Genomic DNA, 69827 nt, shown 5'->3' with positions numbered 1-69827 from the left:
GGCTAGAGGCCGCTCTTGCTGAGGAGGCTCCGGCGGCTCGGCCTTCTTCGAACCCTCCACCCACCGGGCCACTGGCTGAGGAAGTCCGCCCCTTTGGGCCTTCGCCACACGATACGGCGGAGACTTCTGCTCAGAGGGCGCGGCAAGCTGCTCTGCCTGGGCTCTTTATGAGTAAGCTCGTTTGGTGCACATCCTTATGTTTATTGTCTTCGCCCAGTTCATTCCTTTGCGTATTGTGCTAAGTGCCAATACTATGCACCTGCTGCTTTGCAGGTGATGTCATGGCTGGACTTCTCACCCCAGAGGAGCGAGCAGCCGCCGCTGGTGCTAGGTTCGGTCCGAGGCAACCGGGGCTAACGGTGCCGGGTCCAAGTAAGTAAAAATGTTTTCATTTTGATCATCATCTGGTCTGTTTGTGATCTGCCCTCTGACCTAAGCTGCTGTTGTTTTTTTTACGTAGGCTCCTCCGACACTTCTATCTCAGGTTGGGAGGAGTGTTATCTTGATGTTCTTGGAGACGTCGGAGGTGGTCTTTGGCTGTTGGTGCGTTTAACGTGAGATTTGCTTTTCTCACCTCATCGTTTCTTGTTTGTTTGTTCTTCTTTAAATAGATCGCTTCAAACAGCGTCTGAGGGATATGGATTTCTTCTAGCTTTTTCGCGTTCACCTGGAACACCAGAGCCTGGTGCGCCTCCGGCGGTTTTGCCCTTTTCCTTGTTTTATTATTTTTTGTGTACGCTCGTTTCTAGACTTGTTCTTGTTTCCGCTGTTGATCGCTTTGGGTTTTTTTTGTCGCAGGGGTATCACACGAGTGTTGTTATGGAAGAGCGCTGCACCCACGAGGTCTCCGATCGTGACGCCGCGATCAAAGCGCTCAAGGTGGAAATCGAGCGCCTGGAAGGTGAAAAAGGGGGTCTGTCGGACTCTCTCACAGCTCTCCGCCTGTCTCTGACGGAGAAGGAGCGAGAAAAGGATGGCTGGAGGGTCGATCTTGCCAAGGCCTGGGAGGCAGAGGTTTTGTCCACCGAGCAGGCTCGTAGGGTGAATGAGCTGGCCGAGGGTCTCCGGCGAGAGCTTGCCTCCGAGAAGGAGTCCGCAGCAGCGGTGAGGGAGCAACTTTCTCTGACAATGAGGTGTTTGGACTCGGTCAAAGGAGTCCTTGCTGCGACCGTTGGTCACTACCGGGCCACCGTCGCTGAGCTTGGAGGCGAGACCTCCGCTCCTCCGGAAGAAGACAGCGTGTACGCCCTCGCCTCCTGGCTAAAGCGTCATCTTGCGAAGCTCCCTGGTCTGATCAATGGTTGCACGGACTATGGGGCACTAGGGGGAGTGGCGAACTATGCCAAACTTTTGGCACACGGCGGGTGTACGCACACCGAAAGTATTCCGGAGGGGGCGCTGCCTGGTCTGGAGGAGCTCGGTGAGACCTCTCTTGGTTTGCGAAAAAACTTGAGAAATTTCATCGGGCACTTTTGGGCTCCATTTGGGAGATTTGCTGCTCGGAAACTGGTGGAGGACAAGAGGGCGAAGGTACTTACAGTCTTTGTAGTCGCCCTTTTTCTCCTTTTTTTCGTTGCTTTTGCCCCTGACATTCTAGCCTACGTTGCAGGATGCGCAAAAGGGGCTTGCGGGCAGGCCTCCATCGGTTCCGCGCTCAGCGACTGTGGTTGGTGAGTCCGCCGTTGGTGGCGCTCTGGGGGGATCTACGATCGGCGGAGTCGGTGGTCGGAGGCCGCAGGCGCCGTGCCCGTCCACCGCTAATGCGAGCTCCGCTCCAGGGACTTCCGCCGCGGCTGATGCGCCGGAGGTCTAGGCTCTTTGTAGCATTTAGCTGTTCTAGCGTGTACCTCACAGTCCAACTGGGCTTTTGTGAATAAAGTTTATTTTGTTCTGAATGGTTTTGTGCAAAATTTTAATCTTGCGCAGGTTCCGAATCGGGAGCCTGTGCAAGACGTTGCTCCTTTGACTCTCTACAACGATGGTGTTTACGTGAGCGGAGAGCTTTGGGAGTATTGGCGTTCGGCCTTCCCCCACAGCATTGCGCACGATGTATTTGAGTCGGTTAGGTTTGACATAGACGACGAGCGCACGGGGTTTACTCGCGCGCTCGCTTGGCGTGGACCTCCGCCACAGTAGTTAAGATTTTATTTCAAGTTGGTGTCCTGTAAGAATGTTTCTCGATGCTTTATGGAATGCAAGAGAGGTTAACTTTCTTGATTGTTTGTGCGGTGGCTTGAGCCCGTCGTGGTAGTTTACATATCTCGTCTAGTCCCAAGCTCGCGCACCATTGTCCTTTGCTTGGGCGATCGAGCGCGATACAGAGGTGGTGGCCAGGACCTTCGCCCCATTTTTTCTCATTCTCTGTGTTTGCTTGATGGCCGGGGCAGAAGTCTCCGCAGCTTTTCGACCGTCGGAGGCGTACTTGAAGTCTGCCTGGCGAGGTTTGCCGATTCGTCGTTTGATCCGGCTGAGGGTTTGGCGCAGCTTGTGCAGACGGCGGAGACTCTAGATATTTCTTTAGTTGGGTGTTTTAGCTGTCTGGTGGCGTGGGTCTCCGACGCTACACACCCGTGGGACAAGGTTGATCTTTGGAGATGGTAGGTTAGGTCTCCGGCGTCAGGGGGATGTTACGAGTTTTCGTACGATATCCCCCTGCTCCCGTAGGCCTTTGCTATTCATCACCGTGCCGTGGGCCCTCTCTCTTTTCCCACTATCTCTGACTGTCTACCGTTGCCTCCAATTTTACGAGTTTTCGTGCAATATCTACGGCCGATTTGGATATCTAAGGAGACCCCTGCCTCCATGGCTATTGCTTTTGCTTTTGCCTGCACTATGCCTTGCTCCCCCCTTGCGCTCTTGCGCCTTATGCTGGCTGAGTTTCTCAAGGGCACGGGGGGAATCCGTTTTTATAATGGGGGGGGCTTTCGAGCGTTAACATTTTTGTACGTTGTTAGGTGGAACGTATCTTGGCTTTAATGGCCTGTGTGTTGCCTGAATTATTTGTTCTTCTTGAGATCTTTGAAGTAAAGAGGCCTGGCGCCGCAGTGGTGGCAGTGTTTTGTAAGGCACTTTCTATTTTTCCTATTTCAGATAGCGGAGACCTTTTTCCTAGTTCTGGCGCCACAATTTTGTTTCCCCTGACGCTAGTTTTTTTTAAGGTCGGAGGCCTGTTCCACCGAGGTTGTTTCCTTGATGCCTGACTTCGGTCAGGTCTTTGTCAATGGTCGAAGGTCTTTTTGGCCGAAGATTTTTGCCTTGATGCCTGACTTTGGTCAGGTCTTTGTCAAGGGTCGGAGGCCTTTTTGGCCGAAGATTTTTGCCTTGATGCCTGACTTTGGTCAGGTCTTTGTCAAGGGTCGGATGCCTTTTTGGCCAAGAATTTTTGCCTTGATGCCTGACTTTGGTCAGGTCTTTGTCAAGGGTCGGAGGCCTTTTTGGCCATAGAGGTCGTTTCAAATTGCCCTTGCCTATGGCTGGCGCTTTGAAAGGACCTGTGGTTTTTGTTTACCGAATATTGCGGCGCCAGAGCTGGCCGCTTTCAGTTTTGGGTTCTTTGTGGCGTTCTTTTGGGGAATTACCTCTTTATATTTGTAGAGGATTTTTACATTGAGCCTACCTCATTAAAAACCTCACCTCTATTTGGAGTTCCCCTGTGAGGAAAAGAGTGCAGGCTCTTTTACACTTTGTTTTGGATGAAGTAAAAGAAACTAAGGTAATTGCATGTAGGGGCCTCCGCTTATATTTTGCGGAGGTTGCCCTTTGGTACATTGCCTAGATGTAGTATCTGCGAAGGCTGTCGATATTCCATGTGTGGGTTGTCGTGACACATTCGCTGTCGGTCAAGTGGAAAGAATCAGGTCGGCCTGCTGCTGTTGCTGTGTATGGGCCTTCCCATTTCGGTTGCAACTTACCGACAAGTTGTGCGTTTGGTTTTCTCCTAAGTATGAGGTCTCCATGTTTTATGTCTTTCCTTACCACCTGAGAGTCTCTGCACTTCTTGGTTTGGGACTGATATTTTGCAATGTTGTCGACTGCTTCCAGTCTGGTGGCTTCTATTGTTTCTTTTGCATATTCTTCATCTTGCAACATCAGCTGACTTGTTGTGCGGAGGCTTTCGTGCTTTATTTCTTCTGTCATCATGGCCTCTTCTCCATAAAGTAGTTTGAATAGTGTGAATCCTGTTGTTCTTGAGACGGATGTATTGTGTGACCAAATAACTCTAGGTAATTCATCTATCCATTTTCCTTTGCGTAGGCCCAGTAGTGTCTTTGATATTGCTGAAAAGACTATTCTGTTTGCTCTTTCCACTACTCCATTGGACTCTGGGTGGTATACAGAGGCAAAGGCTAATTTTGTCCCTATGCTTTTGCAGAATTCTTTGAAGTTCTCTGAATCGAATTATTTTCCATTGTCTACTGTCAAGATCCTTGGTACACCGAATCTGCAAACGATGTTTTGCCAGAAGAACTTTCTAATGGTTTCTGAGGTTATCTTCGCTAGCGGCTTTGCCTCTATCCATCTTGTGAAATATTCCACTACCACTACTGCGAATCTATTTCCTCCTTGGAATGGAGGTAATGGGCCGACCAGGTCCATCCCCCATCTTTGCAGCGGCCATGTCGGAGGTATAAGCTGGGTCTCTGACGATGGTTTTGACTGTCCTAGAGAGAATGTTTGGCATGCTTTGCATGTTCTGACTGTCTACTTTGCGTCTTGTATGTGTGTTGGCCAATAAAAGCCTTGCCTTATTGCCTTTGCTGATAAAGCTCTAGAGCCGATGTGCGACCCGCAAATTCCTGAGTGTATTTCTTGAAGCAATTCTATGCCTTCGCTCTGCGATATGCATTTGAGGAGAGGCTGGACTACTCCTTTCTTGTACAGTACGGCATTTACGATTGTATAATTTCTTGCCCTAGCCTGTATTCTTGCTGCTTTTGCTTCATCTTCTTTGGTTGTTTTGCCTTCTAGGAATTCTGTTATCACCTTTCTCCAATCTTCATTTTGCAGCTGTAGTATGGGTTTTGGTGCCTTGGATGTCTCCGTAGTTGCCGGAGACTTCAGGATCTGGTAAAAAGTGTTTGGAGGCAGTGGCAGGTTGTTTGCCGCAGCCTTTGCCAATTCATCCGCCTCTGCATTTTCTGATCTTGGGATGTGCTTGAGGGTGAAACCCTTGAATCTCCGCTCCAAATTTCTGACAACAGATAGGTATTTGATGAGTTCTGGCTCTCTTGCTGTGTATTCTTTCTCTACTTGACCAGTGACCACTTGAGAATTTGTTTTGACTGTCAATGTTTTTGCCCCTAGGGCCTTTGCTTTGCTCAGCGCTAGGATCAGGCCTTCGTATTCTGCTATGTTGTTTGTTGATTTGAACTCTAGCCTTGCTGCGTATTTCAGTCTGACGCCAGAGGGTGCCGTTAGGATGGCGAAGGCTCCTGCTCCAGCTTGGCCCCAGGCTCCATCCGTGAATGCTATCTAGCCTTGAGCTGTTGGTTGCGCCTTGGGCTCTGTCGGAGGTGTCCAATCTGCTACAAAATCAGCTAATGCTTGTGATTTGATTGCTGTTCTGGGGACATATGAGATTCCAAACTGTGATAGCTCTGTAGCCCATTTGCCTATTCTGCCGGAGGCTTCTTTGTTTCTGAGCAAGTCTTGTAGTGGCAGAGATGTTGGAACTGAGATTTTGTGGGCTTAGAAGTAATGCTTTAGTTTTCTTGATGCCATCAGCACTACGTAGGCGACTTTTTCTACCTCTGTATAGTTTAGCTTGGCTCCGGATAGTGCTTCTAAGATGAAATAAACTGGTTTTTGAGTTTTGCCTGATTCTTTTTCTAGCTCGTGGACTAAAACTGCGCTGACTGCATGGTCGGAGGCCGCCACATACAGCAATAGGTGGCTGTCCGATTCTGGGACGAAGACCATCAGTGAGTTTGCCAGATACTCTTTCAAGTTATGAAATGCCTCCGACTGCTTGGGCCCCCATTCGAAGTTGTCTCCGCCCCTCAGGGCTTGGAAGAAGGGTAGGCTGCGTTCTGCTGATTTTGAGATGAATCTGTTGAGCATTGCTATTCTTTCCGTTAGCTTTTGTACTTCCTTCTTGTTTTTGGGCTCTGCCATTGCCATTATTGCTCTGGTTTTGTCCGGGTTCGCTTTGATGCCTTCGCTGCTTATGATATAACCGAGCATCTTCCCTTTTGTGACTCCGAATATACATTTCTCTGGGTTGAGGTGGAGGCCAGCTGTCCTGAGGTTGGCGAAGGTTTCCTGTAGGTCGGAGACATGATCATCCTTGTTCTTGCTCATGACCACTATGTCATCGACATAGGCTATGATGTTTCTATCTAGCTGTGATCCCAAAACCTCCTTTGTCATTCTAGCAAAGGTTGCTCCGGCATTCTTGAGTCCCTCCGGCATTCTGGTGTAGCAGTATGTCCTGAATGGGGTGATGAAACTTGTCTTGTCTTCGTCTTCTTTTTTCATCCAGATTTGGTGATACCCAGAGAAACAGTCGAGGAGGGAGAACCTCTGGCATCTGGCTGCCTTGTCGATGGAGGCATCTATTCTTGGCAATGGGAAAGGGTCTTTCTTGCAAGCTTTATTTAGATCTGTGAAATCTATGCACATTCTCATTTTGCCATTTTTCTTTGGTACCAAGACTACGTTTGCAAGCCATTCTGAATACTTGACTTCCCTGATCACTTTTGCATCTAGCAGTCTTTGCACCTCCGCCTTTGCTGCCAGGATTCTGTCCTCCGACATTTTTCTCTATTTTTGCTTTCTTGGTCTTATGTTTTTGTTGATATCCAGTTCGTGCTGTATGATGTCCCTGCTGACTCCCTGGAGGTCAGAGGCTGACCAGGCGAAGATGTCCTTGTTTTTTACTAGGGTTGCCATGAGATCTTCCTCTTCTGCCTTGCACAATTTTGAGCTGATTGTTACTTTTCTGTCCGGTAACTCTTTTTCTAGAGGGATCAGCTTTGTCTCTTCTTGACCCGCCATATCTGTTTCTTCTTTGGGCATGTCCGGAGGCTCTAGTTCTTTGTTCGCCGATTCGACTGCATTGATGTTTCTTTGGGCTCTGTAGATAGCTTTCTCTATGTTTCTTGCTTCTTTCTGGCTGCCTCGAACTGTGATAATACCATGGAGTGCTAGTATTTTCATGCACAGGTAGGACATATGCAGTGCTACGTTGAATTTGGTTGTAAATCCTCTGCCCAAGATGGCATTGTATGGGTAATATAGATCGACGATGTCGAAGGTTATGTACTCGGTTCTGGCATTCGCTTGGGTTCCGAACGACACTGAGAGTGAGATTTTTCCTAATGCTTGTATCTGCTTGCCTCTGAATCCTATTAAAGGGGATTTGGAGGGTTGTAGTTGATTTCTGCTGAGCTTCATTTGGTCGAATGTATTTGCGAAGATGATATCTGCTGAGCTGCCTGTGTCGACCAGTATTCTGCTTATCTCCCATGCTGCTATGTTTGTCTTGATCACCATTGCGTCTGCGTGAGGGTAGCTCTCTAGCTGGAGATCTTCTTCTGTGAAGGTGATTGGGACTTTGGACCAATCTGTGTGTTTTGCCGGGCCTTGGACTGCTACATTGTTTACCAGGAGGAGGTGATCTTTTTTCTGCTTTTTTGTTTGAAACTCCATCGATGATCCTCCAGCTATTGGCAATATCATGCCTATTATTGGCAGTGCTCTATGAGGGTTGACTTGGTTTTCTGGGTTTGGCTCGTTTTTTGGTGTTGTGGGTTGGTTGTGTGGTGGTGGCGGAGGCAGTTGCTGCATGTGGTGCTGTGGCTGCGGAGGCTCGAACCTTATTCAGTTTTGCTCTGGTGGGTTTGTTTCAAGGTAGGTTATATGGGGAGATTTTGGGTTTATGTAGGTCAGGCTTGCCTCCGACCTGTAGTTGCCCGCCGGAGGCTGCTGTGAGGGTGATGACCGCCATGCTGGTAGGAAGTTTGGGTAATAGGCAGAGGTTAGTGTGGAGGGATGTATTTAGGTTGCATTTAGCGCTGGGTACATTGGGCAGTACTGCTGGTGGCCAGTTGTGTATGTGGTGTTGACCTCTCTTGCGCTCTGCTGTGTCGGAGGTTGGGCAGTCTGCTTGTTCTTCATCCTTTCTTGTGTTTCTTTTGTCTCCGGACAATCTTTGGTGCTGTGCCCTGTGTTTTCGCCGTGAAAGACGCAATATGGCTTGCGTTGTTTCTGGCTTTGGTTTCTGTTCTAGTTTTTGCCTTGGTAACCTTGCCGACCTTGGTTCCTTGTCTGGGTCTCCGGCCGTGTTGGCGCTGCCTGTTGCCCTTGCTCGTGTTGGGGTTGACCCTCGATACTGAGCACTTGCCCCTGGCCTGGCTTCTGATTTGATACATTCTGGTTCGTATAGGTTTTCTGGGAATTTTTGCTGTTGTTTTGTTGTCTGTTTTGACCTTGCTCCTCCAGCCTCTGGCGTAGGTCATTGTCTGATCTGCAGTACTTCTCAAACTCGTCATACAACTGCTGAATGGAGGTTGGTTTCTCTCTTGCTAAGTGTACTGCGAACGGCCCGATTCGGAGGCCTTTGATCACTGCTTCAATGGCGATCTCGTCTGGGACATCTGGTGCCTTCGTCTTTAGTTGCACGAATTTCCGGAAGTAGTCATGTAGTGTTTCTCCCTGCATTTGCTTGCACTGAAATAGATCTGTAGAAGTCAGCGACTGTGCTGTTAGCCCTTTGAAGTTTGCCAATATCTTGTCCCGAAGGTTCTCCCAAGAATAGACTGTGCTTGGTTTGAGAATAGAATACCAAGCCAGCGCGTCGCCTTCGGCTGCAATGACAAATGACTTTGCCAAGACGGCATCGTCTCCGCCGGCGGAGGCTACTGCTGCCTCGTAACTCATAATAAACTGATGGGGGTCAGTCTTTTCGTTGAATTTGGGTAGTGTGATTGGCTTGTACGATGTTGGCCATGGCGACTGTTGTATGCCTTCAGATAGTGGGGACTTAGGATCGATAGGCCTCCGCATCACCTGAGATGGCATCGTTGGCTGGCTGATCACTGGCGTAGAACCTTGAAGCATGGCTGCAGTTGGTGTTGCTACGGAGGCTGGGATTGCGGAGGTTGTTGCTGGTACTGCATGCTGCATACTTAGCATCTCAGCATGTAGGACTGCCAACTGCTGCCTTATTTCTGCTGCTTGTGCTGACGCTTGAATAGCTTGCTGATTAGCTACGAATGCTGCTGCCATTCTGTCCCTCTCTTGTTGCGCTCTTTGCAACTGTGCTTGCAGCTGTTGCAGTTCTTGCTCGGGTGCTGTGGCTGAGTTTGGTTGGGCCTCCGGATCTTCAATCTCTTGGTCTTGGGGTTCCGGTGATTGACCCTGGGCGTCTGCTCTGGTGTCATCCTCCGCTGGCGAGGTTGCGTAGGCGCTACGAATGTTGCGCCTAGGCCTTCCTCGCTGACCTGTGGTCGCTGCTGCTCTGGTGGTGGTCTTTCTTTTCCCTGCCATCGTTGGTTTGCCTTGGCTCAACCACGGTGGGCGCCAATGTTGAAACTGGTGGTTTCAATCTGCGTGGCGGAGACCGAGGCCTCCGTCCGTCTGACGATCGGCCTCGGGCGAAGGCTAGGGATACGAACGACAGGGGGATAGTGGTGAGTAAGGGAATGACGCGGAAAACTATGGTTTCATTAACTCGTTCACCAACCAACCTCCATAGTTACAAGTGTCCCCTATTTATAGGACTCGACTACTACATAACAAAATTTATTACAATGCTCCTCAACTGCTACAGTACATTCCTGGAATATTCTGCCGCTAGCCTCTTGTCCGCGCGGCAGTCCTGCCATACCGTCTCTAAGTAATGGGCTTCCATGAGCAGTCGGCCACTGTAGCTTGGTCTTCGGCCCAAAGGCCTGGGTCCCCGGCGCTGGCCTTCATCTCCCACGGCGCGCTGCTCCCTCGGCGGGTCTCCGCCGGACGGTCGGAGACGTTCTCTGTGGGTCTCCGCCCGGCCGCACGGGGGCCATGGTTCTCGCCGTCGGCCTCCGCGTTCAGGGGCGCGCCGATGCCTTGGAGAATCTCCGCCGGTCTGGGCGGAGGCATCACCCGCAGGTCTCCGCCCGGCCGCGCAGGGGCCATGCTGGCACGCTTGCGCGGACCGCGAGCGCCCGCGCTTGAGTACCTGCGCACACTTAGGCAAGATCGTTTGTTTGATTAGTTTAGAGATAAGGCTGCCTCCGCCCGTAATACCGGAGACGCCCGCCTGAGCGGTCGGCGGGATGCGTGTCTGGCCTTGGCGGAGTCCGCGATGACCCCTCGAGCATGGTCGGGAAATTTCCTAGTCAGCGCCGGGTCTCTGCCCCAAGACGCTCGAAGACGCCTTGGCGACACCCCGCTGCCGGAGACCTTCGCCATCCGCCAAAGCCATGTTACAACTTGCATCCACCATTACACTTGTTGACCGTTTCTTTTCATAGCATTTTGAAAGCATTTTGAAAGAGAAATCTAATCGTACAATTTGCATATTAGATTACTCAGTTGTAAAGCACAGGTATGAACTCAGGTCTAAAATGAACCAATACGAACACATCAAATTCTTGTAAGAATAATTGAAGCAGCATCAAGGCGTCGTATCGTATGACAAGAGATTTGCGACCAGCGCAGCAAAAGATTCTTGTTCGCAAGGGCGGCCCCCGGCGGCAAGGGAAGACGTCCCGAACGGCATAGCTCCCGGCATTGCTCAGCAAAATCGTCATATGGAAAACAAAATATAATCGCAAAAAAAAAGGAAAACAAAAGATGAAATTTGCAATGGAGCAAAATTCATCGTCGGTCCCTGAACTTGGCCGACGGTGTCGTCTAGGTCCCTGAACTTTTAAAGTGATATATGTGGGTTTCTAAACTTGGCAGACGGTGTCATCCAGGTCCCTGAATTTTCAAGGTGATCACCGCAGATCTCTAAATTTAACTGGCGGTGTCATCCTGATCCCTGAACTTTCAAGGTGATTACCGTTGGTCCCTAAACTTGGCAAGCGGTATCGTCACTGTCCAAATATGGTCTAACATACTCTATAAGCTGGCGTGGCACGCTGACTTTATGTTAGACGTCGATCCAACATGTGTAAATTTAGAGAGCCATAGATATCACTTTAGTAGTTGTTAGAGACATAAATAACTTTAGAGACCTGCAGTGATCACGTTAAAAGTTTAAGGACGTAAATGATACCATCTACGAGACCCATAGATATCAGTTTTAGTAGTTGTCAGAGACCTGAATAACTTTGTCGGCCAAGTTCAAGAACTGGCTGTGTATTTAAGGACGTAAATGATACCATCTACGAAACCCATAGATATCAGTTTTAGCAGTTGTCGGAGACCTGAATAACTTTGTCGGCCAAGTTCAAGAACTGGCTGTGTATTTTGCTCTTTGCAACGTGTCTCTCTATCAGGCAGCTGACCAGAGGTCCACCCACAGCACCACACATCCGCATCCGCTGGATCCGTGGCACAGCACAGGCAGCAGGTTGCAAACTTGCAATCGCCCCACGCCACACATGTGCGTTCGACGTGTGCGCGAGAATGCGACAACAGGTGGGCCCCTGGAGCTCTCTAGCGGTATAGCAGCGGCGCCGGCGGCGTGCCTGCCTCTGCCTCTGCCTCTGCCTCTGCCTGCGCTCTCTCTCTCTCTTCCCTGGCTCCCCGCCCCTGTTTCCGCCCCCCGTAAACCTCCCATCCGCCATTGTCAATCCATCCGCTCCTCCTAGACCTCAGTCCTCCCCCAGCCACGGGATCTCTCGCTGTCCCACCCCACTCCCTCCTCCAGTTGGCAGTGGCACACCGCACACCTATATAAACACCCGGACTCCACACTCCCCCCCGCATCGCCGCCCCCGTCCCGACGAATTGGATTAGGGAAAGCAAAAGGTAAAATCTTTCCCCAGCACTGATGATTTTTTGCGGCGCCGGCCGCCGAGGATCTCCCTTTTATTTCTGCTCTTGTAGCGCCTGCCATTCAGCGTTTGTTTTTTTTTCAACAAAAAAGGAATTTCTTCGATACAAACGAGGTTTACAGCCTCCATTTGATCTGATCCAGTCTGCCACTGCCACTGCCACATTGACCGCGATCTGATCCTAACCCACGGAACTGCCGTTCGTTTCCCATGAATCAGACGATGGATCTCGCCGACATCCCGCAGCAGCAGCGGCTCATCGCCGGCGCGGCCCTACTAGTGGCCACCGTCATCTTCCTCAAGCTCCTCCTGAGCGCCCGCTCCGGGGGCGGCAAGAAGCGCCTGCCGCCGACGATCCCGGGGGCGCCGGTGGTGGGCGGGCTCGTCAAGTTCATGCGCGGGCCGATCCCGATGATCCGGGAGCAGTACGCGCGCCTGGGGAGCGTCTTCACGGTGCCCATCATCACCCGCAAGATCACGTTCCTCATCGGGCCCGAGGTGTCGGCGCACTTCTTCAAGGGCAACGAGGCCGAGATGAGCCAGCAGGAGGTGTACAGGTTCAACGTGCCCACCTTCGGCCCTGGCGTCGTCTTCGATGTCGACTACTCCGTCAGGCAGGAGCAGTTCAGGTTCTTTACCGAGGCGCTCCGGGCTAATAAGCTTCGCAGCTATGTCGACCAGATGGTTGCTGAGGCTGAGGTGAGGATTTACTTACTGCTATGTCTTAAGATCTGTTCTTAGTCTCTGGATGTATTTGGATTTGATGTGGTGGCGATTCAGTAATTGCGATGCTTGTTCTTGGCATGTTTGGATTTGTGGATCTGTAACTGTGGACATGTTAGGGGTAATTCAGTACTTGGGGGACAGGGTTTGTAATATGATAGTAGCACAGGAGTACCATAAACCTCATACTTTATGTGTTTTCATTCATGATTATTTTCTGAGCATTTCTACTTAAAGGTTGTTGGTTTGGTGCTTCTCGAGCATTTTTGGTAAGTTACAGGTGTGATATGTATCTTTCATGGACGGTTTAGTGAACAGGACTTAACATCTGTGACTGATATATCTCTTCATTTCCATTTCCTAAGACTGTAAACATGGTGTTATATTTGTCTCGATTCATTTGAGCTCAGCACATTTTTCTTCATTGGACTATCTAGTCCCTTCGGAAAGTTACAGATTGCCTTTTCTTTTGGGAAAGGAAACTAAAATATGACTAATGTGCAACTTCTGGAGCCAATGCGTGGCTATCTCACATGATCTTCATCCCTTTGGAGCTGATGCTTCCAGACCTTAACTAGTAGGCTTTTGGGATGCCTTGCATGCTCTTTTTTTTTTTTTTTTTTTTTTTCTAGTGGGTCATTTTCTTCTATGCTACTGTCAAGCGCCTCAACGCCCAACGTCGCCGGACCGCGGCTACGTAACTCGTAGTCGCGCTCCAGGCCTTCACCGTGAGAAGATCTCACCGGCGGCTTGAGAGAGGGTTTGGGAGAGAGGAGCAACTTTAGGGTAAATGATCTTGCTTAACTCTCTCCAAGTTTATTACACCGCATATATGGCCAATGGCCCAACCAACTGTCCTATAATTAAGGCATGCAAAAGGAAACTAAATCCTATCTTTCTAAACTTAGCCACTGATGGTGGCACCAGCCTTGGGCGCACGCTCCGCGGCCCTTCTGATGTCACGATGGCGCCTATAGGTGCGCCCGTACATGACATCTCTCCCCCCCTCGACGTTCAGCTCGTCCTCGAGCTGAAACTGGGGAAATTTGTCGCTGAAGTCGGCAACATCCTCCTAGGTCGCACCAGCAGTGGACTGCCCTTTCCAGCGGATGAGCACCTGCCGAACACCCTTTGCCAGCCGGTACCGAACAGCCTGCTCTGGTTCTGGAGTCACCGCCCCATGATGAATGGGTGGGAGGGGAGGTGGCGTAGCCGGTGGTGCGCCGACGAACTTCTTGAGAAGGCCGACGTGGAAGACATCGTGCAGCTTGGCGCGTGGGGGCAGCGCTAGACGAACAACCACCTGGTTGATGCACTCGGTGACTTGGTAAGGCCCGACGAAGCGCGGCTTCAGCTTGCCCTTGGGCGCCTGGGGAAGAGAGGAAGCTGCCCGTTGGCGAAGGCGCAGCAGCACCCAGTCACCCACGGCATAGGAGACCGGTCGATGCAGGCGGTCGTAGAACTTCTTCTGGACAGCCTGGGCTTGTTCCAGGCGATAGCGGACATCCGCTAGGAGCTCCTCGCGTGCAGCCATTGTCTTGGCCACCGCCGCCACCAGGGTCTCTCCAGGCTCATAAGAGCGGATGGAGGGGGGGTCTCGACCGTAGACCACCTTGAATGGAGTGTCCTTGAGCGACGATTGATACGCCGTGTTGTAGACGTACTCCGCCCATGGCAGCCATCGCAGCCACTGCCTTGGCCGATCCCCAGTGAGACACCGGAGGTACATGACGATGACTTTGTTGGCCGCCTCCGTTTGGCCATCGGACTGCGGGTGGAAGGCGGACGTCATGTGCAGCTTGGGCCCGGTGAGTCGCATCAGCTCCCGCCAGAACGTCGAGGTGAACACGGAGTCCCGGTCCGACACCATGGACTGAGGGATCCCGTGGAGGCGAACGATCTCGCTGAAGAACGCCTGGGCGACGGACTCTGCACTATAGGGGTGAGCCAGTGGAATAAAATGGCAGTATTTGCTAAACCAGTCGACCACTGTGAGGATCACCGATTTGCCCCCAACGCGAGGCAGCGCCTCGATGAAGTCCAAGCCGACGTCGGACCACACGGCCTGGGGAACGGGCAGGGGCAGCAGCAGGCCCGCCGGGTGTAGGTGTTCAGACTTGTTGCGCTGGCACGTTGCGCAGGCGCGGACGAAGTCCTGGACCACGCGGCGCATGGCGGGGAAGTAGAAGTCCCGGCGGAGGCGATGTAGAGTCCGCTGCACCCCTTCATGTCCGTCGTCGTGCGTAGCAGCCACCACTTCGAGCAGCAGGGGGGAGTCCGGCGGGATGTAGAGTCGGTCAGCATACGCCACCATGCCGTCCAGCAGCGACCACGGCGCTCCCCTAGTGCCGGCTGCTAGTTCATCCCTGAGGGCGACCAGGGCTGGTTCTTGTCGTTGAGCATGACGAAGACGGTCGACGAAGTCGAAGCGAGGCGCGGACAGCGCCAAGACCGAGCCCACCTCGGTGGTGTCGCGCCGGGACAGCGCGTCGGCGACGGTGTTCGTGGCACCCGGCTTGTATTCCACCGAGAAGTCGAAGCCGAGGAGCTTGCCCACCCAATGGTGCTGCGGGATCGTCGAGAGGCGCTGGTCGAGGAGGAACTTGAGGCTATAATGGTCGGTGCGGACTAGGAACGCGCGGCCCCACAGGTACGGCCTCCAGTGGCGCACGGCGTGCACCAGCCCAATGAGCTCCCTCTCATACGCTGCCAGAGCGCGGTGGCGGGGGGCGATCGGCCTGCTGAAATACGCTATCGGATGGTGCTCCTGCAGCAAGACCGCCCCGAAGCCATGCGTGGACGCGTCACACTCAACGATGAAGCCCTTGGTGAAGTCGGGCAGCGCCAACACCAGGGCCGACGTCACGGCTGCCTTGAGCGCCTGGAAAGCTGCCTGGGCCGCGTCGTTCCAGGAAAAACCCTCCTTCAGCAACGAAGTTAGGGGCGCCGCAATCTTGCCGTAGTCGTGGACGAATTTGCGGTAGTATCCGGCGAGGCCCAAGAAGCCACGCACCGCGCGCGCCGAGCGAGGGGCCGGCCAGTCGTGAATGGCCTGCACCTTGGCCGGGTCCATGGCCACGCCTTGGGCGGAGATGATGTGGCCCAGGTATGCCACGGAAGGTGACCCAAAGATGCACTTGGATCGCTTGACGAAGAGGACATGGCGGTGAAGTTCGGCGAGGATGGCGCGGATGTGCCTCAAGTGATCTGCCCACGTCTTGCTGTAAATCAAGATGTCATCAAAAAAGACAAGGACGAACCGGCGAAGAAATGGACGGAGCACGTCGTTCATGAGCGCCTGGAATGTTGCCGGAGCGTTGCATAACCCGAACGGCATCACCAGGAACTCATAGAAGCCGTCGTGGGTTCGGAACGCCGTCTTGTGTACATCAGCCGGCCGCATCCGGACTTGGTGATAGCCGGAGCGGAGGTCCAGCTTGGTGAAGAACTGTGCACCATGCAGCTCATCCAGGAGTTCGTCGACGACGGGGATGGGGAAAGCATCCTTTACGGTGAGGGCATTAAGAGCGCGGTAGTCCACGCAAAACCGCCAAGCCCCGTCCTGCTTCTTGACCAGCAATACCGGCGATGAGAACGCCGAATCGCTGCGGCGTACGATGCCTTGGTCCAGCATGGCGGCGCATTGCCGTTCCAGCTCGTCCTTGTGCGCCGCCGGGTAGCGGTAGGGCCGAACCGCCACAGGTGTAGAGCCGGGCTTGAGGACGATGGCGTGATCCCGTGCTCGCTGCGGTGGCAGCCCCGCCGGCTCGGCAAACACCCCCTCGAAGGAGTGCAGCAGCTCCTCAAGGAGGGCGTTCGGTGTCGTGGTGGCGGCGAGTAGGGGTGGCCGACGGTCGGCGACGTCCGACCAGGAGACCTGTCGGCCTTGGTGCAGGAAGGAGACGGTGCGGGCGACGAAGTCCCACACTACCCGGCCAAGGGTGACCATCCATTGAGTCCCCAAGACGAGGTCATACCCCGCGAGTGGCATGACGAAGAGGTCGATGAAGAACGTCTCGCCCTCGATGAGGACCGGGGCGCGGCGGATGACGCCCGGGCAATTGACGCGCTCGCCGTTGGCCACGGTGGCCGTGAGGCGTGGGCGCGGCTGGATCGGCAGGCCGGTGCGGCGGGCGGCATCCTCGGCGATGAAATTATGTGTGGAGCCGGTGTCCAGGAGCGCGACGAGGGTGGTGGCGCCCAGGGAGACCCGCACCTGCATGGAATCACAGATGGGCATACCGGCCACTGCCCTGAGTGAGAAGACAGGGGCGCCGTCCTGCTGATCGTCCCCCGCTGGTTCCTCGTCGTCGGCCGTGATCTCGACGCCGTTGAGGTAGAAGATGCGGCGGCAGACACGATTGTGGCCGCGGGAGTACGGCTCATTGCAGTTGAAACAGAGGCCGAGACGGCGCCGTTCCGCTTGTTCCTCCGGAGACAACCGCTTCAAAGGCGGGCCATCCTGTCGCGGCTGAGGCGCGGCCGCTGGTGGTGCAGGAAGGGCGAGCAGCGGCGGCTTAGGCGCCGGCGCTGGCAGCAGGGTGCGAGGGGCTCCCCGGGTGGCCGGTGGGGGTAGCCGCGATAACTCCATCTGCTCGACCTGACGGGCGAGACTCATGGCCCCGACGAGCGTCTCCGGATTGTGGATGCGGACGGCATGGCTCAACGGGGGAAGAAGGCCGCCGGTGTAGAGTTGGACGCGCTGGCCCTCCTCGAGCCGACCCGCGCGCGGCAGCAGAGTCTGGAACCTGTTGGAGTATTCCTCCACGGTCCCGGTGCGGCGACACTCCGACAACTCGAACAGGGGCGCCGAGCGGAGAGGTGGACCGAAACGAAGGTTGAGGAGGTCCTTGAATCGTCCCCATGGCAGCGTACCCTCGTCGTCCTGCAACTGGATGTACCACAGCTGCGCGACGTCCTCCAGATTGTAGGAGGCCATCCACACGCGCTCTTCCGGCATGGTGCGCTGTTGGCGAAAATAGGATTCGCATTTGTTGATGAAGAGCATCGGATCGGTCTTGCCATCGAAGCGAGGGAAGTCGAGCTTCTGGAATCGTGGGGGCCGATCCAGATCACGAGGAGGCTCCTCGCGGCCGCCGCCGCCGTTGTCCGACGACGATGCTGACTTGTCCTTCATGGTGGCCATGTCAGCCTTCACGGAAGACAATTCAGTCTGGAACGACTTCATCATCTCCATGAGGTCCTTGATGGTGGGTTCAGCCATGGTGGTGGAGTGGCCGGTGGAAGGAGTGGACGTGGAAGGGGGTGGTGGAGGGCTGGAGCGGGTGGGAGAGGATGAACGTGACGCCGATACCAGGTTGTCAAGCGCCTCAACGCCCAACGTCGCCGGACCGCGGCTACGTAACTCGTAGTCGCGCTCCAGGCCTTCACCGTGAGAAGATCTCACCGGCGGCTTGAGAGAGGGTTTGGGAGAGAGGAGCAACTTTAGGGTAAATGATCTTGCTTAACTCTCTCCAAGTTTATTACACCGCATATATGGCCAATGGCCCAACCAACTGTCCTATAATTAAGGCATGCAAAAGGAAACTAAATCCTATCTTTCTAAACTTAGCCACTGATGGTGGCACCAGCCTTGGGCGCGCGCTCCGCGGCCCTTCTGATGTCACGACGGCGCCTATAGGTGCGCCCGTACATGACAGCTACTTTTTTGGTTCTTTATATATTTCCTAGTTTTGTGTATTAAAGTTTCTTTTCTAGTATGTTCTGATGAACTGTTTCTGTGTTCACACTCTTTCTACCTTTTCCTCAAGTGACAATCAATTTAGAGATAATGGGCAACATCCCTTGACTAGCTGATCTCTGCAAGCTATATTTATTTGCTAACTCACAAATGGTTATGACACTTGGATACAGTTTTCTGTTTATTGTAGAGTTGAGGTGGGAATAATATATTACTCCCTCCATTCCAAGACTTTTTGGCTTTTCTAGATATGTTGCTTTTACTATGTATCTAGACATAGTGTATATCTAAGTGCATAGCAAAAGCTATGTATCTTAAAAAAGCCAAAACGTCTTATAATTTTGAATGGAGGGAGTACCTTTTTCTATTAAAAAATATTCTTATCAGAAACATTGAAATTCCTAAGTCTGTAAAAAGAAATGCAGTTATGTGTCCTTGTGAACTGACAAAATATATTGTGATGTGCTCCATCTGGTCGAATGTGGAGGTCAATTATAGAAGCATGGCTTCATATTACATCGAACATTATTATGGCCCTGTCCTAAGATTCTTGATTTAAGTATTAATTTTAGGTCTTGAGCTTCATTCAGAACTGCATTGAAATATTCCATATAAACTTGTTACTGAAACAAGTTGAATTTATGTGGCTACAAACACCAAAAATGGCAAGATAAATTGCTAAACTCCAGCAACACATTCAGGATGTACACATAGTGCAAGAAAAAAAATGCTTTGAGTGCCTCATCTACCTTGCTAATTCAATTTCATCACACTGGCTCCATTGGAGCTTGTTAATCTCATCACCTTTATTCATAATATTAAGATTGCTACTGCAGTGTGTCTCTTACACCAACATTGAACCAACGCAAATCTTCTAATAATATTAGTTTTCATAATTTTCTGTTCGTTTTAACATTAATGTTAATGATGAAGCCAAAGTTTTCATGTATGTGCAGAGAATTCTCTGTATCAAATTTTATGTACATCTGGCCTAATGAAGTTCAATACCTTTATCCATATTAGTAATTACCTGATAGAATTTACTAGCAAGCCAAGATAAAATGATAAATCACATCTGTCATCCTGATCTTTCTAGTTTTCTGAATTTGCTGTTTTTAATCATATTTTTGTATCCATGCTGGATAATTAATATCTGCACAACCCCAACCTTTCCTGCAGGAGTACTTCTCAAAGTGGGGAGAAAGTGGCACTGTTGATTTGAAGTACGAGTTGGAGCACCTCATCATACTGACGGCTAGCCGGTGCTTGTTGGGGAGGGAGGTGCGAGAAAAGCTGTTTGACGATGTTTCTGCTCTCTTCCATGACCTTGACAATGGGATGCAGCCAATTAGTGTCCTCTTCCCATACCTCCCAATCCCTGCACATAAGCGTCGTGACAGGGCACGGGCACGTTTGGCAGAAATCTTTGCCACCATCATCAAGTCCCGCAAGGCCTCTGGACAGTCTGAGGAAGACATGCTGCAATGCTTCATTGATTCCAAGTACAAGAATGGGCGACCCACCACAGAGGGTGAGGTAACTGGGCTACTTATCGCAGCACTCTTTGCTGGACAGCACACCAGCTCGATCACCTCAACCTGGACTGGAGCGTACATGCTTCGCTTCAAGCAGTACTTTGCAGAAGCTGTAGAGGAGCAGAAGGATGTCATGAAACGGCATGGCGACAAGATTGATCATGACATCCTGGCAGAGATGGATGTCCTCTACCGGTGCATCAAGGAGGCCCTTCGTCTCCACCCGCCACTAATCATGTTGCTTCGCCAATCACACAGCGACTTCACCGTAACAACAAAGGAAGGCAAAGAGTATGACATCCCCAAGGGCCACATTGTCGCGACATCGCCATCCTTTGCCAACAGGCTGCCCCACATCTACAAGAACCCTGACTCATATGACCCTGACCGGTTCGGTCCTGGAAGGGAGGAGGACAAGGCTGCAGGCGCCTTCTCATACATCTCCTTTGGTGGTGGCAGGCATGGGTGCCTCGGTGAACCCTTTGCCTACCTGCAGATCAAGGCGATCTGGACGCACCTACTGAGGAACTTTGAGTTCGAGCTGGTATCGCCGTTCCCAGAGAACGACTGGAACGCCATGGTGGTTGGCATTAAGGGTGAGGTGATGGTCAATTACAAGAGGCGGAAGCTTGTTGTGGACAACTAAGATTGTGGTGCAGTCTCTTAGATGCTTGCTTCTTGTTGATTTGATTGTTTTCACATGTTTGTCAGCATTTGTTCGGTGCAAGTTCTGCTGTACGCACGGCAGCTTTGTAGGGGTGTTTCTATTGTTTAGGATTCTGTAATTTGCTCCACTGTGGGTCTGCCATGATCTGCAACTTCCGCCTGTTAGCTGCCTAGCTAAGCTTTTCCCTTCGTCATATCTGTAACTTGTAGCATCTTTAAGCGTGTGGCTCTATTGTTGAAAGCCTGATGTTTATCATTCTCTTAGATGGATGTAAACACAAAACTGAACAAATAACCTCTCTGTAATGAATAAACTCAGGTGTTCAGTGTGAATCTGTTGTGAACTTGTGATCCTGTTCTTCTATGTGACTGTAGGATGTACTGTTCTTCTATTTGAAGCTTCGGAGTGTCTAGAGTTCCTGTTAGGTATTTCTGTTAGTAAAACATGAAGTGTTACAATTATTGGCAAAATGGATAGCAGTATTAGAATGCTGAAACAGTCGCAAGTACTTCAAAATACATATACAAACTAAACCGAAGAAAACAGTCCCAAGTACTTCAAAAATCATTGTGTTCCTAAGCATCTTTACTTTCTGCATTTGCTTTCATGCAATTTACATTTTTAAAATTGTCATGTTGGTGTAGGACTAAAACCTGGAGTGAAAAACTTTGTTTGATAACCATAGAATACTTGTTAGGCACAATTGGTGAATTTGACAAATTGATAGGTTTTATTTTCGCAAATTTTTTAGATTAGCTCAATCCAATCCTCTTCTTGGTCATCTTGATCCTTCATAAATGATGCAAATTTTTATGTTCATGTAATATTTAAGACGCAACAACAAGTTGTGCACAGAGATTAAAAAAAAAAGTGAAATCGACACTTGAATAGTTGCAGGTTATACTGTTTGTCTGATCTGATACCTGCAACTATTTACATGTTGTTTTCACTTTTTCCATATACATATTTTTGTTGCATGTCAAATTTTAAAAGTACATAGAACTTTGCATGAATGGGGAATTTTGCTCACGGACATTGCACAAACGTCTAATATGCTGTTGGACACCGTCAACGTCGAAATTTGCTGGCGGACATTACAAATTTCTAGTTCTTTGTCCAAAGACACCGTACCGATTATTTTATACATTTTTCAGTTTTGGAGAGAGAGAATGTGGGGGAAATGTCTAAACTGTCCTCGTCTTCAACCTCTGGCACCTCCTTCCCCGAGCTCTTCATCACGCCGTCCTGAGTCTGACTGTGCGCCGCCACCACCATGTCCAACGCCGCGCCGTGCCCTCATCCCCGGTGAGGCCGCGTGCCCCTGGGCAGGTCCCTGTCCCCCGGTCGCGCCCTCGCACCCCTGTCCCCCCGTCCGCCATGGTCGCATCCCGTCCCCGGCGGCCGCATACCCCCGACCATGTCCCCGTCCTTGGCCGCGCCCCCATCCCCCTCAAGAAGAGAAGACCGGTCGCCGCCGGAGTCACGCTGTCCCTGCAGGAGAAGGCGGGCCTGGGTCTCCGACCGACGAGGACCGCGTCGAGCTTTTCCGAGCTCCGACGTTGGCCGCGGCGAGGCAGAAGGCGAGCGCACGACTGATGCCGTCCGAAAGAGCCCCACCGCATCCACCTACGCCTGCACCGCGGGATCTGTAGGAGATGGACGAGGACGAGCTTGTCTGGGCTCCGGCGAGCCCGCCCTCGGCGAGGCCCTGCCCGCCCCCGGCACGACGTCGGCAAGGCCAAGGATCAGAGGGAGCAGGCCACGGGCGGGCGGCTTGCAGCTCCGCAGGCTTGCGAGTGCGGTGTCCAGCAGCCAAGAATCATGATTTCATAATGGTACTGGGCATATTTTAGATTTGGCGGTGTCCAACAGCATATTAGACCTTTTTGCAATGTCCCTGAGCAAAATTCCCCTTTTTTCAAATGGGAGCACCGGGTATTTTGTCGCTTTCTAGGATATCGACACTGAAGTTTGACCACTTTTAATGCATTTTGCTTGCCGGTTTCTTTCATGCCCCAAACTTGACTGTCATTTGCAATATGTATCCTCCTAGCTGACTGACTGCTTTTGTGCTGACCATCTTAGTTGTTTGACACGTATTCTTTAACCTAAACTGGTTTAGATTCTGTCCCCTAACACGTATATGTTCTAGCTATCTGTACCTCGTGAATTTCAGCTTGGTTACATAACTTTGTTAATGAGCTGGTGCGATTCACGACGGCGTCATGGGAGAGAAAAGAAAAATGAAATCACATGCTTATTAAAAGAACAAAAAGGAAAGCTGAAACTTGAAGATGGTAATCAGGAAATCAGATTTCCTATTTCACATCCATACTGAAGAAAATGGATGGTGAGAATTAAAGAGCATTATCACAGGCCTCCCACAGGTAACTCTTGTTACACGCCACAATAAGTTTTTAAGACAACAGGCAACGATAATCACTACAACAGGAAAGGTGAAAAACATATGACCCTCACATGAAAAGATAGGCATGCCAATTTTCGCTCACTAACAGATCGGTAAAAAGTATGAACCAGTTGCCTAGATGGCAAGTGAAATTCATATCTCCATTTGAAAATCTCACTAAAAGAGAGTAGCGCCTTCGCTTCTGAATTGCATGGTACAATGGCTAGAACTGGGACTTGTCAAGGCTGTCAAAGTATGGATGCTCCATCGCAGCTATAGCTGATATCCTGTTTGAAGGATCAAGCTGAAGCATTTTCTGCAACACATGAATACAAACTGTCAGCTCAGTTTCTTTCTTTTTTAGAAACAGAACATCGCTCAGTTTCTTGTTCAAAGGCATTGTGAAACATCCGAATGGAACTGTAACTACACTTTTCTTTTTTAAAGCATAACCAGATATTGATTTTAGGAAGCGTGTTAACAATAAATGCACTAAACAAGTCACATATTGGGGCAAGGCACCAAAACAAAATATGCAGAGACCTATTTCAAATATGACAAAAATAAATGGATCGACTTCAGGTGAGTAATTGAAGCAAGGTATCTTAGGTTGGTTGATTAACACTTTGAATTTAAGAGAACACAGTAAATCAGCATGTACATCACTCTTAGAACTTACTGATAGCAGGTCTACGCCTTCAGGTTCCAGTGTTGGGACGACACGTGCCAAACTCTGGGGCTTCCACTGTGGAAACTCGTGCCAATCCCTCAAATCACTCACTCCAGGCCACTGCTCCTCAGTAGGTGTTCCCAGCAACCTTTTTTCGAAAAGCATATTTTGGTCAATACATTGTACAATACAGGTTTGTAGAACCAGACTGATATAGAATGACATTAATATGTGCAAGCAAGCTATTCCTTGAAAGTTAAGACAATCAAGAATTCAAGTGTAATTTAGCCATTGGAGTAGTGTCTAACAGTGAAGAGTATTGAAAATCAAACTACCATCTCATTTAATAACACATTCAGATTATCCCAAGAAAGAACTAATGAAATACAAGAACTGCAGCAAAATATTATGTGCAGCGTTCCTTCAACAGGATAAGAGAACAACTTCACAATTATCAGAATGATACTATCCTAGCAACTAAGGAAGGTGCTGCTCATATTATGGTAGCAACGACTGAATACAGAAGGAAAAGAAAAGGACCTGAAGATGTGAAGCAACTGTTGCAACTCAGAGTCACCAGGAAAGAGGGCCTGCCGTCGGGCCATTTCAGCTGCATTAAAAAGTTATGAACATCACAATGGGGTAAAAGTTTTCAGCATAAGTACAAAATCATTTGAATACACCATCTCATAATCAAGAGGAGCAAGGACAATATTTTAAGCCTAAGCACAATGTGCTATTTGGTTGGTCATAAATTAAATGATGTGGACAGTTTGGATTGTGGGGGCACTACTAAATTCCTTGTACTCATGAACATGCATCTGTTATTGCATTTGACTCCATATATTATATACATATAATGCATCAAGTTTTCAGCACCAAGGCATAGTACATGGCATCTTGATTAAAGGCTGAAAAAGGAGAATAGGCTTACCAAAGATGCATCCAACAGACCACATATCAACGCCAGTTGAGTAATGTGTTGCTCCAAGCAAAACTTCAGGAGCTCTATACCAAAGTGTCACAATCTACACAAATACACAATATAAAGAGCTTACTGGATCATGCTCAGAAACTCTGTTAAAAACTAAAACTGCATTAGGCAATCCAACTCCGGATGGTAACCAGTACCTCATGGGTGTAGCTTTTCATAGGCACAGTGAAAGCTCTACCAAGACCAAGATCAGCAATCTTCAGTATCCCCTTCTCCTTGTCCACCAACAGGTTTTGTGGCTTTAAATCCCTATAAATAAATTTGAGCATGAACCATATAAGTGGAAAATGCGATGTTGTATTCATCTGATGAGTTCAGCAACAGAAATCCAACCGGTGAAGGACACCATGGCCATGGCAGTGTGCAACTCCTTTGCATAACTGATACAGGAAATTCTGGAAAGAAGTAAAGAAAGTACATTAGTTCAAAAGGAACCAAAGGAGGGTGAGCTTCAAAACTTGGTATATAACAATCAAGAATTGCTGCATTGGTCAAACAAGTTTTCAAGAGAGTAAAGGTAGAAGAGAATGACTCATCGCCCATGATGTACTAAATGCTTCACTAGTCAAATACTGGAACTTTTCTCGAATCACAAGGACGGAACTCCAATTAAGGGGATTGGGGACCAATCTGGGTCCTCACAAATTATCAATAAACAGTGCAGGATAGTTGCTTCCAAAATTTAACTCTCTTGTCGTTAATTTGAGAAACTGTAAACACAGATTAACACATCATCTGCCAGCTTACTGAAAAATATAATCAGTATATGTTGACTTACGACAGTTAACTACTGAACCTGAGAAACAACGTAATTCGCCTGTGTTCAGTGCAGAAGCAGGAGAACAGACAAAACATCTGAATTCAATTTCACAGTTAAGTGCTTTGATTTTACAGTCGGTCAAACATATATACGGCCCAATGTTTTGAACCTATGATGATCCAGTTAGATCCTCACCTTTGTCGGAGCTGAAAATACCATTTGTAATGCACAGGCTAGTTTGCTCTGGTCAAGAGGGATCAATTGCACAGATCGATTGGCGCATGAGCAGTAGACATTTATGTGGCTTTTTATTTCCTTCTGATCAGAATTGTACTGTTGTCAGAATTAAATTAAGGATGTGATTTGTAAACGCCAGGCTACTTATTTCTGATTTCTGATCGAAGCGCTCAATTGCTCAGAAGACCGATTACAAAATGTATCATTTTTTACAGACGACAGAGGTAAACCAGGCAGGCAACTAATAACTAGTACTCCCCGAGTGACAACTGACATGAAGTGAGTAAAGTAAGCGTGATTATTAGCACCTTGATGAGTGTGGCGGGGAGCGGCCTGGCGGCGGGTCCCCTGCGGTAGACGTCGAGGTACTTCTTGAGGTCGGTGTCGAGGAACTCGAAGACGAGGTAGAGGACGGGCTTGCCGTTCTTGGCGGCCTGCTCGACGGCGAGGAGGCGGACGACGTAGATGGAGTGGGAGAGGAGGTTGAGGAGGGAGATCTCGCGGAGCGCGGTGGGCGGGATCCCTTCCTCGTCCATCTCCAGCCGGGTCTTCTTCAGCGCCACCAGCTGCCCCGTCGCCTTGTCCTGCGCCTTGTACACCTTGCCGTAGGTCCCCTCCCCGACCTTCTCCAGCTTCTCGTACTTGTCCACGATGTTGATCTCCATCGCGCGTCGTCGCGGTCGCGCCGGCCGGGGCCCTCCCCCGCGAACACGGATCGCGAACTCTCGCCGGCTGGCGGTGGCGGTGGATGAGGGCGAGGGCGACGCCGCAAAGGCAAACCCAGTAGGGAGGACGGGGAGGGGGAGGAGTGGGGGGAGAGAGGGAAAGGGAGCCGAAATGTGTGTGAGAGTGAATGCGACGCCGCCGACCCGCCGCGTGGGAGAGAGAAAGAAGAGAGAAATGGGCCGCTCCGGGCAACGGTCGGGAGGAGGCTGAGGCTTCGCGCACACGCCGATGGCTCGAACTTCAAACTGCACCTATGGGATGGGGATTGGTTTTTCGTTGCCACGTTAATTAATGAAATTAAATTATATATATGGCTAATGACGATGAAGGGATCACCTGGTACTTTGCGCGCAGTTAAAATTCATATTTCCTCTGTTCTAAACTGTAGATAATTTTAGTACACCCTTTTTCTCTAGCTAATAAAGCTCTCTCTTCACTCGAAAAAGAAAAAATTTAGTACACCCTTTGTCTCAAATACACTTAATATTTTAGGATCTTTTAAAGCAAGATTAGTGCTCAACGAGAATTGCTCACCTACCCCTGTTTATTAAAGATAGATCTCGGCTGGCGGCACTGAGACGGGGAACGGAGGAGGCAAATGTGTCCTCCACCGAATTGATTGGGCACGAGAGAAAGAAAAGAGTCGTGCGAGTTGATGCTGCTGAGACTAGGTCCTTGTTTAGTTCTTCAAAAGTGCACTATGTAAAAAGAAGATTCTTCGTCACATCAAATTTACGGTACATGCATGGAGTACTAAATGTAGATGAAATCAAAAACTAATTGCACAGTTTGCTTTAACTTTGCGAGACGAATCTTTTGAGCCTAATTAGTCAATGTTTGAACAATAATTCACAAATACAAACGAAATGCTACAGTGAAGAATCGTGCACTATGGTGCAAACTTTGCCAAACTAAACGCGCCCCAGGTGTAGCTCTTGAGAAATACTACGGTCTAGTTCATTCCTCAAAAGATGTTTTCACAGGATCCCTATCCACAGCAATTTTAACTTTTAGTTTTGACGGGCGAATAATCATTAAGTCCTCTTTCCGGACAAGACATACAAAGAGATCCGCCGGCTGTCTTTTTATTGAATCTTTTAAAGATAGATATTATGATTATTCATTGGAGCAATTGTATATTGAAGTCAATCCGAGGCAAGTGTTCGGATCTGTCTTTTCGCAATGTGTCTCCACACTAGCATAATGACCTAACACGTCGCACAAGAAAAAATGACCATTTTTAGTAAACTTGTAAGGTCAGTCTCGATGCTGAGTTTTATGGCGTTGTTTCCAAGACTGTAAAATAAAATGAAACACTTATTCTTAATGGAGAGTTTCATTCTTTGGTTTTATTGACATTTAATTTCATGACTCATAGAGAGCTGGTAGTCGTGCCAAAAGAGTTTCATCCCATAAAGCTCACTTCTTGTCTCTCTAATTAAAAACGTTGCCACATCATAAAAAACGCTTATGTGGCACCCTATTAAATGTAAATAAAACTCTAATAAAACTACCACTGAAACTAGCCTAAGAAATATTCTCACTTCGATGGCAAATGTGAAGAAATTTTAGGAAGGTGCTATTTGAACTCGTAACAACGAGAGAGTGGCATAAAATTGAAAAGACCAAAGAAAATGGCAAGAACAGAATATCGTTTTTGCTGTGGCAATTTTTTTTATTTCCCATTCCACCCCCCTTAGCAGCTCAGATCCTCTGCTCTGTCCTCGCGACCTCACCGCACCAGCTCACTCCCCTCTAGCCTTTTCGTCGGCTCCACCATCCCATTGCCGTTGGATCTGTCCGCGCCCGGGCACGAGGTCACCGGATTCAGCATTCCGCGTGAGCGCCGTCTCTCCTGTACCCACCCCATTGTCTCCGTCTAGGTCCTGTCCGGAGTTTTACGGGGCATTTACATATTTATCATTATTACGGATGACATCTTACACTATGTCACTGACACATAAGTCATTGACATGGTATTTTTTTATACCATTCACATCGTAACGATGGTAAATATGTAAATAATCTGAGTTTTGCCATAGTCCCCGTGTTAAAACCCCGGGTTCCCGATGGGATTCCCTTCCCTCCTTAGCTGATCCTAGTCGCCGTCTTCTTCTCAGGCAAGAAAGTGAGGGAGGAAGATCGCCGGCGGCAGCCGGCCGCCGCATGCTCGGGCCAAGATGTTCCTGCTGGACTGGTTCTACGGCGTGTTGGCCTCGCTGGGGCTGCGCCAGAAGGTGGCCAAGATCTTCTTCCTCGGCCTCGATAACGCCGACAAGACCAAGCTCCTCCACATTCTCAAGGACGAGGTCTGGAAAAAGATCCCTTTTTGGTATTCTGACTTAATGCCGACCTCTATTTGTTTCGAGTAGATGGGGTGGAATTCTGTGGTTCGAAACAGCACGACCTTGCTTGGATCTGTATCTGCTTAATGTGTTCTTCTCCTATCGGTGTGGTTTCTGGAGATATCGTGTTATGTTATGGTACTTCTTTAGCAGGTTTAGAGATTCAGAAGTAGTAGCTATGATTCTTGTACCATATATACTTTACTTGATGTCATTACTCACTCAGCGGGCACTAGAATGTGACATTTTTTTTACTATTTCTCCTGCTTATATAGCTCCTGTCTGCAACATTTCCATTGAGATGGTTAGTGGGGATAGTGTATAGAACTGTAAGTATAGCTCAATTCAGACATTAAAATTCATAATATATCACTAAACATATATAGGCGTACAACTCTAAACTGCTACCTACTAAATACTATTTTTTATGAGGCCATGGTGTTGGCTTTAGTCGGTACAACGGTGGATATTGAACATTGTTTTATAGGGGATTAGTGACTGAAGTACTGAACCCTATGATGAGGAATTGATCTGCTGAAACATCAGATGTGAGATTTTATTTACTGAATCATTAGTCGAGGGTATTTTTGAGCTGATTGTTGTACTGTAATGGAGCAGAAATTAGTGGTTGGTTACCATGCACAGACAATAACTTTTAGTAGCAGCAGGAGAAAGTAGTTTATCTAACTGCTGTTGCGGGTTTGGGTGGTTAAATCCTTGTTTGCAGAACTAAGGATCAAAAAGTTTTCATTGCAACACCCATCAATGTTGGGAGGACGCAAGCAAATTGATTGGTGCTCCAATGTCATGTGGGGCCAGACGTACAGCAGGCGACGGCGCACTAGGGACGTGCGGCGTGCTGCCGTGCGCGTTGATCGCGCGAGGTTGGGCCAGGTCGAGCCAGCCACCGGTGGTTAGGAGAAAAGATAAGATTAGTTGCTATTCTTAGTCCTTAATTCTAGGAGCCAATTGGCTCTAGTCAGTTCGGCCTCAGGCTATATAGATTTGTACTGGAGACAATTAAAGGAATAAGAAAGATATTACCATCTAATCTCCTATCTCCACCTCTCAACTAAGCCTCAGGCAGGGGGGAAACCTCGCCGGAGAAGACGACGGACCGAGGCTACGAGTTGCGTAGCCGAGGGCCAGCTATCCGAGGGTTTGAGGCCCTTGACAACCTGGTATCACGGTCCCGGCGATCCTGTGGTACATCCAAGTCCAGACGGACGAGGGTACCCCGTCGTGGCGCCGCTTCAAGGAGTTGATCAATCTGCGGTACGGGCCGCCCCTGCGCGCCGCCCCCCTCTTCGAGCTCGCCGATTGCCGCCGTACCTCAACCGTCGCGGAGTACCAGGACCGCTTCTAGGCGCTCCTTCCCCGCGCCGGCCCCCTCGACGAGGCGCAGCGGGTGCAGCTGTTCACGGGCGGCCTTCTTCCTCCGCTCAGCCTCGACGTGCAGGTCCAGAACCCGCAGTCCCTCGCGGCCGCCATGAGCCTGGCCCGCCAGATGGAACTGCGGGAGCAGTACACCGCGACAGTCGCGGCTCCGCCCAAGGCCGCACCGCGTGGCCTCCTACCGGCGCCGCAGCCGCGTCCCGCGCTGCCCTACCCGCAGAGCTCCAAGCCGGCTACGCCCAACGTCACCGTCAAGGGCCGGCCGGTGAAGCGGCTCAACCAGGTAGAGCAGGACGAGCGCCGCCGCCTCGGCCTGTGCTTCAACTGTGACGAGAGGTATAGCCGCGGCCACAACAAGGTGTGTAAACGCCTCTTCCTCTTGGACTGCGCTGTGGACGACGACGACGACAACGCGGCCGCGGACGAGGCCACGCCGGACATGGAGTCCCCGGTCTTCTCCCTCCACGCCGTCGCGGGCGTTCCGGTCTCCAACACGATGCAGGTCCAGGTGTCATTGGGCACTGCGACCTTCACCGCCCTCCTCGACAGCGGCTCCACCCACAACTTCATCGCCGAGGAGGCGGCACGGCGCACTGGGCTGCCTGTCCAGCCCCGTCCGCGCCTGACGGCGACTGTGGCTAACGGCGAGAAGGTCGCCTGCCCTGGCGTGATCCGGCACGCCCCGGTCTCCATCGACAACAGCCCCTTCACCGTCGATCTCTTTGTCATGCCACTTGCAGGGTACGACATTGTGCTGGGCACCCAATGGATGGCGACCCTGGGCCCGATCGTTTGGGACTTCGCGGCGCGCTCCATGGCCTTCCAGTACCACGGGCGCGCCTTCTGCTAGTCGGGTGTGCCGTCGACCACCACGCCGCGCCTCCGCGCCACGACAGCGGCCAGTGAGTCGCTACTCGACGAGCTCCTGGCCGCCTTTGGGGACATCTTCGCCGAGCCCAGGGGGCTACCCCCGCAGCGCGCCCGCGACCACGCCATCGTCCTCAAGCCGGACGTGGCCCCCGTCGCTGTCCGCCCGTACCGGTACCCGGCGGCCCACAAGGACGAACTGGAGCGGCAATGCTCCACCGTGATCGAGCAGGGCATCGTCCGCCGCAGCGACTCGGCGTTCTCCTCGCGGGTCCTCCTCGTTAAGAAGGCCGATGGCTCGTGGCGCTTCTGCGTCGACTACCGCGCCCTCAACGCCCTAACCGTCAAGGACACATTTCCCATCCCCGTAGTCGACGAGCTCCTCGACGAGCTTCATGGCGCGCGCTTCTTCACCAAGCTGGACCTGAGGTCGGGGTACCATCAGGTGTGGATGCGGCCAGAGGACATCCACAAGACGGCGTTCCGCACCCATGACGGCCTCTACGAGTTTCTAGTGATGCCGTTCGGGCTGTGCAACGCCCCAGCGACATTCCAGGCCTTGATGAACGACGTGTTGCGCGCCTACCTACGCCGGTTTGTGCTTGTCTTCTTTGATGACATTCTGATCTACAGCACTACTTGGGCGGACCACCTGCGACACCTCCGCGTCGTCTTCACCGTCCTGCGCCAGCACCGCCTCTTTGTGAAGTGGTCCAAGTGCTCGTTCGGCGTCGACTCCATCGCCTACCTTGGCCACATCATTTTCGTGGCTGGCGTCGCCATGGACCCCGCCAAGGTCCAAGCCATCCACGACTGGCCCCAACCCCGATCTGCACGGGCCGTGCGCGGCTTCCTCGGCTTGGCGAGCTACTACCGCAAGTTCGTCCACAATTACGGCACCATTGCCGCACCCCTCACGGCTCTCCTGAAGAAGGAGGGGTTCGCATGGACGACCGAGGCGGCAGCGGCCTTCAGCGCCCTCAAAGGTGCAGTCACATCGGCCCCGGTGCTGACCTTGCCGGACTTCACCAAGCCCTTCGTCGTGGAGTGCGACGCGTCCACCTATGGCTTCGGGGCCGTGCTCATCCAGGAGGCTCACCCGATCGCCTTCTTCAGCAGGCCGGTGGCGCCCCGCCATCGCTCCCTCGCCGCTTATGAGCGGGAGCTCATAGGGCTTGTCCTCGCTGTGCGGCACTGGAGGCCGTACCTGTGGGGGTGCCGTTTCATCGTCAAGACGGACCACTACAGCCTCAAGTACCTCCTCGACCAGCGCCTCGCCACCATCCCTCAGCACCACTGGGTGGGGAAGCTACTCGGCTTCGACTTATCCATCGAATACAAGTCGGGTACGATGAACACGGTGGCCGACGCCCTCTCGCGCCGCGACACCGACGAGAACAGCACGGGCGGCCTCCGGGCGATCTCGGCCCCCCGCTTCGACTTCATCGGCCGGCTGCGCCACGCTCAGGCCACCGACCCCGCCCTGGTCGCCATCCACGACGATGTCCGCGCCGGCACGCGCGCTGCACCATGGATGGTGGCTGATGACATGGTCCTCTACGACGGGCGCCTGTACATACCGCCGACCTCGCCACTCTTGCAGGAGATCGTGGCGGCTGTCCACGATGATGGACACGAGGGCGTCTAGCGCACCCTGCACCGACTCCGCCGCGACTTCCACTTCCCCAATTTGCGGCGTCTTGTGCAGGAATTTGTGAGGGCATGTGCCACTTGTCAGTGATACAAGTCCGAGCACCTCCACCCGGCCGACCTCATGCCACGGCCGATCCCCACCGTCGTCTGGGTGGACATCGGCCTCGACTTCGTGGAAGCCCTGCCCCGTGTCAACGGGAAGTCGGTGAACCTCTCCATCGTCGACCGCTTTAGCAAGTACTGCCACTTCATCGCCTTGGCCCACCCGTACACCGCCGAGTCAGTGGCGCAGGCCTTCTTCGCCGACATTGTGCGCCTCCATGGCGTGCCGCAGTCCATGGTGTCCGACCGCGAATCGGTGTTTACCTCGACGTTCTGGCGCGAGCTTATGCGACTCATGTGCACCAAACTGCACATGTCATCGGCCTTCCACCCCCAGTCGGACGGCCAGACGGAGGCGGCCAATCGCGTCATCGTCATGTACCTGCGCTGCTTCACCGGCGACCGTCCTCGACAGTGGCTGTGTTGGCTGCCGTGGGCCGAGTACTTGTACAACACGGCCTACCAGTTTTCGCTCCGGGCGACACCATTCCGCGTGGTGTACGGCCGTGACCCACCAACCATCCGCTCGTATGAGCCTGGTGAGACACGGGTCGCTGCGGTCGTGCGCGACATGGAGGAGCGCGAGGCTTTCCTCACCGACGTGCGCTATCGTCTGGAGCAGGCGCAGGCTGTTCAGAAACGCCACTACGATAAGCAACACCGCCCGGTTTCCTATGAGGTGGGCGACTAGGCACTTCTTCATCTCCGCCATCGTGCCCCATCGTCGCTTCCCCAGTCTACAACGGGCAAGCTGAAGGCTCGCTTCCTCGGGCCATACCGCGTCGTCGAGCTCATCAACGACGCCGCCGTGCGCCTGGAACTGCCCCCGCAGGCTCGCATTCATGACGTGTTCCATGTGGGCACTCTCAAGAAGTTCATCGGGACACCTCCATCAGCCCCGCCTCCCCTGCCAGACATCTACCATGGCGCCATAGTGCCAGAGCCTGCTCGGGTGGAGCAAGCTCGCTTGGCGATAGGTGTTCGCCAGGTCCTTGTGCATTGGCGTGGCGAGCCGGCGACCTCTGCTACATGGGAAGACCTCGATGAGTTCCGCGACAAGTACCCAGATTTTCAGCTCAAGGACGAGCTGGACCTCGAGGGGGGGAGAGATGTCATGTGGGGCCAGACGTACAGCAGGCGACGGTGCACTAGGGACGTGCGGCGTGCTGCCGTGCGCGTTGATCGCGCGAGGTTGGGCCAGGTCGAGCCAGCCACCGGTGGTTAGGAGGAAAGATAAGATTAGTTGCTATTCTTAGTCCTTAATTCTAGGAGCCAATTGGCTCTAGTCAGTTCGGCCTCAGGCTATATAGATTTGTACTGGAGACAATTAAAGGAATAAAAAAGATATTACCATCTAATCTCCTATCTCCACCTCTCAACTAAGCCTGCGGCAGGGGGGGGGGAACCTCGCCAGAGAAGACGACGGACCGAGGCTACGAGTTGCGTAGCCGAGGGCCAGCTATCCGAGGGTTTGAGGCCCTTGACATCCAAGGAAAGCAATTCGTTCATTAATCATTCTTCCGACCTGAGAACAATGGAAAAGGCGCAATGCAAGAATCTTTAGAAAGATCAAGTTCCCTTTCATGATGCTATTGGCGAAGATAAAGGATGAGGCAAGGGCATGGTGTCTGGATGGTGCAAATAGCATGAGAGAACTTAACCACAAGAGTAGTGTGCTTCATGTAGTCCTAGCTGGATGGAGCTTTTTCTCTTTTGAGCTCTTGTTTTTCCTCGGCCTTTTGTTTCTTTCGTCTACTCTACTCCCCCTTTGTTTTTAATCAATTGAACAGCAGAACTCCTGCCGGTTCGGTTTCAAAAAAAACAAGAGAGAAAAAAAAGGAAAATTGCAGGCCCATCAGGGTTTGTTTCTATTCTTACATGCCTCCTTCCTTTGTTTTATTTGTTCTCTGACTGTCCTAATCCTAAATGCAGATGGAGCAACCCTCAAGCTCACCAACAGCGCCATGGTCTGACCTCTTGCCAGAGCTCCTTGGGCTTGTGTTCCTCCGCCTCCCTACACGCGCACTTCTCTGCTGTCTGCTGCCAATGGCGCTCTTCCATGAGGCAGTGCCACCTACCACCCATGTCACCAAATGCCTTGGTCCGTGCTTCCAGGAGGCAACATTGTTAGATTTTCTCATGATCAAACCTTCCACTTTCCCGATGCTACTCATTTCCACAACTCTTATGGAGAGTGGCTTCTCTTATCCCGGGATGACGACAGCTACTTCATGTTGAACCCCTTCACCAATGCCACTGTGCAGCTATGGTGAGCATGTAGAAACTGTCAATGTCCCTGATGATGAAACGGCGGTCACATGGATGGACATCAAGGACCTAACTGAGATATCTGTAATCACGCTGATTATGTGCTCCAAACACCTCATTGCTGCGATAGTTGCTATTAGTGGCCTTGGTACAATTGCACTATGCAGGCCAGGGGCTGCTGCATGTTCGGTGAGCGCACATGAGCAGTGCATGTGGCTCTCAGATATGGTCTTCTTCCAAGGGAAGCTCTATGCTATTGACACCAATGAGGACCTTCTTTCCATTGACATTGTGGATGAGCTTGACAATGATAGGCCAAGGGTATCTCGTATTGATCGCATCATTGAGGGAGAACCCCAGCCGCCCCAAAGCTATCCCAAGTCTATGCTCTGCCTCCTTGAATCCCATGGGACATTGCTGATGGTACGCAGAAAAATGAACTCCAAAAGATATACTGTATACATGTCTGGAAAAGAAGTTTCTGTGGAGATGGAGCATAGAGTAGGTAGCAGCGAGTTTCAAGTGCTCGAGGCAGACTTGAAGCGTTTGTTGTGGGCTGTGTTGGATTGATCTCCCACGCCATTAGGCCCAACGGCCTTTGGGCCTTGTTCTCGCGCCCTGATCGGGGGCGCCCAACCCTACATGGTTGGTGGGGCCCCGTCGCACAGCGCTATAAAGGAAAGGTGGGGGCCGGGGCTCGCAGTACAAGGTTCACCGCGCCGCCAGTCACCCCACCGACATCCTAACCCTAACCCGATCTTGAGAAGGGGCGCTGCCAGCGACGGGAAGCACCACCGACGCCGGCAACGCCACCCCGACGCACACACCGCCAAGGACACCACTGCACCGACTCCTCTCTCTCCACCGAACGTCGCTGCCGACGCGCAGATGGCGTCCGCGAACGAGATCCCGACCGGTGCTTCGACTACTACGGCCTTCGATGGTCTGCAACCTCTCACTCCCCTTTTCTCTCTGCCTCTCTGTGAAGCTTGAACATGTATTCCTATTCTATATACCCGATCTGGTGAACTTGACTCGATTGAGTCCTAAAAAAACTAACAATGGTATCAGAGCTAGGTTAGAGAAGAAACCGGATCGGGAAAAGAAAATAGAAAGAAGAACCCTAGACCTAAATCCTTTCGGATAAGAGAAAACCCTAGACCCAAATCCGAAAGAGGGAAGAAGGGGAAGAAGAAAGAAAAGAAGGGTCGGAACCCTAACCCTAACCCTAGTTTCCCATTCGAATGAACGAAAAAGAAAAGAAATCGAAAGTACAGAAAACCGAATCGGCAAAATCGAACCCTAACCCTAATTTTTTCCCCATCCCCACCACGGGTTAATCCCAGAAGAGAGAAAGGACGGGGAAGAAGGTAAAAAAAAGACGGACTCACCTTCGCCGGCGCGGGAGAAGAAGAGCCGATTCGGGGCGCTGCTCGTTGGGCTCGGCCAAGGGGCGCCGTGGCCAGGCCGCTCGACGGCGGCGTGCTCACCCGTTGGGGAGCACGCGCGCCGGCGAGGGGGCCGGCGACGGCGCCATGGATCGCCCGCTCCTCTGCCTTCGGTTGCGCTCGCCTCGCTGCTGCGGCTGAAGAGAGAACAGAGAGCGCGGCGAAGAAGAGAGAGAGAAGCAGCGAGCGAATGGCTCTAGGGTTCGGGAGGACGCGGCCAGAGGCCGTTTTTGTTCGCCCGAAGACGGCGCGCAGCCGTCCGATGAATCCAACGGCCACGGATGCTCGGGCGGTCGCCGGCCCAGGCGGGTGCGAGCGCGCGCGGCACTTTGCCGGCCCAGGCCCAGGTTGCGGCCTGGGTGCGGCCTGTGCGGGCGCGGACGGTTGGGCTGCTGCAGCGCGCGCTACTGGCTGGGCCGCGCGTGTGGGCGAGCTGGGCCGCGTTGGGTTGAAATGAAAGAAAAATTTTGTTATTATTTTTCAGGAGCAATTTTAATGCATATTTTTTTGATGAATTTGAATGATTTTGATATAATTTTTCTGTGCAAATTTTATCCAACGATATTTTGCTCAGAAAATAGTGAATTTTTTAGTGCTTCTGGAAAAATAATAATATGAAAGATTATTAAGTTTCCGCTGTGCATGATAATTATTGTTCTCTTTTATTAAATTTGAACCAACGGGATAATTTAATTTTAAGAGAAGTGATGAATTTCTGATAATTTTGATGAGATTATGATGTTGTTATTTTCTGACCAACGTTGTTAATAACAATATTATAATTTTGATCCATGAGAAATTATGCATTAATTTTACTTCTGCCCAACGGCGATGTAAAATGTTTGCATGGATGAATTATAAGTTTTAATTTGACCAACGTTGAGTTAAAGCATGAAATTTTATGTATAAATGTTTCTTACTTACTCTGGTGTGATTTCAGGAGGCAAATGCATTGTGAACATTGCCAACATCCCGACACTCAATGGGACCAATCACCGTGTGTGGCGGGAGAAGTATGAATTGGAACTTGCGTTGGGAGAGGTCGATTTTGCCATCACCTCACCATGTCCTACCGAGCCAGAGGACCCAGTGAGAGGTGAAAATGAATCTGACGCTGATTTCGCTGCTCGAAAGCGTGATCATGCTGAAATAAGAATGAAATGTGACCTTGAACATAGGCAATGGACTCTCTCCAACCGTAAGTGCTTGTTGGTGGCCAAGGCCACCATAGAAGAACAGATAAGGGGCTCAATCCCTGAATGTGCTACTGCCAAAGAATATCTTGAGAAAATCAAGAGTCGGTTTACTGGGTCTACCAAGGCCACAGCAAGTTCACTGATTAAGAAGCTTGTGAATGAGAAATTCACTGGTGGTAGCATAAGAGAGCACATTTTGAAGATGAACACTACGGCATCTAAGCTAAAGGAAATGAATTTGAAGGAGGAGGATTTCCTGATTTATTTGATTTTTGCTTCTTTGCCAAAAGAATATGACACCTTCATTGTGAATTACAATATGCAGCCTGAAAGATGGGGCATAGAAAGACTCATCTCAATGTGTGCTCAAGAAGAGGAGAGGATAAAGTCCTCACAGGGTGAATCCGCTCATTTTGTGAAGGATAACAAAAGAAAGAACTTTAATGGCAAGAATTCTAAACCACAAGGGAAACCTAAGTGGGATAAGACCTCTTCCTCCAATTCACAGGGAAAGAAACCCCAGGATTCCGAGAATCAGCAGTATGGTGGAGCTGAAAAAGATCAGTGCAAGCACTGCTTCAAGAAGGGACACTACAAGAGGGATTGTCCAGACTTCCTGAAATCTCTGCTAAAGAAAGGTGATGAATTTATTACATTTGTAGATGAATCCCTGTATTTATGTTATGATACATCCATTTGGTGGGTTGATTCAGGTGCAACTACTCATGTTGCAAATTCCTTACAGGGGTTAAGTGGGACGAGAACCTTGCAAAGAGGAGAAAGAACGATTAAAGTTGCAAATGGAGTGCAAGCCAATGTTGAAGCCATTGGAGTTTTTTCTTTAGAATTGAATAATGGTTTAGTACTTAGACTTAAAGAAGTACTTTATGTTCCCTCTTTGCGTAGAAATTTGATAAGCGTTTCGAAACTTGATGATGATGGAATTGATTGCCATTTTGGTGATGGCAAGTGTAAGATACTGGTTGATAATAAATGTGTTGGTCTTGCCTTCCGACAAGACAAGCTTTATTTATTATCTCTTGCTGAGAATGCGAACAATGTATGCGATGAGAATGTGAATGATTCCCCATCTGCGAATGTAACTAAGAAGCGAAAGAGAATTGATTATGTCTCTTCGAAATTATGGCATTGTCGCTTGGGCCATATTTCGAGGGGGAGAATAGAACGATTGGTTAAGGAATCAATTCTCCCGCACTTTGAATTTTCAGATTTAGAACAATGTGTTGATTGTATCAAAGGAAAGTATGTCAAGAAAATTAAGAAAGATGCCAAACGAAGCACAGGAATTTTAGAAATAATCCACACGGACATATGTGGTCCTTTTCCAGTGAAAAGTGTGGATGGTTATGACTCGTTTATAACATTCACAGACGACTACTCTCGTTATGGCAATATTTATCCAATTAAAGAAAGATCGGAAGCATTGGATAAATTCAAAATATTTAAAGCTGAAGTTGAAAATCAGCACAATAAGAAAATCAAGATAGTACGATCAGACCGAGGTGGAGAGTACTATGGGCGACATATCCCATATGGCCAAATTCCTGGACCATTTGCAAGGTTCCTACAGGAAAATGGCATAGTTGCTCAGTACTCCACACCGGGGGAGCCTCAGCAGAATGGAGTGGCTGAAAGACGTAACCGTACCTTAATGGATATGGTAACAAGCATGATGAGTTACTCCACATTACCGATTAGTTTATGGATGGAGGCACTGAAAACCGCCACTCACATACTTAATCGAGTACCAAGTAAATCAGTGCCTAAAACACCGTATGAATTATGGACAGGAAGGGAACCCTCACTTAACCATTTGCGTGTGTCGGGCTGTCCGACTGAGGCAAAAGTGTTTAACCCAAACATAGGAAAGTTAGACTCCAAGACAGTCAGCTGCCATTTTATTGGCTATCCAGAAAGATCGAAAGGATATCGCTTCTATTGTCCTGACAGACATACGAAGATTGTAGAAACAAGACACGCTGTGTTCTTGGAGGATAACATGATCAGGGGGAGCATGGTAGCATGAGAAATCAGCCTACAGGAAAAGTGGGTACATGTACCCACTCCGATGGTTGAAGAACCATTCTTCATGCTACCTGCTGCTGTTGCACCAACAGTGCAGGACACTGTAGTGCCAACACCTGTTGCAAGTTCTCCCGTGGCGACAATGAATGAACATAAGGAACCAGTCCTTGAGGAACCTATCCTTGAGGAACCTATAGAACCAAATGTTGCACATGAGGAAGAACAACAACAGCCCAATGTGGAACAAGTGCCAGAGGCACCTAGAAGGTCTCAAAGAATAAGAAGATCAGCTATTACTGATGACTATGAAGTTTATGAAATAGAAGAATTTCAGATGGGGGATGATCCCGCCTCATTTGAAGAAGCCATGAGAAGCGACCACTCATCAAAGTGGCTTAAGGCCATGGAAGATGAATTGAAATCAATGAGTACCAATAAAGTTTGGGACTTAGAAAATATTCCTAAAGGAGCCAAAACAGTAGGCTATAAATGGGTCTACAAAACGAAATACGACTCCCAAGGGAATATAGAAAGATTTAAAGCGCGACTTGTGGCGAAAGGCTTCACGCAAAGAGAAGGGATTGATTACAATGAGACATTTTCTCCAGTCTCATGTAAAGACTCCTTCAGAATTATAATGGCACTTGTAGCCCACTATGATTTGGAGTTACATCAAATGGATGTAAAGACGGCTTTCCTAAACGGGGATTTGGAAGAAAATGTTTATATGGCACAACCGAAAGGTTTTGTCATAAAAGAAAAGGAAAATATGGGATGCCGCCTAAAGAAATCAATCTACGGATTGAAGCAAGCTTCAAGACAGTGGTATTTGAAGTTTGATAGAACGATAAAAGGTTTTGGGTTTAAGGAAAATGTTGAGGACAATTGCGTTTACGCAAAGTTCAAGAATGGAAAGTACATATTCCTAATTTTGTATGTGGATGATATCTTGCTTGCTAGTAGTGATATCAATCTACTAATGGAAACGAAGAAATTCTTGTCCTCAAACTTTGATATGAAAGATCTCGGTGAGGCCTCATTCGTTTTGGGAATAGAGATTCACCGAGACAGAAGAAAGGGGGTTCTAGGATTATCGCAAAAGGCATACATAGAAAAGGTCCTAAAGAAATTTAGTATGCATGCGTGCAGTCCTTCACCTGCTCCTATAGTCAAGGGCGATAGATTTGGGGAACATCAATGTCCCAAGAACCAATATGAAATTGACCAAATGAAAGCGGTACCGTATGCTTCAGCTGTTGGAAGTTTACAATATGCCCAAGTGTGTACACGCCCTGACTTAGCTTTTGTTACCGGGTTACTTGGCAGATATCAAAAGAATCCAGGAATTGAACATTGGAAATTAGTGAAGAAAGTCCTGCGTTATTTGCAGGGTACGAAAGGCCTCATGCTTACGTATAGAAGATCTGATACCCTGCAGATAGAGGGGTATTCAGATTCTGATTATGCGGGAGATGAAAGAAAATCCGCGTCAGGATATGTATTTACTCTCGCAGGAGGGGATATATCGTGGAAAAGCTCCAAACAAACCGTAACTACATCCTCGACAATGTATGCCGAGTTTGTAGCATGCTATGAGGCAACGGGGCAGGTGAATTGGTTAAAGAAATTCATACCCGGATTGAAAGTGATTGATGATATAAATGAACCACTGAGATTGTATTGTGATAACAATCCAGCGGTACAGTATGCACACAAAAATAGGTCAAGTGGTGCTGCCAAACACATTGACATAAAGTACTATGTTGTGAAAGATAAAGTTCGGGATCATATAATAAATCTTGAGCATATAAGTACAGAGAAAATGCTCGCGGATCCGCTCACAAAGGGCTTACCACCCAACGTGTTCAGAGAACACGTAGCCGGCATGGGTTTAAGGGAAAGCCTATGATTCCCGAACATACGAAGGGCCCAAAGAAAGTTTACATTTCAAAACGGAGAAGTGTATTGTGGCTGTTAGTCTAACGGCACTAATTGCTGTGACGATGGGACAGTTCTATACACTAATCTGTGATGAAATATGATGGAAGCAAGAAAAATATGAATCGAAAGTTTGAGTAAGAATTAAAGAACAAAGAAAGTGATGAGAGATCAATGGGGAGAATGTTGGATTGATCTCCCACGCCATTAGGCCCAACGGCCTTTGGGCCTTGTTCTCGCGCCCTGATCGGGGGCGCCCAACCCTACATGGTTGGTGGGGCCCCGTCGCACAGCGCTATAAAGGAAAAGTGGGGGCCGGGGCTCGCAGTACGAGGTTCACCGCGCCGCCAATCACCCCACCGATATCCTAACCCTAACCCGATCTTGAGAAGGGGCGCTGCCAGCGACGGGAAGCACCACCGACGCCGGCAACGCCACCCCGACGCACACACCGCCAAGGACGCCACTGCATCGACTCCTCTCTCTCCACCGAACGTCGCTGCCGGCACGCAGATGGCGTCCGCGAACGAGATCCCGACCGGTGCTTCGACCACTACGGCCTTCGATGGTCTGCAACCTCTCACTCCCCTTTTCTCTCTACCTCTCTGTGAAGCTTGAACATGTATTCCTATTCTATATACCCGATCTGGTGAACTTGACTCGATTGAGTCCTAAGAAAACTAACAGGCTGAAGTGAGGAGTCTAGGGAACGAAGTAGCTTTGTTCATTGGGCGAGGGTGCTCCTTAGCTGTCCATGTATCTCCATATGATCTGTCACGGGACTGTATCTTCTTCATGGATGATTACACTGGTGACACTGATGGCTGGTCTTCGAAAACGACAACATATTGTAGTCTATTTGACATGAAAGATGGGAAGGTCTATTCTCCCTTGTGGATGGTATCATGGAAGAGTGGACACCTCCCTGCAACCTGGCTTTTCTCCGAGGGTACTCATATTGGCCCTTTTATGTTGCAAGCTTTATCAATAGATAAAAGCAACAGTTTGACACTTTCTTAGCAAAATTGAAATATTTCTCCTTGATTTTGCATGATTATAGCTAGTTGTTAACCACATGTTTAGTTAGTTAGAAGAAAACTACATGTTTCTTTTACCTTAGCTTGGCCACGATTTTTGTTACTTTGGAGTCCAGGGAGCTGTAGGTGTGCAATTAATAAATCATCAAACACACATAAAAAAACTTTTCTTACTTCAGTGTTACCTCTTATTGGGAGTTTTGTATATGAGAGTTGCGTTCTGTGTATGCATTATATGGAAGGGAAGCACCTTTATTGTGATTTCTGTGGTCTTGTGATAGAATGCCCTATGAAAATGTGCCTTCTTTGAGACATCTCTCCTACCTTGGCTGTTTGAAGCATAAAGAATCACTTTACCTTGTGCATCGTGCGTATTTATCATCTGATTCACACCGTTTCTGCTATTTTGGCTGATGCAGGTAAGATGGACAAGTTGCGAACAACAGAGGAACACCTTCAGGAGCTTGTGGAACCTCCTACGACGCCTCTATGCTGATGGATCTGTGTTTCCCAGAACTCACCGCCAAAAAGAAAGAATCCCTGGTAAAACGCTGAAGGCCTGCTTGCTATCACTAGGACTTGCATGAAGTCAAGACTTGCCCTTGTTGCTTCTTGCTTCATTTTGGTGTCGTCGGTAGTGATACTTTTCAGACACCCGTTGTAATGGATTAATGGTGCTGCTTACATTCTGCATATTACTGCTCTAGAAACATGTGATTTGTGAACCCTTTGATATGGACTGGGTCACTGACTCACTGGGATCATTCTTTGTATGAACCTATGAGTCAAGTAGTGAACACAAGGCTGCAGGTCAGATTTAAATTCCATGAAGAAACATTATAATTCAAAAAAGATAGCATGCACACAAAGCTGCATGTCACAATTTTTTTTTTACCTGTTCAAATACTGACCAGTTCCTCTCACAAGCTGAGGAGCTACAGATCAGACTCAGAATCCTTGCTGCCAATTTCCTAAGATTTGGTGTGCCTGTGCCATGGTTCAACCACCATTTTGCTGCATAAACATTAAACAAGTTACAACAAAAATATGATATTCAGCAATCAAATTAAGTTCACATATTCAGTTGTTCACCTGGATTGAAATTCTTGTTCTTTCGCTGCCTTGTGGCAATTTCATGTCCAAAACTCCCTTGCTGAATTTGATACATGTCGAGTTCTTCAAATATCTTGTCTTGGGTTTCTTCATCATCAACCATCTTTGTAATACAGGAAATCACACTTGCTCTAAATGATCCATCTTTCTCGATCTCTGACTTATTTGGGTAATAGTAGTGGGGGTTCAAATAGTAACCAGCCAGGTGTAGTGGAGTTTTGAGCTTGTTGTCCCATCTTTTATCAATGATTTCCCAAACCTCTTTGAAGCAGCTCTTATCATTGTCAAACCTCTCAGAAATTAACTGCAGTGTCAACATTTTTCCAAAAGGTTTCAGACCTGACCACTTTGTTGGCTTTGTTCCCCTTGGCCTGCTTCAAGTAACCCAATTCTTCCATCTCATCTGATTTAAACAGTTTTATCAATTCTTTTTTTGCTGTCCAGCAAGCTTTTGAGATTCAAATAAGCAGTGGTAAATCGTGTAACCCCAGAGCGAACCAAGTCTTTCTTAAGAAATTTTCTCATCAAATCCAACACCCTAGTACGAGCATACAAGAACACAGTCACTTGTCTTGCACTAGCAATTGTTTCCTCAACTGGTCTAAGCTTCCCAATATCCTCCAGCATGAGATCCAAGCAATGAGCAGCACATCCATTCCAACATATTGAAGGTCTTTTTGCTGTCAATAGACTTGCTGCAGTTGTATTGACACTAGCATTATCAGTCACCACTTGGACAACATGTTCTTCCCCTATCTCTTCTATGTATCTGTCCACAAGGTCAAAGATATATTAGCCATCTTTCCTATCACCTGAGCAGTCCACTGAATCTAAGAAGAGTACCCCATGAGCACTATGCACAACTAAATTCATCACTCCCCTACCCTTCCTATCTGTCCATGCATCTGTCATGATTGAACAACCTGTGAGCTCCCATGCCTCCTTATGCTCCTTGAATCCGTCCAACACCTTTTCCTTCCTTTTCTGTAAGAATGGTCCACTCATCTCATAGGGACTGGGCCCTCTTAGACCTCTACCAAATTGTCCAATGGCCTCTAACATATTAGCAAAGCTAGGAAGGCTGATTGTGTTGTGTGGAATGCTAGCTTCATAGAACCACTGACATATGTACTCACAAGTTCTATCCCTCCTCTATTCTCTTTTCTGAGTTGTCAATGCTGTTTGAACCTTGTTGCTTAGCTTGGTCTTAGCAGACTCCTCTATAGAAGGTGGCTTGTAATACTTCTCAATAGAACCACTACCTACTACAGATCTAGAGCTAGTAGATCCTTTTGTTTCCTTTGGCTTCACCACAAGAACAACATTGCCATGTTCTGAATCTTCACTGCCACTTCCATAGTCTGAGTGATCTATGTCAACTTCAGCTCTTTCCCTTTCCTTTTCTTTGGCTTTCTCTTCCTTTTCACTAGTCTTCTTTGTAATCAAAGCAAACAGCTCTTGCTGCACTGGAGGTGGAACTTTCAAGCACTTAGTAGTATTGTTTCCTTTAATCCCAGCAAGATGGTACTTTATTCTGGTAATTCCACCACTGTAGAGCTTGTCACAGTATTTGCACTTCAGACTTTGCTTCTTGGTTATGTCTGGGCAGTAACAATGAGACCATGCAGGGCCGTCTGAGTTAATAGCACGTTGTGCTCGTGCTTGTGCACCAGCTACTGGGGCAAAGGCGGTGCTAGATGGATTACCTATGCAAAGAGCAGACACAAAAGGCAACAAAATTAATATGGTAGCTTGAGTTAAGTACAAAGCTTGAGTTAACATGTGCACATACAGGATCAGTTAGAAGCCATAGCATGCAACAATAAACTACATAGTAGTACTAGGTTATGCCATAGTTCCTCGAAAAAGTATCATTACATTTCCAGATCTAAACTAGGCCCAAAATATTATACAACACATCAGGACACAGGTAGCAGTTCACGCAGGCTACAAAATACAGAGAACAAATTCAAAACTAGCAGATCAGAAGAGAATAAAGTTACTTTGTTGATCTGCCATGGTGTCCGGCGACTTGTGTTGTTGTTGCTGCTTAGGGTTGCGGAAGAGGAAGAACTGAAGATGAAGCCGCTGCTTGGGGTTGGGAAGACGAAGAACTGCTCGTGCTGTCTCAGCCCGTACTCGTGCTACACACCGCCGCCGCCGCCACTTGGATCTCCGGCTGGCCGTGCCGCTTGAAGCTCCGGCTAGCTGCGCCGCTTGGGGGGGCCAGCTTCAAGTTGGACCTCCGGCTAGCCCCGCCGCTTGGGAGCCCCTCGCCGGCGCGTCGCCGCCGCCGCCGCCTCCTCCTCCTCCTTTTCTGCGGTAGAGAGACCGAGAGAGACGGGTCACGAGTATAGATGGCCAAATGGGCCAGGCCCGATGGGCCGGCCCTAGCACGACCTAAAAAGTATGACCCTAGCACGGACCGGTCCGGCCAAATGACTATAGTGCTAGTGTCGGTACGGGCATGAGTGTAGGACTGTGCCTGGGCCACGAGCCTAGCTTGTAGTGCCGTTGCGAGCATGTCACGGATAATTGGGCTAGCACTATGCGGCCCAATACTTCTCTACCACTAGATCCCCTCAGGATGAACCACAACCATTGGATCAACGAAGATCACCATTTACAAAGGTCTCCTCCCTTAAAACCCTAGCTTTCTCCTGATTCTTTTTTCCTCTGCCTCCTACTCCGTGACTCGTCAAGCAGAGTGGCACGGTGACAGCGAGGGCGCAGGCCACCCGGCATGGTGACGATGAGGGCATAGCAGCGCGCGGCGACGATGACACAGCGCGTGGCGACGACAACGGCGCTGGAGTAGCGGCGCGCGGCAACAGCGACTGCGTGGCGCGGCGTGACGATGGTGACGGCGTGGGAGCAGATATGCGCGGCAGACGGCTTGGGAGCAGGACGCGCGGCGATGTTGGGTCAGGGCCAGCATGGACACGTTGGGCCGCTGTGCCAGGAGTAGTGCCGTGCCTAGGCCAGGAGACGGGCACGGGTTACTATGCGGCCATGACACGGCACGACTAACGCATAGTGCCTAATAGTGCCATGTCTAATAGTGCCGTGCCATATAGTGCTATGCCGTGCTATTGCCGTGGGATGGAGCGATGCTGCTCCGATCAGACGGATGTGGTTGAGAAGGCTATTGTAGGACTGTTCATTCGAGAAACTAAGATGCAAAAAGATTGTAAAAGATTCTAATTACAATTGACGAAACCCGGTGTTTCCCGCCTGTCTTTTACTGATGATGTCGAGCTGGCAGCTTTTTGTGCGTTACAAATATTTCATCAAGGAGCAGTTGTAGTAAGGAGAACACAACAGAACACCATCAAGACACCCTGTGAACAACCTACGCAGCAAGAAAAGATTAAAATTAAACTGTTACTGCGTTCCAAAGAAGCACATCCAATTAGCACGGCATCAAGGATTAAAGGCCATTGAGTTTGCAGGTTCTGAACCTTAGCACGAAATAATTTTACAGGAGCTAGTGATCAAGAAATGCATGCATCAACATTTATGACTTCAATGTAAATTTGTGTTTGAAGCAGATGAGTGCTATTTACCGGTGGCTGTATGTACACCCCTCATTTCATTTCATCGCTATGCTCTTATGTGTAACACAAACTGCTTGAGGGATTAGAAGCAAGAAATGGGTGGTCTGTTGATAGTAAAATTTGCACACTATTTTTATTTTCTCAGACTTTGGAGGAACCATAGGCTGCAAACAAATATTAGGAAACTGCATAAGGGAACACAATTCAAGAAGCTGAGTTTGTAACCTGTCAATTCAATGGAAAAAACGGGGGAACAGGACCAAGCTGGAAGAACACAAACACGGCACCAAAAGAGTAACCCAATCTGTGTGGTTGAATTGTTGTGGATCCAAATTTCAAAAGATATATAAATGTAAGCAAGATTGGACACTACAGATAGTGAAATGGTAGTATCATAGTATGGAGCAAAAGTTAGGAACGCAACAGTTAAATGGGAAACCTTGGAAGCAGAGTAATTTGAACGCACACATATATACAAATAAGGCTGTGCGATTAACCATAAGAACCTAGAATCATGAATATTTTTTTGCCACTGCTATTTAATTATTCGATTCAGTGTAAGGTAACATGGGCATTAGGTTTTAAATTCACAAATAGCAGCAATGAGGTAACTTGGATTGGATGGATAATAATAACCCATCAAACCAATAAAGGATTGACATGGTATGATCCTAAATCTTTCTATATATCGAGTTGGATGTCCGCCAAGCGAAGCAAGACTATGTAGATTCTATATCTGTATAAGCAGTGGCTAAGCTACATGCAGTGTTGTGGATGCGGATGCACCCATAGAAATTTTGAATATCAGTGGATAGGGTTAAATTTTCACCATGATTATGACTCAAATCTACGCATCCGCAAGGCAGCCGCACCCCCCTTGGATTCGCTCTAGCTTCGCAACTGTGTATAAGGAAAATTTAGTAGGACCTCTGCATTGCAGTGCACGGCCATTGCATATAAATTATTGGAGTCGAATGAGGGACTGTCTTATTGTATTGGTAGAAGTTACATTACATATCTGATTGATATGTACAAAGCATGTTTCCCTAAAAAGGAAAGCAACAGCTATCCCAGACGACCAATATTACTTATCAGATATTCAAGAGCAACGTAAAAACAGACATGTCCATAGAGCACGCCATGGAAGTAAGCGAAGTTATCCTGAAATCATGCATCTTTAGGTTTGTTAATCCATATTTATGTTCTGTAAAAAAGGTTCGTTAAACTGAGGTATGCAATTATCAGGGTTGAAGTAACCAATGCTTTGTTAGTCGCTGAATTCTTACTCTTGGTAGTAGCAGAATTCTTACTCTCATCGAGAGAGGATGACACTAGAAGTTGGAGCAATTTTCTGATCTATTTCTCACACAAATGCCATGCCAATCTGAGGGGTTGGGGATACATATTTATAGGCTGCTAGCCAGCCAAACATATGCCATAATGCTAGATGCTAACATTGCTGTCCTAAAACAGTTGCTGTCCTAGCCAGTCAAGGATGCTGTCCTTGATGCTAGGATGCTGTCCTAGCCAATCAAGGATGCTGTTCTTGATGGGCAGCAAGACCACCATGTAGCCACAAGGACCATATGCTGTAGCCCCACAAAGACTAGCCAACACAGAGACTTATCCCATCATTTTCCCCCTAAGTCTTGTGCGTCGTCTTGTGGGAAAGTTGAACCATCCCGGTCCTGGAGCAGAGCTCAAGGAACTTGATCCTCCCAAGAGGCTTGGTAAGCAGGTCCGCAAGCTGGTCCTTGGTGTTGATGTAGCTTGCCTTGATGCTCCATTCCTCCAAACAACCTCGGATGAAGTGGTACATCACCCGGATGTGCTTACTCCGTTCATGGAAAACGGGGTTCTTTGCCAGGGCCAGAGCGGACTTGCTGTCCATCCTGAGCTCCACCGCTCTAGTGTCTCTGCTGAGGAGATCACCAAGCAGTCGAGCGAGTCAGAGCGCCTGAGTCGAAGCAGTGGAGGCCGCTATGTACTCGGCCTCGCAGCTGGACAGGGCCACCACCTGTTGCTTGACCGACTGCCAGCTAATGAGGCACTTGCCGAGGAGGAAGAGGATCTCGCTCGTGCTCTTGCTGGTGTCGATGTCACCGGCGTGGTCGCTGTCGCTATACCCGACGAAGTGTGCTGCCCCAGGGCACCTAGGGTAGTGAGGCCGTGGTCGAGAGTCCCCGCAACGTAGCGGATGATCCTCTTCACAGCCTGCTGGTGCTCCGTCGTCGGTCGCTGCATGAACCGACTAACGTAGCCGATGGAGAATGCCAAGTCTGGCCGTGTGTGGGCGAGGTAGCGAAGGCTCCCCACAAGACGCCGGTATTGCATAGCGTCCACCTCTTCCGTCGTGCTGTCACGGCTCAGCTTCAGCCTCTCCTCCATCGGAGTGAGAGCTGGGTTGCAGTCGGTGAGCCCAGCTAGCTCAACGATGCGCTTAGCGTAGGCGGTCTGTCGAAGCGTGATCCCAGAGTCATCGTGGTGCACCTCGATTCCCAAGTAGAAGTAGAGAAGCCCCAGGTCACTCATCTAGAAGGTGGCCTTCATCTCTTCCTTAAATGCCGCCACCTCCGCATCCTTGGTGCCGGTGATCACCAAGTCATCGACGTAGACACCCACCAGCAGAGCATTTCCTCCACTGCCCCATCGGTAGATGGCCGCCTCGTGCGGGCTTTGCTCGAAGCCCATCCCCTTTAGCGTGCAATCCAACTTGGCATTCCACGCCCTCGGTGCCTGCCGCAAGCCATAGAGGGCCTTGCGTAGGCGGAGCACCTTGCCCTCCTTGCCAGGGATCGCAAATCCCTGTGGCTGGTGCACGTAGACCTCCTCCTTCAAGTCGCCGTTAAGGAACGCCGACTTGACGTCCATGTGATGAACACGCCAGCCCTTCTGGGCCGCTAGCGCAAGGAGGAGTTGCACGGACTCCATCCGTGCCACGGGAGCAAAGGCGTTGTCGAAGTCGACCCCCTCCTGCTGCACGAAACCTCATGCCACCAAGCAAGCCTTGTGCTTGACGATGGCGCCGGCTTTATCCCTCTTCAGTTTGTACACCCACTTAAGGGTGATCGCGCTATGGCTCCGAGGAAGGTCAGCAAGCTCCTAGGTGCGGTTCTTCTCAATTGCATCCATCTCCAACTGCATCGCGGCACGCCATGCCATGTGTCTCTCGGCCTTAGCAAACAACCGAGGCACGCCGTCGTCACACACAAGGTGCAACTGCGCCTCCAGGTCATGAGGCACTAGTCCCGACATTGACTGGTCGTCGAGAAGGTTCTCCATCATACGATACCGCAATGGCTCACCGTCGTGGTATGCATCGATGCGCGCCTCGTCGTGAGAGAGCGGAGTAGCGAGCTCAACCGGGCTATGCTCGACACGAGCTGGTGTTGGAGTAGACGTGCCCGGAGTGGTGCCTATCGGTGCTGGAGTGCATGGCGGTGCCGGCTGTGGTGGAGCCAGCGAAGAACTCATCGCAGCCGAGGTCCTGGCTGGAGAGCGTGGTGCTGTCGGAGTAGCAGGCGCCGGGGTCGGTGGAGGCTCAGGGACTAGGGTAGACGCGCTCATCAAAGAAGAGCTGCCTACTCCCCCAGCTCCCTCGAAGTGAACGTACTCGACAGTGAAGTCATCGTACGTCGGAGCCGAGCCGTCGTCCACCGCCTTATCCCACGCCCATCCTCGCCCTTCGTTGAACACAACATCGCGCATTGTGCGCACACAATGTGTCTTTGGGTCGAGGATACGGTAGGCCTTCGAGCCCTCCGCATAGCCGATGAACACTCTCGGAGTGCTCCTGTCGTCGAGCTTGCTGATGTGGCCAAGCTCCTTGGCGAACATGAGGCAGCCGAAGACCCGCAAGTGCCAGACCGCCGGCTTGTGCCCATGCCAAGCCTCGTACGGTGTCCTGCCATCGAGCGCCTTGGTAGGCGAGCGGTTGAGGATGTAGACGGCCGACACCACTGCCTCTCCCTAGAAGACAGCCGTCATCTCCCTCTATGCAGATAGCTTGTCTAAAGCAGCACTCTCCCCATGTAGTAGCCCCCGGTAGCGCATCATGTCCGCAGGACAGTCTCAGCGCTCGGTCGCCTCGAGCACGTGGCATCGACAGGAGGCCAAACTTGTCGCAGCAGAGGAACGCGAGTGAGCGGCAGCAGAGACCGCTACGGCGGCGGCAAGGGCATCGAAGCTGGTAGTGGTGGAGCTGGCAGCAGCCAGAGCGGAGGTGGAAGCGGCGGCGGTGGTAGCGGAGGTCGAGGTTCTGCGCGACAGCATTAGCAGCTCCATTTCTGCTAACGACAGCGCCGACACGGACCTCGAGCTACTGATGAGGGAGGCAGCGCGAGCGTGGGCGGCACAGTGTGTAGCCGTGCACGCCCACGAGCACGGCGATAGCCTAGATAGGCACGGACGCGCCGGTGGTGCTCCTAGAGGAGGCACGCACGGCAGTGGCGCTCCTAGAGGAGGCACGCACGGCAACGGTGGTGGACGGGTCGATGGAGAGCGCGGCCTTCACAGGCAGCGTGGCTCTCTCCTCAGATTGGTACCATGGTAACCACAGGCTCTAGGCTGTTGTGAGGGACATCGGCCCCGGCGGTGGGTGGCCTACCCTCACTAAGACCAACTACGTCGAGTGGGCTACGGTGATGAGGGTAAAGCTCTAGGTGCGGCACATGTGGGAGGCAGTCCGGTACGGCGACGTCGACTACGACCAGGATCGACGGGCGCTGGATGCCCTCATCACTACAGTCCCATCTGAGATGCAGTTCTCACTTACCAACAAGCGGACTGCCAAGGAGGCTTGGGATGCCATCGCTGTGGCACGCATCGGTAGCGACCGCGCTCGCAAGTCCACACTACAGGCACTTCGCAAGGAGTGGGAGAACCTGGCCTTCAAGTCAGGTGAGTATGTTGATGACTTTACTCTTCGTCTCAACACTCTATTGCAGAAGATGGTACAGTTCGGTGATGACACCTACAGCGAGGAGAGAGCTGTCGAAAAGCTCTTCCGCTGTATCCCCGAGAAGTACAAGCAGATGGCTCGCTCGATCGAGTCTCTGCTGGATCTCTCCACGATGTCGATCAAGGAGGCGATAGGTTGCCTCAAGGTCATCGACAGTGATGAGCCATAGTCTCTCTCAGGGCCCATCACCCCTGGCGGGAAGCTCCTTCTCACTCGGGAGCAGTGGGTTGCCTACCAAGGTAACCAGAAGAAGGGGGAGCCTTCTTCCGCGACAGGCGGCCGTAAGCATGGTAAGCCATGCAAGGCGCGCAGAGACGCCCAGGCCGGGGCACGAGGACGTGCCAAGGGCGATGCCCGCAGAGGCGCCCAGGGCGACGCCACCGGCAAGCACAAGCCGGCATGAGACGACACCTTGAAAGGTCCTTGTGTAGTTTTGGTAATTAAGTGACAACCTAGGTGGACTAATTGTGTTTATATGAGATACATAGGTGATTAGTCCATAGGTACATATGTGTGAGCAACACATGCCATGAAGGTGAAAATGGCTTGGAGATGTTGCAAAGCTCACACATGTGATGATGAAGGAGCTCATTGCACATGAGACATGACACTGAGTCATGTGATCAAGGTGGAGAAGATCAAGACATGACTTGGCTTGATGGACCGGTTGCAAGCGTGAAGGGCAAGTTGGAGGCTTTGGAGCGATAGACTTGGCGCCGATGGACGAAGGCAACGGCGAAAAGCAAGTGAAGTCAAGATCGATAAACCAATATGATCACATGATGATATGAAGTGGATCATATCATTGTTGATCATGTTGGTGCATGTGTTGCATCGACATTGGAGGAGATGGAATGGAATGCGCAAGGCAAAGGTATAACCTAGGGCATTTTATTTTACCGGTCATAGGTGTGTAGAGAAGTTGATGACCGGGTTTAGGATAGATGGCCGTACTATCAAGAGGGGCAAACTTGTTTGCATATCGGTCATCTAGTGCCACTCGAGTGATCTAACCTTGCATCGTTGCTAGGATTGAGTGGCATGACAAGTTGAGTGACTAATCCTTTGGGAAATGATTGTGAAAATGCTAACACACATACACATGGTGGTGTACACTTGGTGGTGTTGGTGTATTTACAAAGGAGATGAAGTTGGAGTTGATGCGGATCAACTCGGTGAAAGCTCTAGTTTGGTTTTGGTGAATTGATGAAACCCTAAGTGCTAACCTAGTTTATCAAGTGATCATGAGATAGGTAGCACACTCCAAGTGGTGAAGCAAATGAAGATCATAGCATGATGATGATGATGATGCCATGATGATGATCAAGTGCTTGGACTTGGAAAGAAGAAAGAGAAAAACAAAAAGCTCAAGGCAAAGGTAGAAATCATAGGAGCTATTTTGTTTTGGTGATCAAGACACTTAGAGAGTGTGATCACATTTAGGTTTGATAGCCATACTATTAAGAGGGGTGAAACTCGTATCGGAATGTGGTTATCAAAGTGCCACTAGATGCTCTAACTCATTGCATATGTATTTAGGATCTAGTGGAATGCTAACACCCTTGAAAATGTTTGTGAAAATATGCTAACACATGTGCACAAGGTGATACACTTGGTGGTTGGCACATTTGAGCAAGGGTGAAAAAGTTAGAGGTGAAAATGAGTTAGTCTCGCTGGTCACAAGGTGACCGGATGCTGGTCCTAGTGGAACCGGCGCGTCCAGTCAGTTGTAACAGCAGAGACGCTGGCGTCGGTCAAACGACCGGACGCTGGGTCTTGAACGACCGGACACTGGAAGGGTGTGTCCAGTCCTATTGTTGGGTAGCGCAGAGAAAAGTCACTGAGTGACCGGACACTGGCAGGGTCCGGTCAAGCATGACCGGATGCGTCCGGTCAAAGAAAATCGTTTCTGGAACCTTACTGGAAACGACCGGACGCTGGAGGCTGAGCGTCCGGTCACTTTGTGCGCTGTGTCCGGTCAAAAGATGACCATTGAAATCTGACAAATAGTATTTGAAGCAAGGGACACGTGGCGTGAATCACGCGACCGGACGCTGAGGGCCAGCGTCCGGTCAATCCGACCGGAGTGTCCGGTCACCCCGCGTTGTGCCCAGTGAAGGGGTACAACGACTCTATTTCGTGGGGGCTTCTATTTAAGCCCCATGGCCAGTTGAAGCTCACACCTTTGGCCATTTTCATTGACATAGCAACCTTGTGAGCTTAGCCAAAGCCCTCCCACTCATCTCCATCATTGATTCATCATCTTTGTGAGATTGGGAGAGAATCCAAGTGCATTGCTTGAGTGTTTGAATCTAGAGGCACTTGGTGTTCGTGTTTCGCTGTGGGATTCGCTTGTTGCTCTTGGTGGTTGCTGCCACCTAGACGGCTTGGAGCAGCGAGGATCGTTGAGCGGAGGGTGGTGATTGTCTCTGGCTCCGATCGTGGTGATTCTGAGGGGTTCTTGACCTTTCCCCGGTGGAGAGCCAAAAGGTACTCTAGTGGATTGCTCGTGGCTTGTGTGATCCTCATCTTGTGTTGGTTGTGCGGCACCCTATTGAGGGTTTGGCGTGTGAAGCCAATTAGCGTGTGAACCTCCAAGTGAGTGAATCGCCACAACGAGGACTAGCTTGCCGGCAAGCAAGTGAACCTCGGTAAAAATCATTGTGTTCATCATTGATTCTGAGGTGATTGGTCTTCATTGTTATTTATTCTTGTGATTGATTGGTTCCTTCATCTACATGGCGGTATAACCCTCTTGATCACTCTCTTTACATTACCGCAAACTAGTTGTTAAGCTCTTTAGTGTAGCTAGTTGTGAGAGCTTGCTTGGTTGGTTGGTGTGGCTCTTTAGTTAGCCTTTGAGAGCACACTAACATAGGGTAGTGTCATAGCTGTTGTGTGAATAGATACTATCTAAACTAGAATTGTGGTAGGTGGCTTGCATTTTGAGTAGGCTAGTGCAACACTTGCTTTGCCTCATAATTGTCTAACCTTTTGTTAAGTATTGTTGTAGAAATTTTATTAGGCTATTCACCCCCTCTAGCCATTAGGACCTTTCACTCGGTAATGGAACGGAGGCAAGGGTTCGAAACTCCACCGGCGGAGTGTTTGCCCGTAGAGTGCAGACAGTCCGACGGTGCCACCGGCCCCCTATACAGAAAAGACAGGGTCTTCCAGAGTGGACCGGACGCTGGTCACGTGGTGACCGGACGCTGGGGTCCTATGTCCGGTCAGTGGTGGTAGAGAGCGTGCAGGCATCGGTCTTCGACCGGTCGCTGGCGCTGGAAGTGACCGGACGCTGGCAGGGTGCGTTCGGTCAGGCTAACGTACGGTGATGTAGGTGACACAAAAAAGTTGGAGAAGGACCGGACGCTGACACTATGTCCGATCGTGACCGACCGGACGCGTCCGGTCGCGACTGGTACCTTACTGGAAATGACCGGATGCTGGGGTTGCTGCGTCCGGTCAGTTTGTGCAGCTGTGTCCGATCATCACTTGACCGTTGAGATCAAGTGACTGAGGTTGAATGGAGGCGACACATGGCGAGCATCCGTTGACCGAACGCTGAGGTCCTGCGTCCGGTCGATACGACCGGAGTGTCCGGTCATCCCGAGTTTTGCCCAATGAAGGGGTAACGGCTAGTTTAGCCCATGGGGCTATAAATAGAAGGTGGTCTCTGCCATGACTGGTGCTGAGCACCTTGGGGGACTTTGTGTCCATGCTTGAGAGTGCTTGGGAGCCCTCCATCTCACATATGCTTGATAGTGATCATCTGATTGTGTGAGAGAATGATTCTAGTGCGATTGCATCGTGAGGTTGCATCGAGTGACACTAGGTGATCGAGTTACAAGCCGGTGGTGCTTGTTACTCTTGGAGGTTGCCACCTCCTAGATGGCTTGGTGGTGGTCTTCGTTGAAGCCCGCAAGAAGCTTATGCGGTGCTCCGGAGAAGAGCTTTGTGAGGGGCATTGTGCTCGCCCCGTGGGAGCCGCAAAGAGCAACTTTAGTAAAGCGTGTCATTGAGCTACCCTCACTTTTGGGGTAGGTTCTTGCGATGCCCAACGTGCGGGCTTGGTGGGTGATGCCAATTAGCCGCCGAACCACCAAGTGAGCGGTCGACACAACGGGGACTAGCGTGTTGGCAAGCATGTGAACCTCGGGAGAAAAATCACCGTGTCCACCTTGTTCTTCCCATTGGTTTGCAATCCCCTTTCACAAGCTTGTATTTATATTTCATATACATTGTGCTTGTGTAGTTGCTCTTGTAATTAGTTAGCTTGTGTAGCTTACTAGTTACCTTCTTGCTTGTGTAGCATAGAAGTAGCTCCCTTGCGTGGTTAATTTGGTTTGTGTAACCTTGTTAGTCACATTACTTAGTTTGTGTAGCTAAGTAATTGCGCTCTCTAATTTGGCATTGGTTGCCTTGTTATTGAGCACTGCTAGTGAGCTTAGGTGGCTTTGTGCTTTTGCTTACTAACTTGTGTAGCAGCTCCCTTGTTGCTTGAAGTACTAGTGGCATAGGTTTGTGTGACCTTGCTTCTAGAATTGGTTAGGTGAGCTCTAGCTAGCCCGGCACCTTTGTTGCTTAATTAGTATCTTTGGAAGGTGCTAGACAACATAAATAGAGGGGTGTAGTCTTGGCTAGACCGATAGTTTTAATTCCGCACTTGTTTTGGTTAGCCAACGCAATTATTTTTAGAAAGGACTATTCACACCCCCTCTAGTCCGCCATCTCGACCTTACACACCTGCCGCAACTACGGCCAGCTTGGCCATTGGGCCAAGGACTGTCGATAGCCACGACGCGGCTTGGCCCATGTCGCACAGGCGGAGGAGGAGGAGCTGGCTCTGTTCATGGCACATGCAAGCATCGAGCTACCTCCAGCGGCACCGGTTGCAGCGGCTCTCCACCTTGACGAGCCAAAAGCACACGCCCTCCTCGGCGACGGCTCCGGCAACGACAAGACTGACGGGTGGTGCCTCGACATCGGCACCACCCATCACATGACCGGTCGACGGGAGTTCTTCACCGAGCTTGACTCTAGCGTCCGAGGCTCCATCAAGTTTGGGGATGCCTCCAGCGTGGAGATCAAGGGCGTTGGCTCCGTTACCTTCACCGTTGTGTCTGGTGAGCACAGGCTGCTCACCGGAGTCTACTACATCCCCGCGTTGAGGAACTCTATCATCAGCTTAGGATAGCTGGATGAGAACGGTTTGCGCGTGGTGGTTGAGGATGTAGTCATGAGGATTTGGGATCGTCGCCATCGCCTTCTTGCCAAGGTAACCAGAAGCGCAAATCGACTCTACGTCCTTAATGTGCAGGTGGCACAACCCCTCTGTCTCACTGCTTGTTGGGATGATGAGGCGTGGCAGTGGCACGAGCACTTCGGGCACCTTCACTTCGAGGCCCTGAAGCAGCTCAGTGCCACGGAGATGGTGCGAGGCCTGCCGTGCCTCGACCATGTGGAGTAGCTCTGCGATGTCTGCGTGTTGACAAAACAGAGGTGACTCCCCTTTCCTTAGCGGGCGAGCTTTCGAGCCAAGGAGAGGCTCGAGCTTGTGCACGGGGACATGTGTGGCCTAGTGACACCGGCCACACTAGGAGGACGATGCTACTTCCTACTACTCATCGACGACCTCTCCCGCTACATGTGGGTGATGGTCCTCGGTAGCAAGGGAGAGGCTGTGGATGCCATCAGGCGCGCGTAGGCTGCTACGGAGGCGGAGTGCGGCCGCAAGCTACGCGTGCTGCGCACCGATAATGGCGGCGAATTTACGGTGGCTGAATTCGCATCGTACTATGCTGATAAGGGCATTCAGTGCCACTACTCCACGCCATACAGCCCGCAGCAGAACGGCATCGTCGAGAGGTGCAACCAGACAGTTGTGGGGATGGCTTGGGCCCTTCTCAAGCAGAGGGGGATGCCGGCTGTCTTCTGGGGAGAGGCGGTGGTGTCGGCCGTCTACGTCCTCAACCGCTCGCCTACCAAGGCGCTCGATGATAGGACGCCGTACGAGGCTTGGCATGGGCGCAAGCCGGTGGTCTCCCACTTATGGGTCTTCGGCTGCCTTGCGTTCGCCAAGGAGCTTGGCCACATCAGCAAGCTCGACGACAGGAGCACTTCGAGAGTGTTCATCGGCTACACAGAGGGCTCGAAGGCCTACTGCATCCTCGACCTAAAGACACAGCGTGTGCGCACGGCGCACGACGTTGTGTTCAACAAAGGGCGAGGATGGGCGTGGGATAAGGCGGTGGACGACGGCTCGGCTCCGATGTACGATGACTTCACTGTCGAGTACGTTCACTTCGAGGGAGCTAGGGGAGTAGGCAGCTCTTCTTCGATGAGCATGTCTACCCTAGTCCCCGAGCCTCCACCGACCCCGGCGCCTGCTACTCCGACAGCACCACACTCTCCAGCCAAGACCTCGGCTATGATGAGTTCTTCGCCGGCTCCACCACAGCCGGTACCGCCACGCACTCCAACACCAACAGGCACCTCTCTGGGCACGTCTACTCTAACACCAGCTCGTGTTGAGCACAGCCCAGTTGAGCTCGCTACTTCGCTCTCTCACTACGAGGAGCGCATCGACGCATACCACGATGGCGAGCCGTTGCGGTACCGTATGATGGAGAACCTTCTCGGCGACCAGCTGGTGCCGGGACTGGTGCTTCACGACCTGGAGGTGCAGTTGCACCTTGCGTGTGATGACGACGAGCCTCAATCGTTTGCTGAGGCTGAGAGACATGCGGCATGGCGCACCACGATGCAGTTGGAGATGGATGCGATTGAGAAGAACCGCACCTGGGAGCTTGCTGACCTTCCTCAGGGCCACAGCGCGATCACCCTTAAGTGGGTGTACAAGCTGAAGAGGGATGAAGCCGGCGCCATCGTCAAGCACAAGGCTCACTTGGTGGCACAAGGTTTTGTGCAGCAGGAGGGGGTCGACTTCGACGATGCCTTTGCTCCCGTGGCACGGATAGAGTCTGTGTGACTCCTCCTTGCGCTAGCTGCCCAGAAGGGCTAGCGTGTTCATCACATGGACGTCAAGTCGGCGTTCCTTAACAACGACTTAAAGGAGGAGGTCTACGTGCACCAGCCGCTGGGATTTGCGATCCCTGGCAAGGAGGGCAAGGTGCTCTGCCTACGCAAGGCCCTCTATGGCTTGCGGCAGGCACCAAGGGCGTGGAATGCCAAGTTGGATTCCACGCTAAAGGGGATGGGCTTCGAGCAAAGCCCACACAAGGCGGCCATCTACCGACAGGGAAGTGGAGGAAATGCTCTGCTGGTGGGTGTCTACGTCGACGACTTGGTGATCATCGGCACCAAGGATGCGGAGGTGGCGGCATTCAAGGAAGAGATGAAGGCCACCTTCTAGATGAGTGACCTGGGGCTTCTCTACTTCTACCTAGGAATCGAGGTGCACTAGGATGACTCCGGAATCATGCTTCGACAGACCGCCTATGCCAAGCGCATTGTTGAGCTAGCTGGGCTCACTGACTACAACCCAGCTCTCACTCCGATGGAGAAGAGGCTGAAGCTGAGCCGCGACAGCACGACGGAAGAGGTGGACACTATGCAGTACTGGCGTCTTGTGGGGAGCCTTTGCTACCTCGCCCACACACGGCCAGACTTGGCAGTCTCCGTCGGCTACATTAGTCGCTTCATGCAGCGATCGACGACGGAGCACCAACAGGCTGTGAAGAGGATCATCTGCTACATTGTGGGGACTCTCGACCACGGCCTCTACTACCCTAGGTGCCTTGCGGCGGCACACTTCATCGGGTATAGCCACAGCGACCACGCCGATGACATCAACACCAGCAAGAGCACGAGCGGGATCCTCTTCCTCCTCGGCAAGTGCCTCGTTAACTGGTAGTCAGTCAAGCAATAGGTGATGCCCTGTCCAGCTACGAGGCCGAGTACATAGCGGCCTCCACCGCTTCGACTCATGCGCTCTGGCTCGCTCGACTGCTTGGTGATCTCCTCAGCAGAGACACTAGAGCAGTGGAGCTCAGGATGGACATCAAGTCCGCTCTGGCCCTAGCAAAGAACCCCGTTTTCCATGAACGGAGTAAACACATCCGAGTGAGGTACCACTTCATCCGAGGCTGTTTGGAGGAAGGGAGCATCAAGGCAAGCTACATCAACACCAAGGACCAGCTTGCGGACCTGCTTACCAAGCCTCTTGGGAGGATCAAGTTCCTTGAGCTCTGCTCCAGGACCGGGATGGTTCAACTTTCCCACAAGACGACGCATAAGACTTGGGGGGAGAATGATGGGATAAGTATTTGTGTTGGCTGGTCTTTGTGGGGCTGCAGCATATGGTCCTTGTGGCTGCATGGTGGTCTTGATGCCCATCAAGGACAACATCCTTGACTGGCTAGGACAACATCTTAGCATCAAGGATAACATCCTTGACTGGCTAGGACAGCATCTTAGCATCTAGGACATCATCTATTTTAGGACAGCAATGTTAGCATCAAACATCTTGGTATATGCTTGGCTGGCTAGCAGCCTATAAATATGTATCCCCAACCCCTCAGATTGGCATGGCATTTGTGTGAGAAATAAACCAAAAAATTGCCCCAACTCCTAGTGTCATCCTCTCTCGATGAGAGTAAGAATTCTACTACTACCAAGAGTAAGAATTCAGCGACTAACGGACAACATCATTGACTGGCTAGGACAACATCTTAGCATCAAGGACAACATCCTTGACTGGCTAGGACAGCATCTTTGCATCTAGGACAATATCTGTTTTAGGACAGCAATGTTAACATCTAGCATCTTGGCATATGCTTGGCTGGCTAGCAACCTATAAATATATATCCCCAACCCCTCAGGTTGGCATGGCTTTTGTGTGAGAAATAAACTAGAAAATTGCCCCAACTCCTAGTGTCATCCTCTCTCGATCAGAGTAAGAATTCTGCTACTACCAAGAGTAAGAATTCAGTGACTAACAACTAGTATCGGAGCTGTACTATCCTATAGCCTGAGCATCTCCTGCTCATCTCCTTTCCCAGCCTCGCAACAGCCCCAGCTGGGAGCAGCAGCAGCTCCGGCCGCTCCTGCTCACTCCTCTCACTCTGCGCCCTCGTCTGAAGCAGCCCTCTCCCCACGCAGCAGCCCCTCGGTAGCGCATCATGTCCGCAGGACAGTCTCAGTGCTCGGTCGCCTCGAGCACGCGGCATCGGCAGGAGGCCAAACTTGCCGCGGTAGAGGAACGCGAGCGAGCGACAGCAGAGACCGCTGCGGCGGCGACAAGGGCATCGAAGCTGGCCACGGCGGAGCTGGCAGCAGCCAGAGCAGAGGCGGAAGCGGTAGGCGGCGGTGGATGCAGCGCGTGCGGCGGCAGCGGAGGTCGAGGTTCTACGCGGCAGCATCAGCAGCTCCATTTCTGCTGACGACAGCGTCGATGCGGACCTCGAGCTGCTGGGGAGGGAGGCAGCGCGAGCGCGGGCGGCACAGTGGGCAGCCATGGACACCCACGAGCGCGGTGGCAGCCCAGACAGGCGTGGACGCAGTGGCGGCGCTCCTAGAGGAGGCGCACACGGCAACGGTGGTGGACGGGTCGATGGAGAGCGCAGCCTTCACAGGCAGCGTGGCTCTCTCTCTCCAGATCGGTACTGTGGTTACCACGGGCTCTAGGCTGTTGTCAGGGACTTCGGCCCCGGCGGTGGGTGGCCTACCCTTGCTAAGAGCAACTACGTCGAGTGGGCTGCGGTGATGAGGGTAGAGCTCCAGGTGCGGCACATGTGGGAGGCAGTCCGGTACGGCGAAGTCGACTACAACTAGGATCAACGGGCGCTGGATGCCCTCATCGCTGCAGTCCCGTCTGAGATGCAGTTCTCACTTACCAACAAGCGGACTGCCAAGGAGGCTTGGGACGCCATCGCTGCGGCACGCATCAGCAGCGACTGCGCCCGCAAGTCCACACTGCAGGCACTTCGCAAGGAGTGGGAGAACCTGGCCTTCAAGCCAGGTGAGGATGTTGATGACTTTGCTCTCCGTCTCAACACTCTGTTGCAGAAGATGGTGCAGTTCGGCGATGACACCTACGACGAGGAGAGAGCTGTCAAAAAGCTCTTCCGCTGCGTCCCCGAGAAGTACAAGCAGATGGCTCACTCGATCGAGTCTCTCAACCGTTTTTTGTCATCGGATGGCGTTCAATCCTCCTCGCCCGTCCTCCCTCAGCCGTCGATAGAGAACCAACCAGATAACTTCGGTCTCGTGGTCGCCCCCGCCATTCCCCACGGCTTCTATCAAGGGAGCCGCGTAGGCGGCCTGCTCGCCCAGGCTGCGTGTCCACCACCGAGTACTGTAGCGTGTACGTGAGCAAAGGAGAGAGGGACTGCTCGTGGGGGCCGCGCTGGTTGACCAAGAGTGGAGCAGAGGCGCTGCTCCCTCCGTTTCTTTCTGCGTGAGAGGTCGGCGCCGTTTTGTTTTGCCTGGGGACGCATGTGCACGGGCGTCCCCGGCGCCGCCCCTTCCGGTTGCAGCAGTTTTGTGTGGATTTTGTATATTTTTTTGAATTTTATGAAGAATTTGTGAATAATTTGACATATATGTCTTTGGTGTTTGGAATCCATAAAAATAATTTGTATTTTTTTTGAAAAATTTGGCATATATTTATGCTATTCCCAAATTACATCACCCTGTCCAATAAATTACACTGAAGAAATCATTGTAAATATAGTAATAAGTCAGTGTAAATATAGCTATAAGATAGTGTAAGTGCATATAAAAAAAATTCAGTTAATGAAAGGGGCTAAATCAACCCATCGTTGGCTAGACAGACCCTTCTCTATCTATATTGTATGCTATATATATTCGCGTGCTTGCATGTAGAGCAATTCTATCATCACTAGTTGGGCCCCCGCGCTTCGCTGCGGTGTATAGGTATATATGCAAGGAAAAAGTGCATTGAAAGGTTGAAGTGGCACATTCTTTTTGTAGGGATGTGGAAATTTTCAAGTGACCAATGAAAGATGTTAGAGTTCAAAGAAAATTGAGAGAAAACAGGACATTTTCTGGAGACTATTGCATGCTACCTTTAATTTTCCCTATTGGATAACAGATTACGACAATACAATTTCCTACACTAAAATAAACTGTCAAGAGAATGTGAAACAGAAATCTAACAACAGAACTATACAGACTCACAACCGGAGGTTAGCATATGGAATGAAAGTAAACTGCACAGAACATCATAGTTTGTAGAGGTCAAAATAATCAGGTCAATAGCAATTGCGGAGGCCAGAAGCACAAGTGTTCATCGTAGAAGCCAAATAGAAAATACACACCGGAACAACTGCAATAACTGGGATGTAGCATACTACATAGATACATCTGGCCTGTTCTGTGCACCACATTTTCTTGTAGGAAGCAAAGCCCTGGAGCTAACTCGAGCTTGTTTTTCTCGAAGGACCATCAATAACAAAACCGTGGTTTGGTATCTACAAACATATAGGAAAAAGAATGTAAGAAAAGAACACAGTTCGGCTATTTGATTTGAGGCACATGGTAAAAGCCCAGTTAACATAATTCGATGAATAGACTGTTCTGTCAATACCTCCATGCACTTTTTAGATGCAATCGTACTTCTGAATAAGTGAGTGGTATAATTTCTACTGAGCGAAAAGCAAAAACAGAATAAAACTTTTGAATGACATTGGTGTTGAACTACTAAGAGTTTTACCCTCTTTGTTGTGCATGGAAGTGGCGATAGGTAGATTTGTTAAATATCTTCCTAGTACATGCTCCACTTTTGCCTGATTTCGGCTGGTCTGCTACTGCTACAGTGCTTGAATCAGCCCATATCAGCCTGATTTCTGCTGGTCTGCTCCCTGCTGCTACAGTGCTCGAATCAGCCCATATCAGCCAGCCGAACGAGCTTGAATCCTGCAGTGGTTGACTGGTTGTAGACTGCCTTTTGTGCTCGCATGCAGAAAGCACCTTCGATACAAGAACAGCCATAAGCTAGAAACGGGGAATGCCAAACTTGTCATTGATTTTCTCTGTTTATAATTTGGCAACTAACAAACTACTGTCCACAATAAACTACGTAGAACACGTCAATTAGCAAAGCGCTACATCAAGAAAAACGAAAATCCAGGACATATTCATGGACACCACTGTCAACTATGGAGCTGGCACATCTGAAAGGTCAGCCATTTCTCATCACAATGCAACAGAGGAAGATGTAAAATCCATCAATTTTGATGCCAAAAAAAATAGTAAAATGCCAGGCGGTAGCCTGGTTGAGCTAGGGACCTCTGTAAACTCACACGCATGCATGGTCGATGATTTTTGGACAAAAAAAATCGAAGTTGGTAGTAGGCATAACACACTTGTAAATTCAGTAATCAGATGAGGCTCTGTTCGGCTGCTCGTAAAGCCACTCGTGCTAATTTGTACGACTAATTTGTTGAGAGAGAAAAATACTATACCATGGTTTATAAGCCGGCTTATAAACCAATTTATAATGGCAGCCGAACACTCCGGTTAGGGTTTGGGTGCCCTGCTTTCGCGCAGCAGAAGGGGTGGGCATACCTGGTGGGCGTTCGTCGCCAAAGAAGGTCCTGTCGAGAGGGCACCCGGTGAAACGACCTGATTTCCACGAAGGGAAATCCACAGAGTCGAAGTGTAATAAGACCGTTGTAGATCATATTACCCAAATTTCCAGTCGAATACCACATCCATACAACGATAATATCAGAGTACAAATAGTGCGGAATTACATAATTTATTACATCGCCGCATTGGCAGAATCAAAAGTAGCATTCATTCAGAACAGCTTGAAGATAAGATCGTCAAACTCGAGCGTAGGCACGAACCCCTCAACCGTCAAACTCCTCGGAGCTATACTCCTCAGCAGAACCTGTGTGCCAAAATTTATCAGTACGATTTGTACTGGCCACTCCCACCTTATGAGCATTGCTTTGTGGAAGTTGGATGCAAGTTGGATATATTCGAAAGGAACCTATAAGGCTGGGGTTTTCTATATATATTAGCATATCAAGTATATAATAGTATAGTCAAGTTTTAATACCATCCCCACACACATTCCACCCCATCTCCGTCCAGAGTCAGGTTTCGATCCTGGGATCGATATACCACCATCACCATACCATCACTAGACCATTACCATACCATCGCTCAGTCAACAGGCCAACTCCCTCTCGGCACTGCCTCAAGGCCCGTAGCCCCTGGCTACGACCGACACTCTCTCACAAGGAAAGAAGAGAAGGACTCATCTCACTATCTAGTTTAAGCGAAACCCAGGAAAGGTCCATAGTCGACAAGTCGGCACATGTATCGATCGATCAACCACACACTCTGCAGTGGTTTTACAGAACCACAAGATTTGCCTTCCTCGCTGACCGTCATCAACTGGGCTGATTCCGGCCGCTTGCTAGCCTAGGATAATGCCACTCTACCCTTCAGCCCTGGTACACCCCACGTCTAGTCTGGGGCGGCTGAAACTGTGAGTCATGAGCCGGGTCCACAAGGTCTCCATGAAGTCTCGGAAGGGTGTGGGGGAAATCCTTCGCGCCCCGTACCTCCTTACACTGTCCGCTATCAACCTAGCAGTAGTGGCAATATCCTACCAAGTAGTCCGGCCGTCCCGCACCATATAGGGCGAGTGGTACATAAGGCTTCCTGGTGAATCTGAGTACTAGTAAGTCCTTAGGAATGACCAAGCCAGAATGTCTCCATCAGGGTTTCCATTTATCGTGCCACCACAGCACCTCCATCCCGGGCTCCTCCCATCACAGGTTCACACCCAGGACCACCTCATATACCATTTACCCACCACAGGTATCCATTCCAGGGGTGCCCAGGTAGCACCCCATGGCAAGACTTGCCCTAGGCTCGTCGTATACTCCAACTTGGTCGACACAACCCTCACCCTCCACACACCCAAGTCACACACGCAGCACTCTCCCCATAGTCCAGATAACACCAGTTTCCACCACGCATTAATATAGTATAAGCGTAGTAGAAGTATAAGCAATGAAATATAGCAGTAAGCGTGTGTCTAGCCTAATAGCAGGATATGCAGGGGTAAGGTTGCGTCAAGGTAAAGGCCATCAAGTAAGCATACTACCATGCAAGTCCTATCATAGTATGATTATAACTGTAAAGTAAAGCAATAGCAGTTCTACATTAGCCATGCGTAATAGGTGCTATGAGATTGTGTGGGATGTGGCACCTTCAGTGTAGTCGTCTCCGTTCTCCTCACGGTACTCACGATCCTCGTCCGTCTGGTTCTCCTTCGAGTCTGCATACGTTCGAATTATAGTCGCATTAGCGACGTCTATATAATAGCACAAGAAGCAATGAAAATTCAAAAGAGCCAAATGCACTCCAACATGGGTTCATTGCGTAAAGCTCGATTTTAGATGAATTTTGGTCCTGGTCTCGTATTTTTCTGAGGTCGTATGAATTAATTTATGAATTTCTAAAGTTTAAATCATCTCTGAAAATGTAATAGGCTGAATTAATCCTGGGCTGACACGTGTCATGCTGTGACTGGTCCACGTGGCATGCTGTCGTCAGCATGACGTCAGCATGACGTCATCGGCTCGGCTCTGAGCTGACAAGTGGGGTCCTGCTGACGTCATCTTGACGTCAGCATGACATCATCATCGTCATTGTTTCCGACAAGTGGGGCCAGAGGCTCTTGGGTCACTGACTTGTGGGTCCGGTCAAAGTCAACATCAAGTCAACGGGGAGTCAATGGTCAACGGGTCATAGTCACTGACGTGTGGGGCCAGAGCTGCTGACGTCATCAGCTGACGCCACCGTGATGTCATCATGACGTCACCTCGGCTGTGTTGTTTACTGACAGGTGGGACCCGCGTGACATTGTCATGACGTTAGCATGTCGTCACTTACTGTCAAGTGGGTCCAAAGTTTCTGTGTCACTGACATGTGGGGCTAGGTCAACCGTCAACGTTGACCGGTCAACGGTCAACCAGGTTGGGTCTCGACTGGGCTTTGGTGGGCCTGGACGGGGCTGGATTTGGGCCGGGCCGGCCCGGACACGTGGCATGCTGTGGCGCTGCCACGTCGTAGCCAAGGGCCTCCACTGGGCTTCGTCCACCGTTCAGCCCACACCGCGTGGCTCACGGTGAACTCGTGTTCACGGTCCATGGACCATTGGCTAGGTCTTCGGTGGACCGAGTCCACCCTTCTTCCCTCTGGCTTGGTCTATGTGCACCGGGTGCAGGCGCGTGCGGCCGGTGGGGGGAGTCCTCTGCTTCCATCCCCAGCGTGCTCCCACCGGTGGTGTGCTCACCGGCGAGCTCCTACGGCGGTGCTGACGTCCAATTAAGGTGGGGAAAAGCTTCATCAGGTCTCAGCGAATATGGTGGTGGGGTCAAGGTGGCAACCAGGGCTTCCCAGGGCATTGGCCACGGTGGTCGGCGGCTTGGTCGTGGCGGTGCTCACTGGCGGGGCAGCTCGGGGCTGTTCCAGGGGTCCTGGTGCCCCGTTCCCTTTTCAGACGGCTAGCGGGCGACAAGGTAAAGTGTCGACGATGACCAAGGGGCGTGGCGGAGTCCGCGCGCGGTGGTGGTGCACGGCGGAGCTCCGGCCGGTGATCTGGTGCTCGTGGCCAAGGCGCTGCGGCCGGCTTACGGGGTCTCGGTCTATGCGGCTACCCTCCGGTCATCATGGTGGTGCTACGGCTACATCCTAGTCTTGCGAGGCGGCTGGGTGCGCAAGTGGTGGCCGCGCCATGACGGCGGCGTCGTGAGCGCGGCGTGCGCGTGCTCTGCTACGGCGTCCAAGAGCTAGGAGGAGGTCTCAGCCAAAAGACTCACCGAGCAGTGCTGGCGGCGTTCGGTGGTGGCGTGGTGGCGAGGCGCGTTGTTGGGGTAGACGCTTGGGGAGGCGCTCCAGCTTCGGTGATCGGCGTCTCCGAGCTTACTGCTCGCCTCTCCTCCTCTGAATTCCTTCTTGGCCCTCTTCTCTCGGTGCGGTGCTGTTGGGCCACCGAGCGGCGGCGTCGTGGGCTGAGGAACCCCAAGGGCGCTCTAGCGTCGCTTTATAGCCTTGGTGCCCGAGCTCCATCCATGGCGGACGGGGCAGACGGCTGGTGATGCGTCGAGGGCATCGAATGGTATCGCGGGCGCGGGTGGTTGGCGCGGAGGTTGCGTGGGCGCGGCGCCAAGGGGACAGGGCCAGGTGATTCGCGTGACCCCAGGCCCGCGCCTGTCATTTTGGTCGGGACTCGGTCGGAGGCGGTGCCGGCGTGGGGAGGAAGACGACACTGTGCCGGGGAGTGGCTGACGGGTGGGGTCCGGTGGCAGCGGCAGCAGGCGAAGCAGGAAGGCGCGCGGGCATGAGCAGCGCGCTGGGCTGGCTTGCTGGGCTAGTCGCGCGAGTTGGGCCGGCCTGCGCGCGAAGCAGGGCTGCTTGCGGGGCCGGGTGCTGCTGCGTGCTAGCGGGCCGAGCAGGCCGAGCCAGTTGCGGGTCTTCTCCCTTTCTTTCCTTTTTCTATTTTTATTTTTCTTCTCCTTTGTTTAAATTCAAATTTGATTTTGGAATTTGAATTCAAAATTGGTGTACCTTATTCATTAGAGTTTTAGATATGAGGCCCACAACATTCTTTTATATATATTAGGAACTTATTTAGCTATTTTGTATAACAAAAATAGGTGTAGTCTTGTTACACAAAAATAGAAATAGTTTTCTCTTTAAGCATTTATTCTTTGGTTTGATTAATAATTACCTTATGGTTTATTTCTTTAAAGGAGTTGTTAGGCATTACATAAAACAAATGGAAATCCAAATCACCATTTGAGTTAACAATGTATGCTATATTTTATTTGTCAGTATTTGAATAAACATAATTAACAAATGACATGCCATGCTCATGAAATTGTCTAGTTGGGTTACTTCTAATGCAACACCTAGGGTTGGCTCCTACAGATGTCACTCAACATTGCATAGGGTAACAACAAAAAATTTATAGTTGTGATTTTTGGTGTGTGGATTTTTGGGTTGTTACAGTCCTACCCCCTTAACAGAATCTCGTCCCCGAGATTAAAGCGTAACGTACTCTTCGAAGAGGTAAGGATATCGTAGCCGGAGGTCAGACTCTTTCTCCCATGTTGCTTCTCTCTTAGTGTGATTGCTCCATTGGATCTTGCACATAGGAATAGTTTTGCTTCGGGTCTCTTTGGTATCTCTTCCCAGAATTCTGATAGGATGTTCTTTATACTCGAGAGTGTCTTGAATGTCAAGTGTATCAGTTGGAACTACTTCATCGGGCACTCTCAAACACTTGCGTAGCTATGAGACATGGAATACGGGATGTACACCCGTCAATTCCTCAGGTAGCTCAAGTTTGTAAGTGAGTTTTCCAATTCTCTTACGAACCTTGTAGGGCCCAACAAATCTAGGGGCTAGCTTTCCTTTCACATGGAATCTGACAGTTCCACGTAGCGGGGATACCTTGAGATAGATGAAGTCTCCCACATTGAACTCAAGTTCTCTTCTTCTTTTGTCAGCATAGCTCTTGTATCGACTTTGGGCAATCC

General features: G+C 50.5%; 4 protein-coding genes and 1 pseudogene across 5 annotated transcripts; 3 read left to right on the top strand and 2 right to left on the bottom strand.

The window, feature by feature from the left end:
- Window positions 1–11639: 11639 nt before the first annotated feature.
- On the top strand, window positions 11640–20888 carry LOC136504197 (obtusifoliol 14-alpha demethylase). Of its 2 annotated transcripts, none has more exons than XM_066499046.1 (3): window positions 11640–11904; window positions 12023–12629; window positions 19534–20888. In XM_066499046.1, exons 2-3 carry the CDS (start codon window positions 12141–12143, stop codon window positions 20533–20535), a joined length of 1491 nt encoding a protein of 496 aa, XP_066355143.1. In that variant the 5' UTR covers window positions 11640–11904; window positions 12023–12140; the 3' UTR covers window positions 20536–20888. The 2 variants fall into 2 exon arrangements, with proteins under 2 accessions (XP_066355143.1, XP_066355144.1); XM_066499047.1 differs by having other exon boundaries at window positions 11642–11904; window positions 12150–12629.
- Window positions 20889–22898: 2010 nt separating this feature from the next.
- Window positions 22899–26532, bottom strand: LOC136504510 (cyclin-dependent kinase B1-1). Its single transcript, XM_066499446.1, has 7 exons — window positions 25933–26532; window positions 24961–25022; window positions 24765–24876; window positions 24568–24661; window positions 24174–24243; window positions 23643–23781; window positions 22899–23279 (listed from the first exon to the last, which is right to left on the bottom strand). Exons 1-7 carry the CDS (start codon window positions 26287–26289, stop codon window positions 23187–23189), a joined length of 927 nt encoding a protein of 308 aa, XP_066355543.1. The 5' UTR covers window positions 26290–26532; the 3' UTR covers window positions 22899–23186.
- An 8497-nt stretch (window positions 26533–35029) lies between these two features.
- LOC136503059 (uncharacterized) lies at window positions 35030–42628 on the top strand. Its single transcript, XM_066498260.1, has 2 exons — window positions 35030–35535; window positions 42296–42628. Exons 1-2 carry the CDS (start codon window positions 35035–35037, stop codon window positions 42626–42628), a joined length of 834 nt encoding a protein of 277 aa, XP_066354357.1. The 5' UTR covers window positions 35030–35034.
- A 1538-nt stretch (window positions 42629–44166) lies between these two features.
- On the bottom strand, window positions 44167–44820 carry LOC136506043 (uncharacterized; annotated as a pseudogene).
- A 14491-nt stretch (window positions 44821–59311) lies between these two features.
- LOC136503058 (secreted RxLR effector protein 161-like) lies at window positions 59312–60151 on the top strand. Its single transcript, XM_066498258.1, has 2 exons — window positions 59312–59407; window positions 59729–60151. Exons 1-2 carry the CDS (start codon window positions 59312–59314, stop codon window positions 60149–60151), a joined length of 519 nt encoding a protein of 172 aa, XP_066354355.1.
- The last annotated feature ends 9676 nt before the right edge of the window (window positions 60152–69827 follow it).

Source organism: Miscanthus floridulus, chromosome 14, assembly GCF_019320115.1.
Source record: "Miscanthus floridulus cultivar M001 chromosome 14, ASM1932011v1, whole genome shotgun sequence".
NCBI lineage: Eukaryota > Viridiplantae > Streptophyta > Magnoliopsida > Poales > Poaceae > Miscanthus > Miscanthus floridulus.
The sequence above is the reverse complement of the archived record's forward strand: the minus strand, read 5'-3'. Positions and strand labels throughout refer to the sequence as shown.

What these genes read in the sequence shown, in the direction of transcription:
- LOC136503059 (XM_066498260.1), top strand. Translation starts at nt 35,035, where the DNA reads ATGGACATCAAGGACCTAACTGAGATATCTGTAATCACGCTGATTATG. An exon ending in ACTTGAAGCGTTTGTTGTGG is followed by an intron (nt 35,536 to 42,295) that starts GCTGTGTTGGAT and finishes GAAAACTAACAG; the next exon opens with GCTGAAGTGAGGAGTCTAGG.
- LOC136504510 (XM_066499446.1), bottom strand. Translation starts at nt 26,289, where the DNA reads ATGGAGATCAACATCGTGGACAAGTACGAGAAGCTGGAGAAGGTCGGG. An exon ending in GTCTGTTGGATGCATCTTTG is followed by an intron (nt 24,244 to 24,567) that starts GTAAGCCTATTC and finishes TTTTTAATGCAG; the next exon opens with CTGAAATGGCCCGACGGCAG. An exon ending in AAGGCGTAGACCTGCTATCA is followed by an intron (nt 23,280 to 23,642) that starts GTAAGTTCTAAG and finishes CATGTGTTGCAG; the next exon opens with AAAATGCTTCAGCTTGATCC.
- LOC136504197 (XM_066499046.1), top strand. Translation starts at nt 12,141, where the DNA reads ATGAATCAGACGATGGATCTCGCCGACATCCCGCAGCAGCAGCGGCTC. An exon ending in AGATGGTTGCTGAGGCTGAG is followed by an intron (nt 12,630 to 19,533) that starts GTGAGGATTTAC and finishes CCTTTCCTGCAG; the next exon opens with GAGTACTTCTCAAAGTGGGG.
- LOC136503058 (XM_066498258.1), top strand. Translation starts at nt 59,312, where the DNA reads ATGGACGTCAAGTCGGCGTTCCTTAACAACGACTTAAAGGAGGAGGTC. An exon ending in TCCCTGGCAAGGAGGGCAAG is followed by an intron (nt 59,408 to 59,728) that starts GTGCTCTGCCTA and finishes ATGCTTCGACAG; the next exon opens with ACCGCCTATGCCAAGCGCAT.